Source organism: Canis lupus, chromosome 19, assembly GCF_048164855.1.
Source record: "Canis lupus baileyi chromosome 19, mCanLup2.hap1, whole genome shotgun sequence".
NCBI lineage: Eukaryota > Metazoa > Chordata > Mammalia > Carnivora > Canidae > Canis > Canis lupus.
This window is the reverse complement of record NC_132856.1, coordinates 21,860,861-21,932,949: the sequence shown is the minus strand read 5'-3', so window position 1 is coordinate 21,932,949 and position 72,089 is coordinate 21,860,861. Positions and strand designations below refer to the sequence as shown.

At 42.8% G+C, this 72,089-nt stretch overlaps 1 protein-coding gene across 3 annotated transcripts; it reads right to left on the bottom strand.

Moving 5' to 3' along the window:
- Nucleotides 1–14,691: 14,691 nt before the first annotated feature.
- Nucleotides 14,692–64,633, bottom strand: EIF4E3 (eukaryotic translation initiation factor 4E family member 3). 3 transcript variants are annotated; one of them, XM_072785400.1, is made up of 8 exons: nucleotides 64,508–64,633; nucleotides 63,914–64,061; nucleotides 46,773–46,845; nucleotides 36,508–36,602; nucleotides 34,800–34,860; nucleotides 32,151–32,217; nucleotides 28,576–28,731; nucleotides 14,692–14,932 (listed from the first exon to the last, which is right to left on the bottom strand). In XM_072785400.1, the coding sequence occupies exons 1-8, from the start codon at nucleotides 64,518–64,520 to the stop codon at nucleotides 14,907–14,909; spliced, it is 639 nt and encodes a 212-aa protein (XP_072641501.1). In that variant the 5' UTR covers nucleotides 64,521–64,633; the 3' UTR covers nucleotides 14,692–14,906. The 3 variants fall into 3 exon arrangements, with proteins under 3 accessions (XP_072641501.1, XP_072641500.1, XP_072641502.1); XM_072785401.1 differs by lacking the exon at nucleotides 14,692–14,932 and adding an exon at nucleotides 24,150–27,235 and having other exon boundaries at nucleotides 64,508–64,629; XM_072785399.1 differs by lacking the exons at nucleotides 14,692–14,932; nucleotides 63,914–64,061; nucleotides 64,508–64,633 and adding exons at nucleotides 22,200–24,215; nucleotides 60,740–60,930.
- Nucleotides 64,634–72,089: the final 7,456 nt, after the last annotated feature.

The window sequence follows — 72,089 nt, the reverse complement described above, 5'->3', positions numbered from 1 at the left end:
CTCCGATTAGCATCCTCCCTTGGAGCACAAACTAACGCTTAAAATATAAAGGAAAATTTAGAAATGAACTTCTGTCTAGTGACATCCATACTTGAGTTACGGGGTGAATTCTCAAGGTATCTGGACCGATTTAATTTTTATTGATCCCCATTAGAACACACATAGCATCATTAGACATTTTGGAAATTAACAACTGTATTAACAACTGTAATTACCATTTGCTTTCTATTTGGAAAAAGTCATCACTCATCAGAAAGTGGAGATTCTCCTGCTCTATCAAACTTGCTCAGAATCAAAACAAACTTCCACATTTTCCTGGTTAACTGTAACTCGCAGGGAAAAAGCCCTTCAATGTTTTCTCAGGTGAAAAGGGAGCAGTGGTATTCCAGGTCACCCTGCCCCCACCTCCCACGCTTGTGTTAACTGGGCCATGAGCAAGGGTCTTGAGAAATGATACAACTCCGTGCCCTCTGCTCTATGTGGCTTCAATAATGTCAGCTGGAAGAAATATATTTCATAAATATTACAATCAAGCATGCATTGAGTTACCAATATTCACTTTGGATGGGGGACACTTCCAAGTGAATCACCGAAAATTAAAGAAGCTCCTGTTCTTATGATGCCTGGAAACTGCAAATGGGGAAACATGTTTTTCCTCTTACTTTCGAATCCCCTTGTTCCACAATTAATTTTCCCCTGCCATGGCATGGAGTATCGTAGGATCGTATGATTGTGTGTGTGTGTGTGTGTGTGTGTGTGTGTTTTCTCTGTGCGTTCTTTGTACTTTAGCTGAATACCACCTTAGATCATCCTCGACAACAGAGTAAAGGTTATCATTAGCATGTTGAATAATGGATGGCGTCCATTGTATTTTCTTGTTTAGGAAAATAAATCATCCTGAAAACTTTTATTATGTTCTATGTAAAATGGAAGCACATCAGCACTTGTTATGTTTTCCTTCTCCTGAGTGGGTTTGGCAGGGCGCCTTGGGCTGGAAAGAACAGCCAGGGGTTGCCAAGCAAGGGCTGGCTTGATTCCGTGCCATTCCTCTAGGGGATGTAAACATCCTGCCCTGGAATACTTCACCAACCTGTAGCTAGAAAACTCCCGTGCGCAGAGGTGCAGCCAGGAGAACTGGAAACCATGAGTCACAGCACCAAGCAGGCCTTGCTGGGTAAGAAGGAGGTCAAAGGTTTAAGCTTCATCCACTCCACCCTCCTCCCCAGGAGAAGACCACACTGAACATAGTAGAGAAACCTACAGGAGTTGAGTATGGATGAAGATCACGATCTCCTGAGTACCAACTGACCGAATGTCTCATACTGTATCATCCACATTCACATCCATCACCACGTGTCATACTGAGTAGGGCTGATCAGGGGTTAAGACCAGGGGGGCTGGGGACAGACACCTCCGAGCTGCCACTCACTGGGTGTGTAGTCTTAGGGAACATGCTTAATCTGATTCTCCATATTCTCATTGGCCAAGTGGGGATGGACCAGTTCCAGTATTGAAATGTCTTCCTACCAGTCAGGAGCAGTTGCCTTAAGTCCCCGGAGCACACATACCCTCCCAGTATCCTGGCTGACCAGCCTGTCCCTGGATTCCACCCCCACCCATTGTGGGCTACTTTGCAATCTTGAGCTAAAGGGAGATGTGGGCAGAGTAGAGCCTCTAGGGCCTGTCCAGTAGTAAGGGCTGGTTTGCACTCAGTGACTGGTACCCATCTCATACCAGTTGTTAGATAGCTTCATAAGGCTGTCCAAGGGGAGGAATGGATTCTACAAAGCCTATCATATGAAGAACGCCAAATGATGGTCGTTATGTCCATTATACAGATGGGGAAAACTAGAGTAATAAAGTTAAAAAGCCATGATATGAAACCAGGATATGAACCTAGGGTCATATTGTATCATATCATAGATTCTCATCTTCCTATCAACTATGATGTAGCAACAACAGGAGAATCATAACAGCCCATTTAATAATGGCAGAAAAGAGTGTCCCTCCTAGAGAGAGCCATTCCATCAGCTAGATTTCAGATGCCCATGCTTTTCTTGAATATCATCCCTAAGGATTCATTAAAAAGGTGAGCATAGATTCAATGTTTTAATTATGTTATCAGACTTACTACATGACAACTGCTTTTCTCAAGAGTGAATGGAAGAAACTGGTCCTAGCTGCAGAATGGAGTTTGACAGTTACAGAGCTGGTCTTCTCAACCACAAGTGGACGATGCTATTCTTATGTCTGGGTACTCTGAGTAAGTACTGAGCTTTACCTGTGTTCTTGGAGAGTAGGGGGAGAATTGGTATAAAAAGATTCTATATGTGATTTCATATAGCCAATAAAATTATTACTTTAAAAACATTCATCAAGGCAGAATATTGTCAGGATAGATTAAAAACAATAATGGATCAACAACTAGGAATGTGATCCTCATATAGTAGTCACAAGGCTCCTATACCCTGCTCTCTTCTAATTATTTAACCTGCTTCTCTATTAGCTATTAGCACTTGAGTATGAAATAGTCACCTGTGGACAGGAGAGTGCTTCAATGGGAATAGAACACAAGATGGTTACATTTGGTTAAGAGCAAGGGAAAGGGGGACGCCTGGGTGGCTCAGCGGTTGAGCATCTGCCTTTGGCTCAGGGTGTGATCCTAGGGTCCAGATCAAGTCCCTCATGGTGCTCCCCGCAGGGAGCCTGCTTCCCCCTCTGCCTATGTCTCTGCCTCTCTCTGTGTGTCTCTCATGAATAAATAAATAAAATCTTAAAAAAAAAAAAAAAGAGCAAGGGAAAGGAATAGGAACATTTTAGGGGGAGGCCAGTGTGAGATTATTCCAGAAGTAACTGAAGATTTTCCTGCTCAACATGTGGTTCATGGGCCAACAACATCAGCATCCCCTGGGAGCCCATCAGAATTCAGAGTCTGAGACCCACCCTGTCTGACGGATCACATTTGTATTTTAATCGGATGCCCAGACGATTCATATGCACATCTCCGCTGGAGAAGCTCTGTTCCTGGGGGCCCAGCCTCTGCTCACACGTGGTGGATAGAAATTGGTGGGGGTTGGCACAGAACAGAAAATAAAGTTGTAAGAGCTGGGAAGGGACCCGAGTGTTTGCCTAAGAGGTTATCCTGTCTGAATCGGCTGCAGGGGGAAAAAATCTGTTCTTAGATGATGAGCAGGCTGTGGTTGCAGTTGCACACAGCATGATGGCCATCTGTGTATAAAAAGAAAAGCAACACTGTGCAGGAGTGTGGAATTGCTACAGAGGCTAAGCATGGCCAGGTGTTTAAGCAGGAAAGCCAGTCTTAAAGATCAAAGGCAAGTCGATTGTAAAAGAGAACATCTTGCCCACCAAACCCAGGCCCTCCGAATGGAGAGAGGGCGATGTCTGAATAGACCAGATGTTAGCAGCCAAGGGATCCTGAGAGCCTAGAATAAACTTGCTTAAATAGCTCTGTGGCATCAAAACCTCATTATCTGCCAGGCCCACCGCTAAATACAAACACAGGTTCCACGGCAGATGTGAGAGAAGTCCTCCGAGGCGCCCGGCTGAGGCGGTAGGAATTTTCTGTCCCTGTGGGTAAATGGGCAGTAATTAATTATAGGACAGACGCTGAAGGCTGAAGACAAAGTTCTCCACTGCCGATGACAAGGGAGTGGAGGTTTTGGAAAGAGCTGTGTGAGCACTTCGAGGTAGCCAGTCTGGGGTCATGACAGGTGCCGCCTCCCTCGGGCCTGAGATGGGTGGGTAAGTTATTTTGGGACTGAAGAATGGGTGGCTTTGGCTGCACAGCCCCCAGCCTCCTGTGCCTATCCTTCAGACCCAGGTCCATCGTTCTGTCACCCCACAGGCAAGCCAGGGGACCGTGGGGGATGGGCAGGGACACGAGCATTCCAACAACTTGTGGATTTCCCACAAGTCCAAGCTGGTCTCCTCTTAATTGCCCCCACAGAGATTTTCATAAATACATTTAAATATAATAATTATTATTGTTATTTTACTTTGTTCTTCTCGATGGCACCTTTCCTTCAAACAGCTCAAAGAACTATTCTGAAATTATCCAATTAATCTTTGCAAAATTCCTGTGAAGAAGGTGGGTGGCAGTTTCTCTACACTTCTTGAGGAGAGGGAAAAGCAGAGAGAGGTTAAAGGTGCCTGGAGAAATTTGGGGACGGCGCAGAAATGGAAATTGGGCTGCCAACCTCGTTCCCCCAGACAGTCCTCTGCTGCCAAGTTCATTGTCCTCTGAAGAGCACAACTGCCTCCGCCAGGGCCCTAAGTTCGGAGCAACTGTGTTCAGATCCTGGTGCCACTGCTCCGTAAGACAAGACTTTGTGCAAGCCGTTTAGCCTCTCTGGGCCTCAGTCTTTTCCCCATCTGTCAAATGCCTCTGTGAGATGCCTCAATGAGATACCTCAATGAGAAAGGTGCTGTGACACAGTAAGGACTGTTTGGCTGCTTAGGACAGGGCTCCTGGGAGCACAGCCTTTCGAATCCAACCTCAGTGGGCTTATAGGCAGTTTTGTTTTTTTTTAAGATTTACTTATTTATTTGAAAGAGAGAGAGAGAGAGCACGCACATCAGCGTGAGTGCAGGGGGAAGGGGCAGAGAGAGTCCCAAGCAGACTCTGCAGTGAGCATGGAGTCTGAGGCAGGACTTGATCTCAACTCTGAGATCACCATCCGAGAAGAAACCAAGAGCGGAACACATCCAACCAACTGCACCATCTAGGCGCCCCTTGTTGGCAGTGTTACACACAAGACAGTTTTGTGCATGGCAGTGTAAATGGCATATTTAGGCGTGGAATGAAGCAAGAGGGTTCAAGATTGGGCTTGGGAGATAGACAGCCTGGTTCAAATCTTGGCTCCAACACTTGCTAAATCCTATGACTTTGGGCAAGTCACTTAACCACATTGAACGGATCTTCTCCTCTGTAAAACGGACGATTTTTTTAATGTGACGGTTCAATAAGATAATGCATATAAAGGAGCTAACACTAGCAAGTGCTCAGTATGTATATATATGGTGGTTTGGAGAGGAGTCTGTTGTCAGACTGTCTGCATTTGAATCCTGGCCCCCCTCTTTCCAGCTCAGAGACCTTAGGCAAGTCACCTACCTCATCTCACGGGAGAAGGTAGGTTCCCATGAGGATGAAGTAAGTTCATACACATAATTTATAACAAAACCGGCCACAAAGTCTATGCTTGATAAATGGTAGTATCAATGGTACGATGATTATGGCTTAATTTCTTGTTCTGTTTTGTCTGTGGAACCATGAACACTGGCCTCCATGCACATGGAGAGAGATTACTGTATAATTTGAGGGTGATGCAGAGGGAAAATAGTTTGTGCCAGGCTGCCACCCCCCAGTAAATCGGAAGAAGTACTCCCTCTGGAATCAGAGAGGCCGTCAGTCCGCCCCTCCCTGGCTCAGGGATGCTGGGTAAGTTTGCTGTCTTCCGTGAAGTCAGCTCATCTGTAGAATAATGTAACAACTTGACTAACAAGCTGAACAGGGGACTTGAACTAATATACACAAATGTGCTGGGTAAATTCCTAAATGCCACATATATTTAAAGGGTTATAAATTCAGAAACACACACACTTTAAAAGCACACTAACATCTAAATTTTCATTTGAACAAGGGCAAACTGAACCCTTTTTAGTATACGTGCTTTTATTTTTCATCCCTTTGGGGGGAAAAAAAAAACAATGAAAAAGCTCTTGTCTCAGGTAGGAAAAGAATGAAGATACCTTAATTTCCAGTGGTGCCACCACCCTGGCTTCAGCAGCAGCTGCTGTAACATCCAACACACAATCTTTCCACCCACCCAGGAGACTCAAAGTAACTGGATTTCTCTTTGCTGAGTTCCTGTGGGTACTTCAAAGCCTGGAGACTTTGCAGATGTCTTGGTGGTGATTTCCCTTTAGCAAACACATGGGAAATACTTCAATAAGAGAGAGACCAGCTCCGCAAAAGAAAATTTGGGGCCGGAAAGGAGGGAAGACGGCTTGCAAGCTGAGCCTGATAAGCTGGGTTGCTGGGTACTCATTCTCAGAAGGATGGCCTGCATTTTGCAGCTGCGGTCTCTTCCTTCAGCTCACCTTAACACTTACAGCAAGGAGGCATTTCTTAGGTACTAACCCACGAAACGTCAAAACCAAACTTGACTAGAAGGAATTATATTAAATACCTCAATGTTGCCAGGAGCCTCCTGGCACGCTACCAACCCCATGGGAAGATCAGAACAGTAGCCTCTCGGACCTGAGAAGGGCGGGGGCAGCAGGCAGAGGGTGGGTCCAGTCCCCCCTTGTATGATTGCCAAGTTTGGCTTTCTTTTGCATTGTTGAGTCTCCTCCCAAAGCAAGTTTCCCTTAAACTGCAGTCAGGGACATTTTTACTTCGAGGAGCTCTAACCCACAAAGTCCGTTTTTACATATGGCTAAATTCTTTTGTGGATTAAAATCTGCTTTTTGAATCAAGAAGCACCTCATCCTTTAAAAATAAGAACGGGTTACCAAACTACAATGTTGTCTACAATGTAGGCAAGGAGTGTTAAGCATGTGCACAGTAAGCAAAGTGACTGCTCCCACACTAGCTAGCAAGGCTCTGAGGGTTTCCCAATGGTGGGATTGTGCCTGCGGTGAGGGGAACCCACTCTGTGCCCGGTGCATTGGGTTCTGCAAGGCAACAGCCTAGATATGGGGGTGATGGCTATAGGTCAGAGTGAAGCCCCCTTATCCACTGGAGCATCGAACACACAGGGTCAACCAGACCCTCACCTGGGAGATGCCCTGCCTGTCATTCATCCATCATTGATTTCTACACCAAAGATCTTCGTACGCCTGCTCTCAAGTCAGGCATGGTAGCCTCCTGAGTGACAATCATGGTGTCTGTCCTCACAAAGTCTAGAGGGAAGGACAGACAAACAGGCTGTCACAACACAGTGTGCTCCTGCTCTCCTCGGATGAGTGTGGGCTCCAAGAGAGAACACAGGAGGGACACTTAGTCAGGGATGGAGGGTACTGTAATGGCACCCTGTGGGGTGGAGGGGTCACTCACCTCCGGGGAGGAGCAGAAAGGGAGGATCATTGGGAGTGAAAGGAGGAAAGACTAGAGACTTAGCTCTAGGCAGGCTAGTCAAGGAGTTAGGATATCATCCACGGAGCAACTGGGAACCATAGCACCACCACCTGCTGCTTAGCTTATGCTAAGGCAAAAATTTATTGAACCTGACCACATACAAAGTTTAGGGTACTATACAAAATGAGAGAAGTGCCAGTATCTCCATCCTGCAGTTGAAAAAATGGAGGCTTAGCAGTGAGGTACCTCGCTGTAGGTCATCCAGCTACTGGGACTTGATGCTGTAGTAGAGGTTTCTGAGTTTGTCATCCAGGATCAACACCTCCTTTCTAAGACTCCATCTCCATGATTTCACTCGAGCTATTGGGATGGGTATATAACTTATACCTGGCGTGGTGGAGCACTGACATCCTCTGGCCACAATACTGGCTCAGGAATAAGAATGAGAGCCAGTTAGAGTCAATGGCACACAATGTTGGGACTTCCTGGGAATCTTGAGAGAGAGAGAGAGAGAGAAAGGCTACTCCATCTCTTAAAAGTGGGAGGATATAGGTTTAGAGCTGGCAAATGAGGACAGCACAGAGAGCCATGAAATTAGGTCTCCTAGATCAACCTCTGCCTGAAACCACAATACTCCACAACTTTTCACTTAGGTTATTTCTTAGTTGGTTTTTCTGTCACTTGCAATGAAGTAGCCCTAACGCAATGGGGCTTATGGTGGCCCTCTCTTACTGTACCCCTAATGTTACATGCTGCTGAAACTGCTCTGGTGTTTTGCTAATTTCTTATATTAAAAAAATTATCTTAGTGAAAATTGTGAGCATGGAAAAAATTGAGCTGTGAAAATTAAGGCAGAGTACAGGAATGTATTATTTAAAAAACTGTAAAATTAGTTTCCCAGGAAAAGGAGGCTAGATGTAGAGTGAGGGAATCTGAGGTACAGAAGTACAGATCCTGCAGCTCACCAGCTCTGTGACCTCGGGCAAGGCACCTTTGCTCTCTAACCATCAAGCTATGGAATAAGGGTGTATCACAGCTCAGGCTGGTGACTGCTACCTAGCTGCTTTTGAATCATCAGAAGTTGACTAACACAGATTTAGGAGGCCCATTCACATCTAAACATAGACGGAGGTTTATCTTCAAGAAAGTTCACACCTGTTTGTATCTGGCAGGTGCAGCTGAGAAAGGCTCAGCAGTGAGCTTGTGTTCAGGGAAGTGGAATTACATAACTGACAAGCCCCAGAGAACCTAACTTGTCCTGGATCTTGGAAATCTCTCAGGGCAGCCCTGGGAGAGGGTCCAGCCTGGGCTTGAGTCTTGTGATCAAGACATGTGACTATCCCATCACCCCACCAACAGAAAGGGCATTTCTAGTTTGCTCTCCACCATCATGGAGTCTCGCTCTTACAAACCCTTATGATGAGTCTGCCAGTGCAGCTGGTGTCGTCAAAAGATGACACCAGCCAGTGACCTGGAAAGCAGGCCACAGGGACCCAACCTGTAAAAACCACACTAGTTGTTATACCAGGTTGACACTGGCAGTTTGCACACAGCTAGTGCACTGGGTCATGACCTTCAAAGAATCTGATGGGCCGGTGTTTTATTTACATATTCTGCTAAAAATAAACTTTAGAATTTCTACAACTTTTAGAAATAGATACTTTTCACCTATTTTGAACTTCATACAATGAAGAAGGCATCTCGAATTATTGGAGATAAGAAGCCTGTCACTATAACAGAGTTCTAGGAGTCCCCTTCTAAAACCTGTATTCTGTTACAGATAAATACACGTGTTCTCTAATGATTCAGACTATGAGCTAATCAGGTCTGCAACATGTGAGATTTTAAGTTCTGTGTTGTAAAAAACGAAATATACAACTAGGTGTGTGAAATGGCTATTGACATTGGTGAAAAGGTCATGGTACAATCGGAAGTCACGGAGCCCTTATGCTAGGCAGAAATTATCTCCTCCACCCAGATAGCACCAGGAAACAAGCTCTCTTTAAGTCCTGGTGAAGTCCTCACATGACTTCGACCTCTCCCATCTTATTTGAATGACACTCTAGGGCTACCCTATCACGGGTTCCATGTGGCCCAAGAGCCACAACAGACTTTTCAGGGGAATAAAGAAGAAAACCAAAGTAACTCCTATTTTTACACTCTTGGAATCTGACACTTACTCAAACACCAGCAAAATGTCTAATAGTAGAAAACTATTAACAGTGCCCAACTCCTGTCACAGTGACTAAAATTCAGCTACATAAACACAAGAGGCATAAACCATTCTTGAGAACAAGATACAACACTGGCAAGAAAAATAATTAGATTTAAAACCACAAACCTCCACTGAAGTTTCTCCAGGACCAACAGTCCGTGTGTCTTGGTGTGGAGATAATACATATTTGTTGATCAAGGTGAGTGCCGACTTAATTACCTATAGGGGCAAGTCTGAACTCTGAAAAGTCAGTCATCTGCCCTTAGACCTCACCTCCAGGTGCAGAGTTAAGAAAGCCCTCCACGTGTTAGACCCACACAAATGAAGCATAATGGCTACGTTTCCTTTATGGGATCTCATGAACATGAGGAGGAGACAGTAGATGCTGATAAATGACTTCTGCGGCACCACCTCAGTAGGGCCAGGTTGCTCCTCAAGGCTTACTATTCTTTGGTCTCTCCTTTTTTCTGCTTAGTGTCTCCTTACTTCCCTGAAATCTCCATTGTGGCATTCCTCTAGGCCTGGCCCAGCCCTAAGCAGTCCCACTTTCTTGCCTATCTATAAACACAGGTATCATTTTTGGGGAAAAAAAAAGAAGTATTTGGCCAGGGGTGGAGGGTAGCTATTATTGTTTGCTTTTGTTAAAATGAACATATATCACTTTTATCCTAAAGAGAGGGTTTTGATAAACATAAAAAGTCGTTGGACTCTATTTTTATTTTTAGTTTTTGGGAGGGAGGGGTAATGGGAGAGGGAGAGAGAGAATCTCAAGCAGGCTCCACGCTCAGCATGGAGCCTGATGCAGGCAGCACTCCATCTCACAACCCTGAGATCGTGGACCTGAGCTGAAATCAAGAGTCGGGCACTTAACCCATTGAGCCACCCAGGTGCACCTGGACTTTACTTTAGAATGTGATTTTAAAACACCCAGTATGTTTCTAAACATAACAGGCCTACCTTGACAAGAACACTGTAGTACCATAAAGTATGATTATCGAGACCTCGCATGAACAGCACCTAGCCTCTGGAAAGGGCCTCACTACGTATTTTCTCATTTCATCTTCCCACCCAGTGATGGGAGCATTCATTCTGCCTGGCATCCAGGTGAAAGAAACTGAAGCTCAGAAAGGTCAGGGAGCCCCATGCAAGGGCACAATACTCACAGGTTGGGGTGTAGGGAGGCAGGAGCTAGTCTTCTCACTCAAATGGCAGTGCTCTTTCCAACCACAAAAATAATTCCCCAGGACCCTACAAGGCATCCCTGTTGGGTTGCAGCAATGTTGCTCCTCCATTCAATAAACAGCAGAGCCTCTGCTTGAAAGACGCTGTATGAGGTGGGTGTGAAAGGTCTGGGATTCTTGAGTTAGGGCCACACTTATGAATGAACGCACACAGAATGAGAATGCACCTAGTGCCATAGAGGAGCTAAAAGAAAATTGAAGGGCCTCCTATGATGCCAGAAGGAGGGCTCACCTCCAGCTGGAAAGCTCAGCTGGCTTCCTGGAGGGGGAGGCCTTGGTTCATGATGGGAGACTGGGAAGAGGTGAGCGGATAGGGATGGAGGCAGAGGGCTGGGGACTCAAGGGGGTTGGCTGGCCGCAGCTCGACGCACATGTGTCAGAGAGCAGTGGGGTCAGCGCTGCAGCCAGCCCACGGGGTGAGGGGAGGGAGAACCCGCTGTATACTTTGCTCATGGCTGGAATCTAAAATACAGCTTTAAATTATTAAGGATCCTGGAATGCCACAAACTTCTGAAAACTGCCTGTCAGGATCACAAAGATACTTGGAGGAAGGATCTTCAAACCAAGTGTCAGAAATGAGAGATGAGCCCGTGTGACCCGACTTCACCACGCACATGTTTATCAGCCATCCGTCACCGGATGGCGGTGGTGTGGCTGCGTGCAAGGAGATCCTACAAATAAAATAGGAACTCACAGTATGTGGATTTGTGTGTTTTGCCTCCATATTAAAGGGAGAAAAAACCCCTTTGGGTTCTTCTTTCCAAAACTGTAATATAAAGGTATGAACCTTTCATTTTTTTGAAGTCTTTTTGGGAAAGGCGTAAAGCACGCCCAGGACAGTCAGGGGACCATATTTTGTGCAACAGCAATTCTTCTAAATATAGAACGCACAGCGATCACAAGAGGGATGCGAGCAGTGTCCTTGGATGCTCCGCAGAACAGGCGGATGACAAAGCTGCTAAGAGGGTTTGCATCGAAATCCTGCGCTCCCCGATTTAGCAGAAGGCTTATTTCGCTCTCTCGCATGAGTGGGTTGCCGGAGCAGACCCACAGCAGTCGCATTTTGAATCCCATTCTTTGCCTTGTCCTAGGTCTGCCTTAAAGGTACATAAATCTCCTGGTCCGGGGAATTTGCTTTTTTTTAACCAGGTACAAGTAAATTTCCTTACCCAAACTCTGCCTATCCCTAACGCTTGCCAGATATCACAGGCCAATTTCTTTCTCTTTTCTTTCTTTCTTTTCCTTCTCTTTCTTTCTTTCTTTCTTTCCTTTCTTTCTTTCTTTCTTTCTAACTTCACCTTCCCAACAGAAACATAAAAGGGGAGATTTATAAACATTTCAGATTGCTAATATACTACCTCTTCTCATTCTTCTAAGTGGAAACTTTGCTCTTGAGAAAAGGTGAGCATCTACTAAAAAGCAATTTTCTCTGTCAGAAGGGCTCGCCGAGCACTTGGTCGCAGCTGAAATGTGTTTTAATCAGGCCTTTCTCCTTTACAAGCCGGCTGCTTTCAGCTCTGTCCCACAGCCTGAGCAGGGAGGAAGATGGCTCTCAGACATCCTTTTGTTGCTCTAATCAGAGCCAGAAGGGCCGTAGTGACTTTCAGGCCTTGGGGAGCTGTAGTTCTTTTGTATCCATCTCATCCAAGAAATCAAGTTTGATTAATTTGTCATCAAGGCAAATGTGTGATCCACTCAGAGCCAGGCCTTTGAAGTGGAAGGCTGAACTAGAGCTGCAAAAACCCAGGTCAGCGGGATAAATGGTGGCGGTAGTGGTGCCGAATCGAACACGTTCTTCTGTGCAGAGCTGCCTGTTCTCGTTTAAAACACTCTAAAAACAACAACAAAACCCTTTTCCACATAAGCGTTCAGAGTTGGATTGCTCCCCATCCCAAGTCTCCTTTTGTTTACTTTAATTTTGAAAATAGAGTTATCCGGGCTGCAAGGCAAGTAAGACCCGGAGAACATTTAGCCACAAAGCGTGGGAGTGGAAGGCTCTGACCTCCTGCCAATCCTAAAAGACCACTTCGAGTGGGAGATTCGAGAGGGCTGAACTCAGTGTCAGCACGTGTCTCTGTAATGAATAATCGGAAGGGGTCTCCAACTGGGTCATGGGACAGATGCTCATTTACGATGCTCTGGTCTTGTTAACCTGCACTTAGTGGAGTTCTTGAACTGCTGAAAATGCATAAGGTAGCAGCCCCAAGATATTATTTAATCCAAGACTTAGTGTCATATTTCTTGTTCAGATGCTATATATGCTTTATATGGAATTACAGGGCTTTTAAAAATTACAGAGTAAGCAATCTTTAGACATTCCACAGTGTAAGAATCCCCATATTGAACATGTTGGTACACAGGCCTTTTTATGATGGTTACCCCTCAGGTACATACATAAAGACACAGTGAATTACCCAGCAAAAAGTCCAAGGCTCGCATGGCTTTTAAAGATGTTTGAAAAGCACCAACAAATTGGAAACAGCCTTTGTGGTTACTGAATTCAGTATCAAAACTGTTATTAGAGAATTTTAAAACAATAATGAGATTAGTAAAAGCACTCAGCTTTAGAAATCTAAGGATACTACAACTTTAAAAAAGAGCAAACAAACAAACATCTGCTTACGACAACACTCAATCACACCTTCATTCCAGCATGCACTGCGTTTGTAGTATGTGCAGGCATGTGGAGCTCAAACATATTTAAGATATACTTCCTGCCTTTCTTATGGTCTAGTAGTTCCTGTTTTAATGATAGTTACCAATGCACTCAACTGTAAGCTCCCTGAAGAATGGATGAGATCTTGTCTTGTTTATTTTTCTATCTCTAGTGCCTAGCAGCACATCATAGTTGTTCAATAAATACTTTCCGAGTGAATGAGTCAATATCCCATATAATCCTTATCTCAGCTCTACTGATGCCTATCGACTTTCCTTAAGGCATCCAACATTAAAAGAATATGCGTGGAATATAAGGAACTCTTAGGAGCCTCCTACGGTCCTCCTCCAATGAGAAGTTTGAGTGACTGCAATCCACAGAGCATAACATGGGACTTATGTTTCAACAATAATTTGTTAAGCCTGGAAAACATTTTTATTAGCTGAACTTCCTTTGTATATTCCTGAGTAACAATGGCAATAATGTCCTTAGAAAATTATTAACTGGAAGATTCATTCAGGCTTTTAATTGGTTCACAGCAAACAACCCAGAGGTCAGGTACTCAAAGCTCCAGTGAAGAAGGCAGATTTGTTTGTCCACTATGGCTTGAAGAGGTAGAAAGATCGGTAAATAAGCAGTTATGAGACCAGGGGGTTTGGGCCCACTGCTGCCACCAGCTTGCAGGACCTCAAACAACATAAGCTAGACCAACTACATCAAGAGGAAAGTGCAAAAGTTTCATTGGATCAGTTCATCCTCTTTACCGTGTGGATGTATGAATATAGTCAACTAATAGAAGTACCATTTAATAGCTCTCTACATGAATAAAGTGCTGAGCTGAGTGCTTAACTATGTCATTGGCTTTGAAGAAGCTCTGTCTTCTTCCCTTCTGTAGATTAGGAAATTGGGGCTATGAGAGGATGAGTAACTTGCTTGAGGCGCAAGCTAATGGGATTTCAACCCAATAAAACAAATTCCAAGCTAAGCTCTTTGCATTGAGCCAGTCTGCCTCCCTTCCGATTGTTGACATCCAAGGCTAAGGTTTGGAAATCCCAGAGTGGTTCAACCCAGAGAGAATCCCACAGTCTCCCACAAAAACCACCATACCATTTACCAGGACACCTAATACTCTGGACAAGAAACCAAATTCCATCTTCTCTGCTCTTCTCCCCCACAATCTCCGGTAGAAGCATTTACAAACACAAATAGTTAAAGGTCACCAGTAAGAAGTAGAAGACGGATTTGCCTGATCCATCTGTGCTGGGATAATCCAGAATTGGCCGTGAATATGTTGAAGGGCCTACACACTACACCAGTAATTCTTTTCCACCTGCCATCCACACCAGTCAAATGTGTTATTCTTGTACATTCTTTGGAGGAGAGTGTTAGGCATGTGTATCTACAGATTGGGCACTCAATAAGTGAGACAGAAAAGCAAACTTCAAATATAAATTTTTTAATTCCCAGCTAAAACCTTGAAAAAGTAAGCAAGTAGATGGTGTATCCTAGTCGTACACTGGTTTTGAGTCAAATCTGCTCATGTGGAACTGATGCAAAGAAGCGGATTAGGAAATGTGTATTTTTTCCACATAAGGTATGGAATGAAGGAAAAATCGTTGATTTTAACAGCCAGAAGATTTGGGGAGTTGGCTGCAACTTTGCCACCAACTGCTTGTGTGACCTTAAGCGAATTCTTTATGCTTTCTGGGTCATTTCTTCATCTGTAAAATGAAAAGGTTGAACCAGACCAGTCAGTGAGCTTTCCTTAAAGCTGTAGGTCCTTTCCTTTATAAACAAACTCCTCTAAGCAGTCTCAAAATCCTTACATGTCGGCACATCCCATCAAGCCTAGCATCAGGAGAACAGGCTGGAGCCGCAGTACTGGTGTCCTTTGGCTCTGTGATGGGCTACCTGTGTGAGCATGGGCAAGCATCTCACCTCTGTGAGCCTTAGCTTTCACATACAGAAAATGGAGGCAACAATTGTGACAGTGCCTCCTAGCATCTGGGAGAGAAGTAAGTTAGTGAGTCTCTGAGCTTAGATGGCCTGGAGCTCCATACGCCATTAGTTATTATTGAGTCACAGCGATGAACAGAGCCACGTGGCACTGCAGAACCCTGCCAAACTCTATCCGCTCACTGACTTATGGGGGTAGCAAGCACTGATAGTGTCATTCTGCACTTATCACTTAAAGAGCTTATAAATAACTTTGTTTTTTTTTTTTCATAAATAGAGGAGTTTCTATATAAAAAGATAATGGGGATGTTTATCACCCGAGGAATAAAACCAGAAAGAAGTGCAACGAAGAGCTTGCTGTAAGTCATCATCAGGGTTATTTTAGTGGAGAAGGCAGGGGCTGGGATTGTGAGGAAACTAATGAAGGAGGCTCCTGGGGTGGCCGGCAAAGTTCTACTTCCCAACCTGGGTGCTGCTCTAGGAGTGTTCTCCATGTAACGATTCGCTAAGTTACACGTTTGTTTTGGGTGGCTTTCCATATCGTTTGTTTTATTTTTACAATAAAAAGTTTCTTAGAAGTGGTGTTTCATAAAACAAAATCAATGAGTATGTAAATGATGCCTACTGGCTTCCAAAATGTTAACAATTTGCCTTGCAATGCATGTCAGTATGGATGTGTTATTGTGTTACTACACTTTTAAAAATACTTTTAAAAATATACTTTACAATAGGAGCTTTGTTTGCAGTATCTAAGAGTATTTCTGTAGAACCAACCACCTGGAGAACACTTTTTGAAAGCCAACAGGCTTCTGTTAAAATGTTATTTATGATTCCATGACGTTTGTTTTTTTTTTTAAAGGCACATTCTGAAAATCAAAGTCTTGTCCTTCATAATTTGACTATCTTCATGAAACACCAATTATTTTTGCCTCAAAAAGGGAATGCTGCGTTAATATTTACCCTTCATTTCCACCATTCTTCAGTCAGGGTGAGTCACAAAACCCAAAACTTTCCTAAGACCTGAAACCTTCCTCTTGGTCTGTGATTTCTAGAATTCTATATGTGCAAACAACAAATGATTTAAGTTCCCCCAAGTGAAAGAGGAAATTGGGCAGTAAGAGCTTGTCCACATCTTTGAGGCTGGGAGGAGCCCACACATTTAACCATACCATCTGTACAAATGGTACCAGAGTTCAACATGCTTATGATTAGAAGGGCTTATGATTTATGCTTGCTAGTTAAATATGCTTATGATTTAAAATTATTTTCTCTGGCAAGAAATAACCTAGTCAGCACCACAGCTTAGCCAGATGATGGGAAATAGATACATATTTCAGTGGTACACATTTTAACTTGCTGAGCCCAGTAAATGCTACTGTTTTCTTTTCTTTCTATAACAAAAGACCTATCTTCCTGTAGGATCCCAGAAAGTTTTTAAAAATACATTCATTAATGAAAGCAGCTACAAGTCTTGTAACAGCGGTTTATTATGACCAAAAGAATCACTGGGGTTGGCCTCGAAAAAACTGTACCTTAACGGAAGGCAGAGCCTATACCGAGGAACAGGACTCCCAAAAGCACACGAATAACCACTACACCATAAAGCATACACAGAATACGTGGCAGCAGTAATCAGACTCCAATAGAAGGAGATATGAGGGGATGCCCGGGTGGCTCAGCAGTTGAGCGTCTGCCTTCAGCCCAGGGCATGATCCTGAAGTCCCGGGATTGAGTCCCACCTCGGGCTCCCTGCATAGAGCCTGCTTCTCCCTCTGCCTGTGTCTCTGCCTCTCTCTCTCTCTCTCACAAATAAATAAGTAAAATCTTATTTAAAAAAAAAGGAGATATGAGGACTTCTTAACATCTTTAGGGTGTTATTCCCGGCCCCTCAAGATTTCATAAAATTATGCTGTGTGCAAGGTAACTGGACATCACAGACGTAACTGCCCGCTTCTGCAGTGAGAGATAGGAAAGTGTGTGGATAAATGGGAGAAGTAAGAGTTTGCTGTTTTTAAAGGGCTATGTTGGACAACCAGAAAGGAGGGTAAGTTCACTTTACTTGGCTAAATGGGGACAGTCAAATCTTAACAGCAAACTGGAGGACATGAGAGAAATGAGAGTAACTGACTTATTTTAAAATGAGACCATTCTCAGCCAGAAGTCGAGGAAAAAAATTTTAAAAAGTGAAATGCATTTTCTAAGAGCCAAAGATGAGCCCTGTCACCAAATATGTTCAACAGGGGAGTATAGAAAGCCATGGCTGCTTCCTGGCTGAGGACCACAGACAACCTACTAGGTGCCACACACCATGCTGGGAGCATCGCACACACACAATGCTAGCTGGGCACCACATTTCAATAGGAGCTGGAATAAACAGCATTATGACCATCACCACACATACTTGGACCCTAGTTAAGCTCAAGCAATGTGCTTAACAAAATGGCATGAAAATTTGAAACCTGATGGAGGAGAATGACATTTCTGTTCTACAGAATCCCAATACAGACTGAGAATTAGTGGCAACAGATGAGAAAAAAAAATCTCAATAGAAAGTTCTGCAAACTAATGGACCCTTAAACCCCACAAAGTTATAGCTTGAAGAAAGGAGCACAGATTCATAGCAGTCTAGTCCCCAGTGAGAAAACTGCAAGAACTTTTAGGTGAAAAGCCTAAACATTCACCCTAAACACATAAATCACTACATTTTCAAGAAAGAAAAGTACAGACTAGTCTTACCTTATTGCGGCAAAAGGGCTGGAATAAAACTTACTGACTCATAGAAGCAACTTTCACATGTATCTGAACATCAAACACAACACACAATATAAAATCAAAAATAACTAGAACAGAAAAGTTTTCAGTCTGACCTTAAAAATACTGAGCAAATCACTAGATGAAGCCAGATCAAAAGGAAGGGCATTACACCAGCTTGTAGCCATATGTGGAAGGGCCCCAACTGCACAGGGCACAGATGGTATACAATGGGGAGGAGGGGGGCACCAGCAGATCCCAAACATAAGGCAAATAAACCTGCTTCGGCTTATACACAGGTAAGGCAGTTTGAAAGAATGAATAATTCTAAACACAACTGATAAGATTTTAAACTTGGGATAACTGGTGCTAGATGTCCCTAGCTAAAGCGTGCTCACCGGTTTAAGCTCTGAAATCCTTTGTATGATAATTTAAATGAAACTAAAATCTCAGGGAGTATGATATACACAAAGGGATGGTAACTTGTTATTAAATGATAACCGAGTAGTTAAAACTTAAAAAAGACCAAACCAAACCAAACAAACAAAAAAAAAACCCCAACCATACTGTGGTTGCGAGCCATATTACCTGATTAAGGTCTGAGAAATTCAGGGGGAATTTAATGCATGCTCACAAAATTAATAGCTCTATTTGAAAACAGAAACCCTACAAATTTTATTAAAATGTTCAAAGTTCCCATTCATCATATAAGGTAAAGTGCTAAAATTAAAATTTTCACCTCTTTTTAAAACTTTCTTAGGTAAAAAGACAAAAGGTACCATTGATTTTCTACAGAAAACTCAGAAATGCTCATATTTACTTCAGGATTGTTTCTCTAATACAAAGTTGACAGTTTTATAAATCTCCAACACTTGTTCCAAAATAAAAGTTTCAGAAAAATCCTCTCACTTCAACATTAGGAGTTGAAATTGTCACAAAGAAATCTTGCATTTCATTAAATGAGTTGATTGCTTTTTAAAAGACAGCAACCCAAACAAACATTTAACACAGATTTCTTCAACTTCATGATTTCTGAAGGACACAAAAGCATAGAATATCCAAAAGGCTATTTCATTGGATATTCTAATTGGTACATTCAACACACACATATACAATGGGACTCTAAATTTTAGCAGCAATGATGGACAAAAAAATATTGACTTCACAATGACTTTTGATTATCACTCACATGGTTTAGGGAATACTTACTTGATTTTTTGGACACTTCTTTGTATTAAAGAATCCTTCCACTTTAGTAACAGCTTTGCTAAGCTACATCTAGGAGTGACAATTTTAGTGGAAATTCATTCCCAGGCTACTTTGATAGTCATTTGAACAGTTTTGCGTTATTTTACATGCAATTTTATAGCTCTATAACGTTCATTTAATCTTGTTCAATGATGCTGAACCCCAGATGCCATAAGATATTATAGAAAAGTAGTTACTGCACATATGGAGTAACTACTTTTTCTGAACATTAATTTCTTTTCTCTTAACACACTGAAATGGTATTTAGAAAAGAGAAAAGCCACCACTCTGTATTAAAGGTTTTATATCATGGACTTCCAGAGATGGGCTACTTATTACCACTGTGGTCCTGGCCATAAAGTTCTTATTTACGAGCATCATCTTCTCAAGTCTAAGTGATAATGGCTTTCTCCAGCCTTCCTAGGGTTGTTGGTATTGTAATTCCAATTAGGTCACCTGAGAGCTTGGGGAGTGGGAGGCTCGCCTCATTTGTCATTTGAGGGGGTGGGTAGATATGAACAGGGGTTTTCAAAGGGAGGTCTGAGGACCATCCACATTAGAATCACTGGGGCTCTTGCTAAAAAGGCAGATATCTAGGCCTCCCAGACCTGCTGAATCAGAATCTCTAGGGTTAGGGCTGAGAAATGTGCATACTGAGTAAGCATCCCATGATTCTTCTGCACACTAAGGGGTGAGAAGCACTGGTAGATGATCTCGAAGGTCCCTTCCACTCTAAAATTCAAAGATTCGGTGAGTTTTCTTTTAAAAACAGAGTAGTGTCAGCAAGATGAGAGTATCTCTACAACACAAGATGGTGACTTTTAGCCTGAATGTACTAACCTAAGTAAGAAGTACTCACAGATTTGGATGTATATGTAAAAATAGAAAACAGAAACAGAACAGCATAATCAGATGTGTAAAGTACTTATTTGAGCTTTCTTCCGTGTGAGAGTATGAGTGGGAGAACCCACTCTAATTGCCACGCAAAAGCATAGGTTCAAAGGGCTCTTCTTCACCGCCACCTCCATTCCCATCTTTTCCCTCTCCACCTTCTGACCCCTCTCAGTTGTCGAGGCAATTACCCAGGCTCTTACAATCCCGAGCCGCCAAACTCTTAAGTAATTTTTAATTGGTCTGCATATATTCTTTTAAGAAATAAACTACCTACAGGCAGTCCTCTACTTTCATTTGTAATGAGTGAAATCTTACAGAAACATACAGTCTAGGAAAGGTGAACAGCAGACTTACATTTTTAAAGGGGAGTTCCATATTTAGAAAGCCCTTAAAAAACCCAAAACCAAACCCTAATTTTACTTCTCCCCTTGGGCATAATATTTGATGAAATATTTCTGGTATTTCCTATATGTTAGTTTATTTCGTTCTTTCTCTTCATAACTGCACAGAAGCTCACTGAGAGCCTAAGATTTGAGATTTTTTAAAGCACATCCAGAGACTTCTATCTTTCACACGTTTTTATTAGGTATAGGAGAGCTAAACTTCTATTGGTAGTATCTAACCAAATTTTTTATAAAACCAGAAGAGCAAAATGCACTTGAATCTTAAAATAATTACACAAACATAGCTGGATAAATTATGCTGCTGAGCCAGAACTGTTGGCTGGAAGGCAGCGCCACCATGTGATCGCTCCAAATGTTGTCACTTTTGTTTAAGTACAAAAGACAGGACCTTCTATGAGCTGGGCTTCTCACAGCAAAGACCCCCCCCCTCCTGTTCCAATAAGGTTATTTTCAAACCCCAAACTGTAGCATCGCTTTAGTCATTGAGAGTCACAGGGAGAAAATGAGAGGATATCTGATTATATATTGATACCTGGCATTATCAATGGCCAGACTGGATCAGGTATGTAGTACTTGATCTGGGTGAGCTATTTGGGGGTTAGGTTGACAGACTTTTGAGTGTTCTCAGTTCAAGGAACCTAGACTGGCTATGTAGCCTGCACACTTTAATGCCCAGCTCTGTCACTTGCTACCCCATGTCCTTTCACAAGGGATGGGTTTGGTCAAGGCTCTGCAGTAGTATGCACACTGTGTCTACTACTCAATGATACCCAAAGTTTCATTCATCTATTGAAGTCCTAGAACTGTGTGTATGGTATAGACATGAGCTGAAGTCAAGAAGAAAGTTGAGAATGACTCAAAGTACTTAAAGTTTACTAGAGTTGTGTTTTTCCTTTTGTGTGTGTGTGTGTGTGTGTGTGGTTTTGTTTGTTTTGCTGTCAATTTTACCATGAATTTAAGAGCCACATTATATTAAATGGACAAGTTCACTGTAAACTATCCCCTCATTTCAGAAATGTGGGAAAGTCTAGAAGGGAATCTTTAAGTGGAGTAAGTCAACACTTCAGGAACTGCTTACAGGAGAAAAGTTACTTTAAGTGGGTATTATCCATCCTAATTAAATAGGTGAAGCCTCCCCAATGGAAGCAAGTGCCTATGATGTAGTGTGGGACAATGGGAGGAGAAAATGCATACTGGTTTCCATCAGAGACCCTGGCTGTGCATCCAGACCTAAGAAACAACAGAAGTAAGAAAGTCAGCACTGTGACTTCCATATGGCTCTCTGTAGAGAGGATAGGCTGCATGCCCCTGCAAGGACTGGACTGAAAAATCAGGATCCTATGCAAGTTGCCACCTTCCCCAGCATGGGTACACGGCCCTAAACAAAAGTCACATGCCCCACAAGATATTTCCTTGTATCTTAAAAGAGTATTAGCTTCTTTAATCCAAGAAGGTAATGAGAGGTTTTTAGACTGATTAAATCAGCTTAGTTCATACAAAGTCTATTAGGAACTAAATATTCAATTAAAACAATTTCCAAAGCAAAATCTGACAAAATCCACTCTTAAAGTAATTTAGATAATAGGTTCTTAACATTTGGCAAATTAAGTCCTTCTCACAGTTGGTATTTTCCGCAGGGTCAGAAATTAGTGCAGAAGTTCTCTGGGGTAAAAACCTACTTTGTGCGTAAAGCCGTGTGCCATGATCACAAACAACAGAAACTCAAAAACATTAATGTGAGCCTAGCATTCCTATTTATTTTTTTTCTTCAAAGGCTACATACATGCAGAAGCTGAACATGTCATCACAATGCTTTAAATAAAGTTCAAAAAAATAAAATACTTCAAAATCCATTTACTTATGGAAATATATATGACAATTAAAACAAAGATAGGTCAATTATTCTTTTTTTTTCTAATCTATCAGAAAAATACTTATATTATAAAAAAAGAATTTAAATTCATGTTCAGAATAATTTTTAAAAAATCCTTGATGAATAATTTAAAAATAAGTTGGATGTTAGTACAATGTTTAGAGAAGCAAGTTCCAGGCTTTTGAAAAATGGGTCTCATACCCTTATAGCCTCATTCTGAAATCACTGAAGAAACTCATTTAGAAATGAAGGAGTTTTTTTTAAAACTACAATCCTTGAGATTATGGTTGATGTGGTTAGTAATGCAAGTGAAGGGCACAACTTTCATAAAGAGATTGCTGAAAGTCTTTTTAGGATGTTCAAATGGAAAATTTTATTTACAAATGCAGGTTGGAGGCTTAAAGTGACCCCATTTCTCTCTGCTGGTCAATACTGCAAGAGGGATTAAAAACCCTGGGTACAACGAAGTTCTGAGCACTGGGCCCTTTTGTGAAATATATAAGCGTGCACTAGCTCCCTGGTTTCAGAAAAAAGCCAGCAGGAGGAAGTGTCTTCAAGTGGCCCTGCCTTTTTCAGGTAAAAGCAGTAGGAGGCTTGGCAGAGTCAAGAGAGGGAAATGAACACATTTTGAAAAAGTCTCAGTGTTTTAGAGGGTGGCCATTTCCTTCTACTAAAACCAATATTTCTTTGGTAACATAATGCAACATATATTAACAATTCCAAAAAATTAGCATCAACAGAATGCACTCAAAAGTTCCACTTTGTCAATGTTCACATTGATCCTGGAAATGAGGTTTACCTTGATGCTCCTAAATGAAAAAGGCAGGGGAGAGCTGCCCAGGCAGGAGGACTATTGATTATTGGAAATGACATACTGTGTGAGCAGGAAAAAGGGAAAATCTAACAAAGTGTGTTCGAGAGGATGTGGAAAGCCCTCAGTGGGCACACAACCCCAAAATTCAGAAGCAGCTTTAATTCAAACAATTAAAATATCACTCCCTCTTCCAATCAGAAATACAAGGTTTCCTACCAGGAAAAATCCTTTGCTACCACTCTACGCCTATCCTTTGAAAAGGCCAAGTTGAAATTCTGGTTAGAAATACTTCCATAGAGGTTGTGAAGACCTAGAGTTTGATTTATATCCTGATGTTCAACCGTGATTATAGTTTTCATGTTAGGCAACCCAACTATTATTTTCCTTTTATCGCTAAAAAAAAAAAGTTTAAAAAAGGAAAAATAAAAGATGTGTGTGCTGTCAGTGCAAAATCAGAATAAGTATGGTTTTTCTTTTCCCTGGGACAGAAAAAAACAATGCCCAGTGCACAGTGTGTAGGAATGTGTCACAACAAATAATCAAGACAGGTTTCACCAAGCTAGTATTCCTGCAAGTACACTGTGGTTTTCAAAAGCAGTATTGTCACGATTAGGCATATTCTCATTAACTAGGTACAGCAGAGCTACTTAAAGGGAAACCGATTTCTTGTGCCTCAATGAAAGGGGAGTGTAGAAAACAATAATTAGACTGAATAAGGAAATTTAAAAGGACAAAAAAATAATAATAAAACCCAGAGTGGAAAGAACAGAGAATTTAGAAAGCCAAAAAAAAAAAAAAAAAAAAAAGCAAGTAATGTGACGGTAGAAACCCACACAGCCCCCCACCCCCACCCCACCTGCCACTTTGAGCCCTAATTGCCCCATCTGCAAGGACAGAAACCCACTCTAAATGGACCAGCATCGGGCTTCGGCAAGTCTTCTCTTCACTCTCCCTCCTGTTAAGACCGTTTCCAAAACCAATCAGCAAAGGACAAAGAATTCTTTACAGAGTGTGCAATTAGTGTTTTCCACGTCCACCTTCAAAAGCATGATGCTCTTCATGGGCTAAAGGACAGAAAAAAACAAAAAAGAAAAAAAGGAAAGAAAACTTTAAGCAAAGGATGGGGCAACCCTTCTCTAAGGCATCTCATTCAGTTTTCCCAAAGGCTGGCAAGAACGCAAATACCTTTTTTTGTGCCAGTAACTGTTAGCTAAGGCGTGCATTTCCTGAGAAACGTAATCATGAAAATTAAAACAAGGAATAAACAAGCAATGGGCATGCTGCCTGTTTCTTCTTGCTGTGCCGAGAGGATGAGTAATCCCCACGGGCTGATGAAGAGAATATGTGGGGCCTTCAGTGCTACGGGGTGGGGGATGCACCCCACAGGATGCATGGGGCAGGGGAACCCAATGTTACCCACGCCGGGGCCATGCACAGACCTATCTTTAAAAATAAAATAAAACAAAAATAAAGCAAAGCAAAGAACACAACGGGGTAAGCAATCGTATTACGCCCCCCCCCCCACCTCTGAGAACCCTCTCTGTGGGAAGTGAAATTTCCTAAAACCGATGGGTTTTTTATTTTTTCCAATGGTTTTGATTTTTTTTTTTCCAGTCCTGTTGTCTGGCTTGCAAATCACTAATACAGTTAGGAATGCTAGAATTAAAAAAAATATGCTATCAAAAATATTGTTCAAAGACTTAAAATTTTATAAAGTAGAAGTGAGAAATGAGACATTCATAAAATATATAACATTTTCTCCAAGGCAAAAAAGGCCAAGTGTCAAAGTCCTCTTTTCCTAGAATCTGGCTAAGCATCATCATGAAGGCAGGGCAGATCCTCTTCTTTTGAGGGGAAAGGTTCCTGAGGCTTGGGTCTGATAAAGCCAAAGGCAACTCAGAATTCTCTGTGCTTTGTCTCCCTACACCCTCCCGCTATGGGCAGTGAATGGCATGTCCTGGGAAGGCACCGATGGGCTGGCCCATTTCACCTGTCAAGCCCCTCCTATTTCTCTGCTTTGAATATAGATTGGATTCTTCAGACTAGTGTCTGAAGGGGTGAAAGGGTGGGCAAGGGACCATCTCCCCCTCATCCTGGATGTTTACCCCAACCTGTTCTTCAGTTGGATGAAACCTGGGCAAAGTGTACCCTACAACTCCCAGGGTTACCCTGGGCTGGCCAAATTCCTAAGGATAGCCTACAACCAAAAATGATTTAACAGAATGCTTTTTGCATGTAGAACTTCACAAATATTTAACCTTTTATGTTTTTTTTTTTTCTTTTTAAAGCAGACTTTTAGAGCCAGGACCGAAGCAAACATGGGCTGTTCTGCAGTAAAATATACAGTGTTGCAGAGTCAAAGGAGAAGCCCCAGACCTCTCAGTGATGCTGGGCTCCAAGGGATAAATCAAGAGATATGGACTGTCCAGAGATTTTTTATTACTCTAAATGTGAGGGACAGTCTGGGGCGGTCATGGCTGAGATACTGAAGTCCTGCGACTGACAGGCTGTGGAGACAGAATAGAACGTTCAGAAATAGGGGAGGCCTGCGAGATAGACGTTCTTTCAGCCTTAGGTGAGCCTTGGCTAAAAAAGAATATAGAATTCTTGAAACCAGGAGTCAAGAGAACTTGCTCTGGAAAGGGGCAGAGAATAAATAATTTATACTTTGCAGGCCACAGGTTCTCTGTCCTAATGATGAACTCTGCCACTGTTAGCACTAAAGCAGCCATACGCGAAATGTGCACAAATGGGCACTGCTAGGTGCCAATACGCTTTATCTATATATGGACACTGAAATTTGAATTTCATACAGTTTTCATGTGTTACGAAATGTCGTTCTTCCCTTGATTTTTTCCAACCATTTAAAAATGTGAAAAACCATTCTTAGCTGCAGCCCCTACCAAAGAAGACAAGGAGGGGGCAGGTCTGGCATAAGGTTCATACTTTGCCAACCTCTGCTCTAAGTATTCTCACATCAGAAAAGATGTCATTCAGCTGCTCTGAAGAACAGAACAGAATCGGCATGGGGGAAACATAGGGCTGGGGTGGGGGGAAGCGTCTCTGTACACTGTGAGTATCTCAGTCAAATAATTCATCTGTATCCAAATCATGTATAACCAAACAAGAGCCCACTCCTCATCTCCCCTGCTGGAGGCCTTGACCAAATGCACTTGGGCTCCTTCTACATGGAAAACCTGCCATGTCACCTGGCTTCTGTACCCTTGTGAATACTTACACCAGGATCCTTTTAACAAGACAGAATAAAAGCATGGAGTTGGCCATTGCTAACTTAGCTCACCCTACGACTGTTCTTCATCATGCTGTGAATAAGAATTCTGCCCAAACCTCATTTTTCCAAATCAATTCTGCAGCACGTGGTGTACAATAATCCTACTGAGTAAAGGACTGCCTGCTTTATATAAAATAAAGAGAATTGCTTGTTTTTTCCAATTCAAATTTTTATTTGAATAATCTCTGAGTCTTTAAATGTTAATTTATGCCATTAAAATATGGATTTCTACGGAGACCCTAGCCAGTTCTGCATTACTCACAAACTTCACAATGGCATCTATCTTTAGGGCATCTATTCAGCTTGATTCAACTGGCCAGGTTGCAACTTCTCCCCCTTATTTGGCTTGCCTTTCCCCTCCCTCCAAGCCATCACAACTAAGCAGTGACTCATCCTTGTTCTGTCTTACCTGATTATTACCACTGCCCTAACAACTAGCCTAACAACTCTGTGGCTTAATTTTCTAGTGAAATACTCCTATCATCTTGGACCTGCTGCTAACCGTGTTACTTAGAAATTTAATCAGAGAATATTGAAGTAGAAGGAACCTTGGAGATCATTTAAGACCAACCTCCTCAATATTTTGACCAGTAAGTAAAAGGATGAGAAGGTGTGACTTGCTTGAGGTCACACAGTTGAAGGGGAACAAAAATTCAGAGTGCCTGACTTGATGACTCCAAATTGCTTCTCTCTCCTTTTGAGTCAAATGTGGAGCTGGTTCAAAGGTGGTAACGAATGTTGTAGCCCCATTCATAAATGGCCATGAAATACATTTTCTTCCAGAAAGTTAGTCTTGTGAAGTAGAAAAACAAGAAAAGACCCTTGGTGACCTTTTAATTAATATCTAGGCTGAAAATACAATTAATGTTCCCCAACTGAAAGTTGCATCTACAAATGTGCAATTTCCATACTGTACAGCTAAGAATCGACTTCTGCAGGGCCATCTTCCTGTCTCTTTTATTTAAACTTTCATTGAAAATTCAGAAGCTAAGCACCTGCTGAATATCTGCAGCAACATACCAGTCTTGTTGCTTAAAATCTAAATCATTTAGCCTGTGATTTTATGATTCCTTTGAGGGAGGCCTTTGTTTTAATAACCTCTATCATACCAAGATGATCCCAAAAGAACGTTTGCTTTTTTTTTCTCTTTTTGGCAAGGGGTTGGGAAAAGTTAAACGATAATGGAGTGTATTTCAATAAGACTAAGATGCACTCCCCAGCCCACATTGGAAGAACCCTAGAATCAATAATGCATCATAGTTTAATTGGAAGCCTTTTATTTTTCTTTCTTAGTAATAGTAAAATAATACTTATCATCAAAGGCATCTTAGAATCAATGAAATATCACACAGTTAACAAAAATTGGGTTACTGACTCTTGGAACAGTTTGGGAAATAGGAATTTATCAGATGTATGTGTAGTGCTGTCAATACTTTCCTCGAACCCACTGTTAAAAGTGTAACCTGCAGTTTGATCTACCAAACATTGGTTTAATAGCACTAAGCTGTTTTCATTATGAAAAAAGATGACTTTTTCAAAAGAGCACACAAAAGCAATGAACATGAATCATGATGGAAACAATGGGTCCACACAGCTATTCATACTGTTAACATTTCACCACCGTGCGTGAATTCTCTTTCGTTCTGTGTCACGGTCTCCCGTAATGAGGAAGTATTAGCATTTCAGTAGGACATTCAATCACCCCTGCGCTCAGAACAAGTTCCTCCACAAATACAGATGTTATACATTATAAATTCCTGTTTATGAAGGGATGATTGAATGTCTTACCTGCCAGCTCATACAATAACATTTTTGTTATTGTTGCTTCAAATAGAAGGTAGTTTTTTTTCCTGAGCATGACAAATTTAAGATCAGTTTTAAAAATCTGAAATAACAAATAAAATACGCGTCACCTTTTCTGATCCATGTGTTCAGGTGACAGTAAAATCTCATTTTAATTTCTTGAGACTTGAACTTTCGTCTTTTGAAACACTTATGCGTATTTTAGGAGTTATTTTCTGGATTACAGAATTTGGAGTGATTCTACCTTTACCTCACGTGCAACAACGACTCCGTCTTTAAGAGTACTGATAGAATAAGCTAGAAATTAATAACTGAAAATAAAGACTTACGTTTATAAAATACGGCTTTAAAAGATATGTGGGGCAGAAGTTCATAGATCTTTTCTAGCACAGTGGCTTCACCCACTAAAGAGGCATTTACATTCCAGACTTGGACGACATCCTCCCGGTCCCGAACGCTGACGCTGACTCCTATTACTTCGTCATCTGGGGGGAAGGCAGAGAAGAAAGAAATGGGTGATAATTCCCGGTCTGTCTGTGTTGTTTTTTAAGCACTTCTCATCTTAGCTGTAAATTATGGATAAGATCATAAAAAGAAGGTGGGACAAGAGAACACAAAATAAATACTGTTTTTCTAAGGGAAGCCTCTGGACAAAAGCAAGTTAGTGGACAAAAAAGCTGTAACAGGCACATTACGTTGATCCAGGGACTTAGATAAACATCATGTTCCAGCCAAACGAATTTTTCCAGATAAGTAATTTATCCTTTTTAACGTGTTACCAAAGCTTTTTTGACTTATTTCTTCTTAGCCTGTTTTGATGAGACTTTTTCTAAAATGGGTTGCATAATGCTCTGTCCTCTGAAAGCCAAGTGAACTCAAATGAACTTTTTCCTCGATGCTTGACTGTCTTTGTTAAGAACAGCAAGTATTTCTCCTGACTGCCTGCCAAGTGTTCAGAGATCGTGGGGTGGTTAGTGCTATTTGCCCCAATACTAACTGGACCCAGACTGTAGGTTCTGTTCTCCAAGTTGCTCATGCTGGTTTTCTTTTTCTTTTTTTTTTTTTTTTTTTGTGGTTTGCTTGTCTGTCCTTTCAATTCTTATTGCTCTCCAGTGCTCCCTCTCTGGCCATTCCCTGCCAGGTTTTGGCATTTTGAACTTTGAGTTAAGGAACCAATACCCATCTGTCAGCACTGTATATAAAATACGAGTAAATATCTTCTGAGTGTAGCTCTGCTCTTCTAGTGCTTCTGTGAATGGACATGAAAGCATTCATTGATATTGATTAATGTAGGTTTTTAATTTATTTTTAAATTCTGGGTTGGGGCCTCTTTTGTAGATATTGGGAGAATGGTGGCTGGATAGAAAAGGTTTTGTACCCGTTCATATGCTTCCTTCCTCCTACTTTGTGTACATTATTTTGCAGCAAAATGACAGGAGTAAAGAGTTTTTACTCCTGGTTTATGTGCTCATGCCCTATTAATGATACAGGGTCGACCCTCTGTACTTGCATGCTCAGCATCTATAAGTAAAATGCAGAAGATGAGCATTATCAAAATTCGGAACTTTTGCTGTAGTTAATATGCTTTGTGCAATTTGCCTAATTTGCTCTCAATCTGTGCATCTAAATATTTATACCATCAATTTTTCCAGTTTTCTGCCTGGGGGTTAAAACATCCTAGTATTCTGATACAATTTAAAGGAGGGCCCATCCAGTTTACCAAAGGCATTCATCTTCAGTAAAGTAATTCCTTTGTGTATTCCTTCCTTCCCTCCCTCCCTTTCTTCCTTCTTTTCTTTTAAAATGAATTTGATCCTGGCTAAATGTGTATGACTTGACGCTAAGTGATGCCACTTATATAAATGTTTGAAAACAGGCAAAATCAGCCTATGGTATCAGAAGCAGACCATTGGTGGCCACCTTTGCGGGGAGGGAGGGCAAGGAAGGATTTGGGGCAGTGGGTAATGTTCTGCTTGTTCCCTGATCTGGATGCAGTTACAGATCTGGATGTTTACTTTGTGAATATTTATCAAGTTATACACATTACAATTTGTGTACTTTTCTGTAGATATGTCACACTTAAAATCAAAATTTCTAAAAAAACAGCCATCCCTTAGCTGCAAGAAACACTGTTGGGTTGAAAATTCCGTTTTGGTTCAGGTTTCTTATTTTTGAATTTATGCCTTCAATGTATACTTGCTTGAGCTCACAATCAGAACTTCTATGTGAACAGAAAATCAGCAAGTGAAGCGGGAAGCCCTGCTCACGCCATTTTCATTAGCATTCTCAAGAATGGCCATGAAGACACTAGATCAGCCTTTTAGGGAAACAGCATTCTCCTGTCTTTGGGGATAGCCCATTTCTACGCTATTGGCCAGAGGGTGCTGTAATGGATGGCTGCTGAATCTGCTGAGCCGTCAGGATTTCAGTTTGGCTTGGCTTTTGGTAACTAGGCGGCTCCTACTAGCAGAGCACTTTCAGAAACGGCGTGGTAAAAGGCTGCAACTCTTATGCAAAGGCAGATCCGTCAGCAAACATGTAATATTCTAAAGTAGAACTGACCAGCAAAACCCTAATTATTTTAGGGTACTGGCAGTATAAGAGCTAGGAGGAGCCACTGTTTAAAGATGGGGAAAGCAAGGCCCAGAGAGACTGGCTGACTTGCTCCAGGTGGCAGAGCTGGGGTAATGGAAGAGCTAATGCTTAACAGACAGTTAATGGTGCACTCATTTCCTAAGTCAACCATGGAACAACAGGCCTTCTTTACTCAATCCTGCCTGTTTATTATTACTTAGACTATTTTCCCTGGTTCTGGAAACAGGAATAATTCGCACAGGAAACTTCCTCTCCCAGGGATTTATGTGTTTATAATTATACCTAGGACGTATTTTTGGCTCCATATTGTGAAGTTGCTAACCATTCCCTGTTAAAACAGAAGGAATGTGTACTTTGAAGACAATTTCATCTTAACCCAGGTTTTGTCTTAAGGGAATGAATGCTGGTATAATAAGGAAGCAAAACAAAAGGAGAATTATTGAAACTGCTAGTAGGTGAATGTGAAGCTTGCCATGGCCCCGTCTGAGACATCTGAGGACTAATTAATCAGTACTAATTAGCTAAGAAAAAAATGTTTTAGCTGAAAACTAAATAGGTAAAGTGTTATTCTAAATGTTACCTCAGGAGCATTCTGAAGGCATTAGCCACAAAGAAAACAAAACGTTACACAAGCAATTCAGTTCGTCTCCTTTTTGGATGGTTTCATGATAAACACAAAGCAAAATTAAAATGGACTTACGGAGGCTCTGAGAAGTTCACTCAGTATTTGAAAATGCCTGAGGACCTTATATTTTAGCTTCAATTGTGGGGTCATAAGTCCTAATGTTGAGCACATCCCCACCTAGCCTTTGTGAGTCTCTCTGAGCAGGAGCCCAAGAGTAGGACAGGAGGGAGGAAAAACTAGTGGGGGTTGGGAAGAAGTACAGAAAAAACTGTGCTTGCCTCACTCCCCACGCTGCCAGACACCACAGAAAACTTACCCCTCTGGAGGAACTAGAATGAGAAACCCACCCCCAAACTGTGTTAAGATCCAAATTTTCTTTTCTTTCTGCCTATTTCTTTTGGACAAATGTTTGAGGATACTATTAAGATGAGCTATGTGGGGAAAGATATATGCACATATACATATGTACATACATGTAATACACACACAGAAACATGCACATGTACACACACACATAACATGAAACGCTATGGTCACATGAAAAAACCCCTGTAACTTCACAGTTAACCAAGTAAATGACTTCAAAAGATGTCAAAAGTCAAACACACAGAAACAAACTTCTCCAAGTGACAAGCACAAGCCAAGCACACACGAGTGGGTGACTGACGGCATGAGCTTCTTTACCTGCAGCGGCACAGTCTGTGAACTGTTCCCCGATTGTCGCTAACAACAACTCTTTCCAAACTGTGGACTGGCATGGGAAAAGAATAAAAAAACAACAAACAAAACCAAAAAATAAAATAAAGTAAAATAAAATAAAATAAAATAAAAAACAAAAACAAAAAACCAATAACAACACATATATTTTTAGACAAGTATCTTCAGGAGCTGAACAAGTCACATTTTCCTCAGCTTCACATGCACTGTTCATGCCCATATTTGGCACCCGCAGACATCCCCAGGTCACAGGTGTCAACACTCACAATCGTGGCATATACTGTATTGTTTTACAAGTAACTTTCCACAGATAGATAGGAGGGATCCAAAGTCACAAACCGTGTCCATAAAACTTTGTGTCCAAAGCCACAAAGCGAATCTCTAGGGAAACCTGTGATGAAGTTCAAAAGAATGGGGAATGCTTTCAAGTGACTTATCATGTTCCAATTTCTTTAGCTTTCACTGATTGAAAATGTATCAATTGATTATAGTTGAATGCTATTAGTAAAATCATTCTCTCCAAAACCCTCCCTTCCTTTTGTTTTCCTGCAGTTTACGAGGTACTTATAAAAGGTTACCAAAGTGATGAGCACTTAGGGAAATTTCTGGTTTAGTGAATACTTAGAAATTTCCATCCACCAGAGACAGACTATTTACGTTAAGAGGTAGAATTTGATGTGGGTATGCATGCCTCTCCCTAGAAGAATTGGTACACATGCCCAAGTGAGAAACCTGGAGTCCCTTCTACCCAAGATCTACTAAGGCCATCAAGTTACCAGCCAGCAGGCACCTAGGAGTAACTGGAGGCCTGAAAGTTTTTCCAGTTATTCCCCCTCGAAAAGTTCTTGGTTCCATTCATATTCCTTGCCAGAGTTTTCAGGCCCTGAATTCTCCCAGAACTGAATTTGAATCCTGACAGGCTGTTTAGTCTGTGATGGGACAGGTTATCAACCCCTGGGAGCATCAGTTTCTGTAGGTGAGCAGGGAATAACAACGAGCTGACCTCCCAGAGTTGTTGTGACCATGAAATTAGTCAACAAATGCATTCAACGGGCTTAGCATTGTGACTGCAGCAAAAAAAGCTAACATTTAAGATCCGTTCCATAAATAGCTGCATGTCTGCTCTATGCCAGGTGCTTGCTACATATTAACTATTAATAATAGTGTTTATTACTATGTTCTAATAAGCTGAAAGCAGCCTAGCTGAATTTTTAACCAAGATGACAGCAGTTAAACACCATGACCTTTCAGTCCTCAAGGAGGATTTTATTTTCCCTTTCCTAGATGCTCCCTTTGGCTCTGCTTGTCTCCCTTCTGGAAATCATCCTCTCCATTTTCTACGTCCCACCTGCGGTGTCTTACACTGTTCATGATGAAGTTGAGGGCGTTGCAAGGAAGTTAGGGGGGAGGGGAAGTGCCCTTCCCCGTTGTGACATCAGACAGCTTTGGCCCACCAGACTCCCACTCCTCCACAAGTGACAGTGAATGAAGAGGACACTTGTACAGACATGGACATGTTATTATTTGTGACTGCATATGGCCAAGGAGAGAAAGGGCAAATGTGCCCGTCAGCTACTGCTCACCACATGCTGACATCACAATTGTCTCTACCAGAACTCAAAGTCTGGGGTGAGTCAATAAAGCACATGAAAAGGAAACCGTGCCCTCATTGAAATTAAAAACAACTTATGTTCTCTCCTTTCAAAGAGTGACAGGAGGATTTTCACAGGCCTTGCCTGGTTGTTGACTCCCCTGACATTTTTTATGAAAGCCAAATAACAGGCAAATCCTGGAGCTATGCATCTTGATGATAGTCTGCATCATTAACAAATAAATCTGGTCACCTCTTTAAGAGGTTAGGGAAATGACTTACAGGGAAATGACTCAAACCTATGGGTCTCAGGAGACACTGCAATTCTTTGAGCTTATCCACATGAAAGAAACCATGAAAAGGTGACTCTCGTAGCTTCTGCCCTTTCATCCATTTTCAAAGAACTGTTTTGGTTTCCCAAAGCTTAAGAATGGGTTTGAACGTTCACTTTTGTCGGTATGATAAATTTGAGCCTATTCTAGAAAATCTCAGTTTCTGAAGCTTGGCCACTAGAAACTAGTTGTCTCAACAGGCCGTCCTACCAACAAGGCTCTCATGAAACCCTCAGAGAGGCTGGGTACAGCCCCACATGAACCACAAAGAATGCTAAGATAGCCTCCTAAGCATCCCCTGTCTCTGCACCAACTTCAGTGGAGGAAGGACAAGCTTTTGGTGGTCAGGAATCTGCTTCTCACCATGTATACCAACGTCCACATCTTAGTCATGGCTGGTGAGGAAATGACTGTCACAATCAGCCTTTCTGTCAAGTTTAGAAGCATGTAGCTCTTCAGAATTTTTAATAGTCCTACTACTACATATATAGTAGTATAAAGAAATATGATACTACATTTTCAAGGTGACACTGTGGGGCAGAAAATCATGAAGGTCAGAACAGACTTTCTCATCCCCAGTCCTATTCTGAGACTACCAAGTGGATTGCCTAAAAAGTACAAGATGCTCACCATAGGCAGTCAACAACAATCCCAACCACAGCCAGTTCTAGAAGAGGATCAGAACAAACCTACCGTGCTGTCCTTGGGGACTTTCATCTTCCATACGCCGCCCTTGGCATTACTCTCCTCTTCCCTGGATTGGAGACCAAGGTTTAAAATTACACTCAAGGATTAAGTAATTCTACATGCATCTAGTTTAACAGCAGATGACATTAAAATGAACAAACAATGGAGCATTCTTAGAATAAACTCTCCCCCCAGTCCTTTCACTGGAAAAGGAGGCAAATGAAAGAAAGAGAAAGGGGGTGAAGATGGGGAGGGAAGAAAGTGGGATTCAGTGGCCACACGGTGGTGGCGGGTGGGCAATGGGATACTAGCCTCTCATCTTGAAGAGGTGGTGATGAGAGGTACCCTATGCTATCTGGGGATGAACAAATTAATGCAAGTGCTTTACATGCGTGAAGGACTTTCTGTTTTAGTACCACATTCATGACATTGCCTTGTCTGATTCTCATATCAACTTCGCACTGTATGCCTTATAGGAGACTTGGTCCCTGTGGTGCGCATCTGCTGTGTTTTCCTGTGTAGTATCTGCTTGTTTGTCTGGTAAAAGTACCCCAGTTTCCCTTTAAGGAGCTACTTGTCCCCTACTTTTCCATCATACCCACTCCAATAGGGTTGATTCCGCATCCCAGCCTCAAAGATGGGCTGACGATCCAGGTTTGCCTATGAAAATACCACCTCTTTCTGTCCTTGTGATTGGCCAGGGATGTAAAGGATCCATGGTTGGCCAATGACAGCCAGCCCTGGCATCTTACTGGGTCTGGTGAAGGTTAACAGTGACAAACTTGGAGGGCGTAAGACTGGAACTCATGAAAGCCACTCTGCCACCACAAATGGGAGAGCCTGTCTGAAAAACTACAGCGACCCAGAGGAAAGCAAAGCAAACCTGATGGAGAGCATGGGATTCCTAATGAAATGTGAGTGCTCAGGTATGGCACAATTCAGCCCTACCGAACGGACATCTCAGTTACTTAGAATGGCTGAGGGACACAATATAAGAATTTACTCTTTATTTATATATTTATATATATAAATTTACGTATAAGAGATATATTCTTATATACATACAAGATAAATGTATCTTAAATACACACACACACACACACACACACACAGGACATAAGAATAAATTCTTATATGTTATATCTTTATTTGGGACTCCAGTTAAACAAACTGGCTTATCATCTTCTACCCTCATCACTACACCAAGGTATTAAAGAAGGATCTAGACCCTGGGCCCTGACCTGTCTCCCACACTTTCTATGTGGTCCATGTGAGAGATGTCTCTGAAGTTCAAGCATACAGTATAGACATGGATACTCCATCTGTTCCTCATCTTCCATGAGCCTAGAAGCTTTTTCAGTTCACTATCCAGGCCATTATCGTGCAAATGAGAAAACAAACCAAAATGAAGCAACACCCCATACGAAGAGCTGCATCATAACTTTGGCGTGCTAACAATGGCCTATTTTTGGTGAGACCACAATGGGGTGTTCAGTGGGGAACACTGAGAAACCTACTCATCATTGTGGATCCCAGGGTGAAGGGGAAAGTGGGCAGCGGCTTCGTTCATAATTAAGTAAGAGCTAAAATTACTTTCCATCATTACTGGGAGAAAATGACTTTGGCATTCCAATTTGGCATGAAGTAAATATTTTATGAGGTTCACAACCATTTCCCTCCCACCTTAACCTCAAATTACAAGTTATACACTTACCAAAGTGGTCGCCTCTCTCCTCTCATTAAATGATAACTACATCTCAAAGGCAGGCTAGTCACAGGAGGGATGTTATTGTACACACTCCAGAATATCTTCAAAAGAAAAACACCTTGTTTAATATACCCAGTATTGATTCGCTATGCCACTAGATTATAAAATTAATGCATTCAAGAAAACAAGAAGAAAATCAGATTCTCATTAAGTCCTATCCATTCAAAATAGATTTCCTTTTCAGTAATCCTTCTAGTTTTCTGTTACAAATTGTAACATAGCATTAAAGAACGTTCCTTGCTGATGTTGGGCCAAGTTCTATGCTTCACAGGAAGCAATAGTTATTAAGCAAACCTCCCTATGCCATGTATCTCCATGTAAAACTGGGCATGGACCTTGCTATTGACTTTTCTGGCAAGTGGATGGTATCTAACACAGACTCAAGTGCTGAATATATGTAGTGAACCATATTTCCTTTTAACACAGACTGTCTTCTTTCTAAGCCCAGAAGGAAACTGTTCTGCTTTGGATTAGGGGATGGCTCACAGAGGAGGAGGCAGAGAGGGAACACTTTATGTACTCTCTCCATTCCCCTCCTAGAAGGAACAGGGAGTAGTTACTAAAACAAGTTGTCCAAAATATAGGACTGCATGTTTGTGTCCTCCCCAAATTTATATACTGACACCCTAGCCTCCCATAGGATGGTATTAGGAGGTGTGGTCTTTAGGAGGTAATCAGGTCAGAAAGACAGCCCCTACGATGAGATTAGTGTCCTGACACGAAAAAGAAGAGAACAAGCCCTCTTTTTCTCTATGATGTGAGGATACAAGAGAGCTATAAACTATAAACCGTCTTCCTGTCTATAAACCAGGAAGATGGCCTTTACCAGAACCCAACCATACAAGCACTCTGATCTTGAACTTATAGCCTCCAGAACTGTGAGAAATCAGTATCTACTGGTCAAGCTCCCCAGCCTATAATATTCTGTTATGGCAGCTGGAACTAACTCAGACACAGAGTAGCTGGTGGACAAAAACAGATTAAGAATTATAGTAACCGGGATCCCTGGGTGGCACAGCGGTTTGGCGCCTGCCTTTGGCCCAGGGCGCGATCCTGGAGACCCGGGATCGAATCCCACGTTGGGCTCCCGGTGCATGGAGCCTGCTTCTCCCTCTGCCTATGTCTCTGCCTCTCTCTCTCTCTCTCTGTGTGACTATCATAAATAAAAATTAAAAAAAAAAGAATTATAGTAACCATAGTAAAGGTATAGGTACTAATAGTGCCAGGATTTGGTCTATGAACTTCTACATATGCATGTAATCTGCCCTACTGACAACCTCATGAGGGGGCGCAATTATTATTCTTGTTTTATACATAATGCAGGCACAGAGACTAATCTGTCTAAAAGTAAGCATTTGGTATGACCACAAGGATTAGGACAAGGATTGAGTTTACAAATAAAAAAGCCCCTCCCAGATTGTTTGGAATAGGCCATCATACCACTACATTATGAACTCTATGCATAGAGTTACTACACAAATAAGAAGTATCACTCTGTATAATAGGGTAAGTGAAGTCTGGGTGTCCTAGAAGATCTGAGGAAAACAGCACAAACAAAAGAACAACCAGAAAAATAAGTCCCAGGGCCTCTGTAGTGGAGCAGTGGAATTAAATTTCATGTATGCTGAATGATAATCCTTGAGTTGTTCAAGCCTATCTGGTATAAAAATTAAAGCTGAATTAATTGCAAGGAAAGCAACAATGACATGTAAGATAAAACTGAAATCAGAAAACCACCTGACAGTAGACTGATCAAGAATACCTTGATCCCTGGGGCACCTACGTGGTTCAGCTGGTTAAGTATCTGACTTTGGGCCGGGTCATGATCCCAGGATCCTGGGATTGAGCCCTGCCTCAGGCTCCCTGTTCAACAGGGAGCCTGCTTCTGCCTCTCCTCCTTGCTCATTCTCTCACTACTTGTCTCTCTCTCTCAAATAAATTAAAATAAAAAAATACTTTGATCCCTTATACTAACATGGCACTATACAGGGAATAGCTGAAATCAGTAGTAACAGCACATCCTCAAACAAGTATCTGTCCTTATAGAAGTATTTACCTAATAAATGGTTTACCATTAGTGCAAATGATAACATGACTCCAATATTTGCCTGTGGTGTGAGTGTGAATAGAGAGAGGTGGAATTTGAAGCCACACAGTTTGATTCCAAAATGTGATCTTAACCACTGTGCCATTTCCTTTGACTGCTATGCTTTAGGCACATCTTTCTCCTCTTGGAAGCCATGGACCAGGTCAAGGAGTCACAGAATGAAGGATGCCTACTGAAGATGTCTTCCTGTCAGGAGATTCGCTTAACGACATTGAGTATGCTGGTTAGCTCTAGTCTGGGACTTCTCCAATGGTGTGGCAGTGATCTGTGTAGAATTTATGGATAAAATTATGCTAGAATTAAAATCCCTGCTTTAACTAAAAGGACTTTGGTGTTGTTACACTTCAAGCCTTGCAATGGAGCACCTCAACCAGAGTACCCACCCTCACCACTCCCTGCCAAAGTTCTTGGGCCCTGGCATTTCACCGAGTATCTGAAGCACTTCAAAAAGAGTGACACAGTGCTTCTCCCCATCCAAAAAGAAAACACTCTAAGGATCATGCTAAAGTTCATGGCTTTAACAGTTTCTCTTGAAAATAAACAAATGATTTTTTTAGTTTTGGCAAATCTGATAGGAGGAGATTACAGCCCAAGAAGGTACAGCAATAGAATGACTTAAGGCAGTTATTAAGGCACATATTTATACATTTGTGCATGAACATAAAACAGGAGCAAAATATCCAGTGACATCACTGAAAAGAGCCCCACTGAAAAAGTATGCAGCACTAAATTGGTCTGTTTCCTTGTTGCAAGCCTCAACCAATATGTGGAATATTTGTTAAATTAGTTATCCATGGTAAAATGTGGCCCAGGAGCAAACGATCCTCCTTCTGACATAACATCAGAAGGTCTATATAGTAGCTTACTACTACATCACGTGCCTATGTCATTCACCTTGCCATGTAGGCTTTTCATGATCTCACATCATCATAGGAAATGTGGCTACAGTACCATAAGATATTCTGAGAGAGAGAGAGAGAGAGAGACTACATTCACATCACTTATTACAGTATATAGTTACAATTGTATTTTATTTTTATTGTTAATTTCTTACTGTGCCCAATTTATAAATTAAACTTTATCATAGGTATGTATGTATGGGGGAAAAATCCTACTATGTATGAACTTCAGTACTATGCAGTGTTTTAGGCATCCACTGGGAGTCTTAGAATGCACCCCTGTTGGATGAGGGGGGGACGATTATACACATGATGGTCAAACAACTTGAGGAAAGAATCCAGCATCACAGAGCTCCTGAGACTATCCCCTACTACTTTGTGAAAGTAAAAGGGCTATTTCACTGGAAGCTTGAGAATTCACTATCATATTCTCTGAAATGCATTTTTATCTCTGTTGAAATACCTAAATTTTACTATAGATAGAAACTTGCAATAGATTTCAAAAGCCTAATCGCTTTGTAATTAATTCTTAGAATTCTTAGAATTAATTCAAAGTGGCCTGCAAATAGTAGGTTGAAGTAAAAGTTAGCACAGCATTTATAAATAATGGCTAAGTGCTTTTCTTAAAAGCCTAAATGATCCCCCCCAGACGACAAAAGGTATAAAAGTCGGGCATTGCTCATTTGGTCAACATTTGCAGGCACCCGTTACAGGCAGGCACTGTGATGCACCCCTGGGGAACTGAACTGGATGTATGAGGGCCATGGGGTCTACACCTTGCCTATGGGGTCTGCGCTTGATGGGTAAGCTCTCAAGCATCCTTCTGGCACCATCCTTGAAGAGTGGAGGCAGGGATGATGGCTGCCCAGTGGAATTGTAAATCCAAAAAAATCAACTTGGATTCAGGACGGAGGTTCTCAGGATCCCTTCACAACTAATGGAGCCTCTGAAACCTAATTTCCTCCTCTATGTAGCAGGTAGATACAGCTATTTCATTGGATTAATTTAATGATTAAAGGTGAAGTGAGAATTTGTGATATGTCTCAAGTAAGGAAGCAAGATGTAGTTAGAATCACTGGACAGTGTGACCCCTTGATAAAGCCCTCATCTACTGGTTGTGGTTGGAGCAATTATGCTCTACCTGCTAGTCTTCTGCCAAATAGGTCGTAATTCACTACCAGAAAAACTGAAAAATATCCTCCTCAAGTTTTTATTGGAATGTAAAAAGAAAAAGAGAACATACTTGAAAATACTAGAAAAAAAAATGTCATGTTGTGACAGACAAGCAGGTGTGAAATAAAACAAAAACACCCAGCAAACCATCCCCCCCACCAAAAAAAAAAACCCCAAAGTCCAGAATTTCTTCTGAGGGTCACAGCATGTAAAGCAGGAGAATATTTTTTTAAATAATAAATAAATATTTCCATTCAATAGGAATGAATTTCTAGTTGTCTGGAGCTTGCTTCCCATCAACTGAATCAATGATATTTGTGGGGAGGACAGAAAGAACCAAGAACAAACAAAGCAAGAACTTAAAGGATGTTTTTAACTGACAGCAGACACAGTAGGCTGAAAGCAAAGTGCTTCTGATCTGCAAGAGCTGGGTACTTGAGAGAGAAATGGGCTTTGTTTGTAATTCCAAAAGGGCCTGACTTAAAGAGAGAACCAGAGTCTGGAGAACTGATCATCACATAGATAAAACAAAGGATAGGGTGTTAGAGTAATCGCTCACCGCATAGGAAGTCACTGAGTAAATCACGAAGTCTGAACTGGAGAGCTAAGTGGAATTCAAACTTTGAGAGGAGAGAGCCCAGAGAAAAGCCTGGGGAAACACATCAGAGCAGTGTGCACCCTGCTTTCTGAACAAGGCACAATGGTATATGTTTCTTTATTAGTGTTAATACTTTGAAGTGCACAGGGGCTTCAGAGAATGGACATGAAAGCCCAAAGAAAGTGGTTTGACTCAGAAGCTTACGTACCATTATAACAAAGGGTAATAAACTCTAAAAAGTGAATGGATAAAGGAAAAGGGGTTTGGGACTCCTTACAGGTGGTCAGTTGGGGTAGGTGACTAGGACACAGACGGTAGAAACAGTTGTGCAGTAAGGTCTGCTGTGCAGACTCGAGTGGCAAGAGAGGGGGCTACCTGTCCAAATGGATGTTTGTACAGGTAAGTTTGCTACCCTTAAAAGGGAAATTTATGCCTTGATATTAAGCAGACAGGAGAACAGAGGGATCCTTCGCTGCTGTTTCTCCATCACCTTCAGCTCAACATAATTCTCACACTAAAGTGGCATTTTGGGGGGTGGCATATTCTGATCCTCTTTGGGGACTGAGTTTTACATGGGAAGTGACTAAATTTCTTTCACTGTGCAAGGCTTAATTTCCCCCTTTGGCCCCACCCACACAATACCTACCCCCACCCTCTCCCCATCCCCTGTGCTGGCAAGCCAGCAGAGAGGGAGGATGTGGGTAACCTGACTGCGATTCTATTTTTGCACAAATGGGTTGGGACAACAAATGCTGATCTCATTATACACATAATGAATAAATTAAATGATAAGGAACCCTGTCTTACTCAAAATTAAGTCTCTGTTCAGCAGATCTATGAAGTAGACCTGGCTGCAAGTCCTTTTATCTGTTTCTTCAATACAGTGCGTCTCCCTTCCTTCCTTGGTCCCCTCTTTTCACCCAAGTGGTTCATTCCAGGTCATTCTATTGCAGGATGCCACCCACTGTGGGCTGCCCGACTGTGTTCAAAATTTGAATCAGTCTTTACATCATTCTTCATTACCAGCACTGACCTATAACATAAGCCTCTTTCTCTGAAAGGGATAGCCCTCACTCCCTAAAGGTTTGGAAGGCAATCTGTCATCCTAACTTAATGATCTATAATAGCACAACTTCCCACCTTCTGATGAGGGATGACGTCTTGTTATCACTGGCAGTACACAGGTACAGAAGGAGAATCCTCTTCATTTTAACAGATTGTATGTATTTTTGACGAAGATTTCTGTTTATGATAAACGATGCCGGATATCCATTTACAGAAAAAACATGAAGTTTCTGTATTATGTAAATTTAAGTAAAAAGTCAGCCAATTTATGGGAAATACTGGGTAGAACACAGCACAAGTGGGACACAGTGTGGCAAAATCTTGAAGGGGATAACACAAATGACCGAGGTAAGATAGAATGTTGTAGAAGAATGAGGTTTCAGGGGTGGGATTGCTGGTTTTGTGGCAGCAAGGCTGAAAGAGAGTGGGGCTGAGGGAGCCCTCCCTTGCAAATCATATTTGGCAGGTAACTCTTCATTCTTCCACAGGTAAAAATCAGGCTTGCTCTATTCTGTACTGCATCCATTTAGGACATAAAAACACAGGAGAAATGTGGAAAATTTGGAAATGTTTACAAAAGAGTAAAAGGAATCAATAAGCATCTGGAAAACACAACTAGATGAAAAATGGAATTTTCCAAGAAAGGCAGGAAAGTAGGAAATAAATTTAACTCAAAGCAAAGAGAATTATTGTTGGCTACAGTGAGAGTGTCCTCAGTAGGGGTCAGTGGGCCGTCTGGAGGCACGCGCCTCCCCTCACCGCCCCCCCATCTCTCACTCATGGCAGAGTGAAAGGAAGAAAACTGACCTAGAAGGGGTGGGAGTTTTAGTCCCTGAGACATGCAAGATTAGCGTTTCCACTGGATATTCTGGAGCACATACATCTCAGCCTCAGTCTCGGTAGCTAATAAATGAGAATAACACTTCTTCCTCCACCCCTATCCACAACTCTGATTTGCTGAAGGGCCTCAAAGTACAAAAAGACATATGATATCCTTATATATAAAGCAGTCCTTAATAACCCATGATTCTATTTCACCCAAACGGAGATGGGGAAAAATCATGGACACAATTATGGATGTAGTTTTGGTGCTGAAAGAGCAAGGGTCCAAGAATCACTATATAATCAAAGAATAAAAACACAGGGGAACCAAAGGATGTCCTCAAATGACTTTAAAACTGGCACCAAAACCTATTGTTAAATACTAAGGACTATTCCCAAATGTTCAGGACACTCACAGGCTGGAATCCCAAAAGTTACCAATTGGTTAAATGTGTTTTCATGAGTAGGGGTATCAGCAGTGGCATAGTCTGGGGAATAACTGTTTGAAATCAATCATTGAAAAGTAGAATTGCACAGCTGTCAGCTGTCTGACAGTAAACATGACTGAGGAAAACACAAAAGGATGCTTCAGTAGAAATTGGTGAGTAATGGCAGATGAGCCTGTTATTGCTATTGGACCCTTACTATGGGCTTTTCACCTCCTTGTGTCATTTCATTCTCAGGGCCTCATGATATAATCAGTATCAAGATTGTTCCCATCTTGCAGATGAGTAAGAGATACAGAGAAGTTAAGCAACTTGCTCGGGCTGGTAAGTCGCAGATCTGGGAGAGAAACCCAGGCAGTGAGGCTACTCTACATCCTTCCCCACGTCCTCGCCAGTCAACTGATGACGCCCAGGGGTAGCATCCAATACCACGTGCAATCTCATTTAACCCTTGCTCAATCTTAGGGAGTAAGGCAGCGTTATTATCTCTGTCTGGCAGATAAGGAAACCCAGGCAGGCAGAGGCATCAGAGATATGAAAGAACTTCCTGACCAGTCAGGGCAGTGTTTCATTATCACAGCCCTCCAGCCCATCCCAAAGAGCCCTTTTTCCTAATCACTCCCTTGTGAAATGTTAATACCATAGCAAAGCTGTATATTAGTTTATGTACTAGATATGTATCTGTGCTTTACCTACGATAAGAACAGTAGGATTTTTCACCCCACCAAGGATCAGTTTTTGCCTCCACTGAGAACATGGCCTACAGCCTAAAGGATCCTTAACGCAAGTATCTGTTGTGGTTCAGGAAAGCAGTTCATGTATTAACTTCTCATTCATTCCTTTAATCCTTCAGTATGCATTTATTTATATAAAAGATTTTATTTATTTATTTTAGGGAGAGAGAGAATGAAGAAAGGAGGGGCAGAGGGAGAGGGAGAGAGAGAAGCCCCAAGCAGACTCCTTGCTCAGTGGAAAGCCTGGGAGGGGGGCTTAATCCCAGGACCCTCAGATCATGACCTGAGCTGAAATCAGGAGTCAGCTGTTTAATCAACTGAGCCACCCAGGTACCCCAATCCTTGAAAGGAGAGAAAGGAATAATAGACACAGTAGAGTATGGGACTATATGATTCCATTTATAGGACATTCCATAAACAACAAAACAAATATATGGGGATAGAAATGTGAATAGAGGTTGCTTCTGGAAGAGAAGGATTGAATGGAAGGGCATGGACATGATGCAAATCTTTTTATCTTGATCTGGGTTATGATTATATCTCTGCATACCTTTGTCAAAGCTTACCAAATTTCACACTTATGAAATCTACATTTACTGAGTACAAATTATCTCCCAATATAGGTTGTTTTTTTAAAGATCTTATTTATTTATTCATTAGAGACATGGGTAAAGAGGCAGAGACATAGGCAGAGGGAGAAGCAGGCTTGCTGCAGGGAGCCCAATGTGGGACTTGATCCCAGAACTTCAGGATCATGCCCTGAAATGGAGGCAGACACTCAACCGCTGAGTCACCCAGGTGTCCCCCAATATAGTTTTTAAGAAAGTATTTCCTAATATGTGTGCACCTGGGAACTTTAAAAATTGGTCCCTGAAGACCCTGTCTAACTTGCTGCTGGATGCCAAGGCTCAATCAAATACTCTGGTCATACAGGTTCAGGGAAACAAACGGACACCTTGATCTGATTTTACCAATGTCTGCCCTAGAATCCCAGGCAGAGCTCTGATGACCCAATGTCATAATGGAATGTAAAAAATCTAATGAGTACCTCCAAAAGTCAAGGGATCTAAGAACTTCCATGTGAAGACAGGCTTCAAAATCAAGTGCTCTGAGGTTTATACAATGACTGCTGTGAAGAGGTAACCACAGGGAACAAGTGAGGGGAAGTCTTTCCTGGAATCTGAGAGCATTTATCCCTCTGGACAGTGGCCCACGTGCTGCCTTGTGACACTGCTTGTACTTGGCACCGCATGATTATTTACAGCACCACTGTTCTTTTGCTTTCCACATGCTTATGCCATTTTCCCAACGAGATCAGAAATGGCCTATGGTCTGGACTGTATCTTTACACCTGGCTCAGTGGCCTTGCATGGCACCTAAGAATATCCAATTTTCTGAACCAGATATTGGGAAAAGTTCTGAAAGAAGGATCTTTGTGCTACTTCTAAATGTGAGAAACTGTCTAAGGGACACAATCTAGATGCCCATGTAACAAAATTGTTGAAAGACTGACTAAAAGATTTAGAGGCATAACAGGAAAACTTTAAATCTGGCCCTTCTAGAAAGTATCAAACATAGAAGCACTGCAAGTAGAAATCAGCCTTAAATCCTTATTCTGTCTATAACAGTGCATTAACCTCAAAAAGGGGATACACTTGATAGACTCTGCTTTTGAGGAAAATGGAAATGTGATCAACTAAATCAACCAGGTTTTTCAGAAATTTTCTTCATAAGGGTTGGCTACAGAAAGAACTGATAGAATGAAGAGCTTACACGTGTTGAGAACCTACTACGTATCAGATATTCTGCTCAGCACAGAAACCACATTATCTTCTTACTCACTCTTCCCAACGATTCCAGACGGGGTGCCCTCCTTCTGTAAACTTTATGGAAACTAAAGGGGTTGATACTTGCTCAATTTAGGATAATGGAAGCTAAATGTAAAGTAGGTAAGAGGGTTGATACCTTCCATTTTCACGTCCAACACTCACTTGCTCTTCCTATGTAACCTTAGATAACCCTGCAGAGGAGGTGCTACTGCCTCCTAGAGAAGGGAAACAGAGCTCAGAGAGGGAGTGTCTGAGCTGGTATTTGAGTGCAGATAAAGATCCATGTGGGGACACACCATAGTCTGCTGCTCCCGAGGGTCTGTGAAATATTTAAGTAGTTAATGAGTTTTAGCAGGCCACTTGGATGTGTGCTCTGGGTTACACTTAGTTAAGCACAGCTCCAGCAAAATGGACCTGAGAACTGATACCCGGACAGAGCCCTGGGTGGGGACTCCCAGCAGACAGCCATTTTCTGGTTGGAGGATTACATCTCCAACACATACCATGTCAATCTGGCCTGTCCATTTCTTGATCTTACCTGTACTGTTTGTACTGTGTAGATTTTCTTCAGATTTGATGCACACTCAGCTGCTGTGGCACCAGGGAGGGATCTAGGCAAACATAAGCAAAAGAGCAGAGAAACAAGCAAAATAGTCAATGTTCATGAAAGTCAGTTTGCAGGTTTTCATACAAATTAGGTCTGAAAGCACAGAATCAGACATTACTGGGATGTTATTTAGCATTTAAAATGTAAAATTCCTGATTTGTGAAGTCATGCATCTGCTTCTCCTAAAAGTAAGCATATTTATTCTGTGGAAATTTATTTAAAATAAGGAAATACACATAAGAAAGATATTGGAAACTTAAAAAAAATAACATTTAGGGATCCCTGGGTGGCTCAGCGGTTTAGAGCCTAGCCTGCCTTTGGCCCAGGGCATGATCCTGGAGTCCCGGGATCGAGTCCCACGTGGGGCTCCTTGCATGGAGCCTGCTTCTCCCTCTGCCTGTGTCTCTGCCTCTCTCTCCCTCTCTCTGTGTATCTCATGAATGAATGAATAAAATCTTAAAATTTTTTTTAAAATACTGAAATAACCCTGTAATAACCAAGCCTTTTTCTAGGACTTTGGATATGAAACTGTGCCCACCGTACAGCTACAGTGAAATCACAGGATCCTGGACCCTTTCTTTACATGTTAGAAAAACTTGTCAATTCCCTGGTGGTAAATTGTCACCAACTCTTAAGAAAGAGTAACCTTTTGTTGACAGGTTTCAGAAAACATGATTACTAAAGGTCAACTTTAGTTTCACGTGAAATTTGCATGTATTTCCCCAACACTTACTTTTAGAAAAATTCTTTCGGTTATTTTCTCTGGCTGATTTAATTAGTTTTGAGTAACTCTGTGGTCAGAATACATTAATCTTTAGTTTGCCATATGGTCCACTAGATGGCAACATACTACAGGTTTATTCACCAGAAAAATCGGGCACTAGGGACAGGCTTTACCTCGCACCATTGCCTGGGATTAGGGGGAACATGACACAGTCTCATCAATCCTTAGAAGTTAAGATTCTCCAAGTCCTGCTACCTTTTCCTTCTCCCTATACTGAAGTTCTTACTTGAGACTGTCAGGATTCAGGAATGTCAGGCCAAAGATAAAAATTCATCACTCAAATAATGCTTGAAAGCCCCATGTCTGGTTGTGAGGTAGGAAATGAGCCTTGCTGAGAGAACATGACTGGCTCATAGTCAACCCATGAGGATCCAGAACCTATAAAAAATGAGCTTTACCAGCCACTGACCCTCAAAGACACAGATCCCATGGAACTTCAAGATGTTGTACTTTCTAGAAAGTCATAAAACCATTGCACAATAGAGATACATACAAAACTCACAGAGCTCAGAGACAGAAAGGATAGAAAAGAAAAGGGTCATACCCAGGTATGAGGTGTGCATGACACATGCATGACAGGGCTCTACAGACTCTTACTGCTGCAACTATAAACCAATAAGTGCTCCCTGGTATCTAACTGGAATAGAAAAAAAATACACTTCTCAATACAGTTTCCTTGCTTGAAGGTCACTAAGGAAGCACAATTGTAAACTAGTCTGGGGATAAACAAAGGACTGCGTTAAATTGGTCAGCTCTGATAAATAAAGCTACCCTAATGCATTGGGCTTACAACTCTTTTCTAGCTGTTTATAAATATGCTGGATATCATTTCTCTTTAAAGTAAATTCACAATATCTAGCATGATCACATTATCTTGGCAGACCTGAAGTCTAAATAACTATGTTGAAGAGTGTGGTAAATCGTGAGGTATTCAATCAGCACCTAGCCCCAGATATATCTATCCATCACTCCAGAGCCTGTTTTGACTTGGATAAATATTAATTTACTATTTAATGCAGGTTTTTACTCTATTTATGGCTTCAACTATAAAAAGATTTAAAAAAAAAAAAAAAGACCCTAAAACAGACCTTGAACTTCTTCTGGGTAGATTTTCATATGAAAATCTTTTGCTTTTATATGAAAATCTACTGGCACAATTCCAATGCTGAGTTTTTTTCCCCTCTTTGAAAAGTTCAGCTGACCTCTCCACCAAATATGCCCACTATGCTCACCAAATATGCCAAATATGCTCAAATATGATCTCTGGATCACCCAAAGCACATAGGAGAGTATATACAGGCTCTGTTAGGGTCCAAAGGAAGGAAATGTACTTTGCCCTTTTTTAAAACTGTGTATATCAATTTTTTCTACTATTTCTTAAAGTCACATTTCAATTTGTAACTTTGTAGAATGAGTATTTGAATATTCGCCTCAGACAGCATATGTCAACTTAATACAATGTGAGGACAATACCATTTAACCTGGAAAAAGTTTCTGATGAACATTTCCTTTCTATGCTTTTTAAATGGCTTTGTCCCTACATTCTGGTCTTTTGATTCTATTCTAGCGTAGGAAACAATCATACAAAATCATTTAGGGCCTTTCAGTTTCACTGTCCAAGTTTTTTTTTTTTTTTTTTCTTTTAAACAAATCTAGTTTCCAGAGTCCAAGAAGGGACTCTAGAATAAAACAAGGCAGAGCCATCTGTGTAAGACAATAGTATCAAGAGCTAGTGTGCAGGGACTCCATTGCTGCTCGTGTGCTAAACATTCTATCTCCTTTACAGCATCGAATCCTGGCCACCCAGCTCTCTAAGAACAGTCTTTCCAGTAGACATGAGTAGAGAAGGTTCTCACTAAAACCAACAGGATCACCCTCAATAGGTCAATTCTGATTAAGATTTCATGCTGATGTATTGGCGTTTGAAGGAAATATGTCAGCTACTATGGACTCTGGTTTCCTAATTTTGTTTTATTTGACAGAGAGAGAGTGAGACAGATTACAAGCAGGTTGAAGATGGAGAAGCAGACTCCCCACTGAGCAGAGAGCCTGAGATCATGACCCAAGCCACCCGGGCGCCTCTGGCTTCCTAATTCCTTAATGGAGAAGGTTGGATTCTGAGATCTTAAGGATCTCTTCTAGCTGCTGGACAGTTTAATGGGTGTCCAAGTTTCAAAGTAACGAAACCGGTGCCAGAAACTTCTGATGGTAGTAAGTGGGTGCCTTGGCCAGCTGTGGGAACAGCATTCTTCTATGAGCCAAATCTGATCCCAACAGTCACTGAAAAATACCTCATACCTGACCTGGGACATCCTTAACGTGCAAAACTGGGCCATATCCACAGAATCCATTTTAACAGGGTAAACAGGCTGAGATTTTAAAATAATCTGTCTTGTAAGCAGGTCAGTCTGTCCTGGGCCTGCCGGTTCAAAGTTGAACCAGAAGCTGTAGCGTCTACTGTTACCGTTTCTTAAAGTAGCAATGTAGGCTGCTCGTGGCAAAGCTGTAGCCCTGGGAGCCAGCCCCACATCCCCTCCTCCCTGTTACTCTGAAAGAGAGCTGTAGCAACTGGAAGAAAAATGCTCGCCATTGATTTCAAGCAAAGAAATATTTTACTCATCTCAGGTACACAGTATATTCTCATACCTTCTAAAAGTCTTTTTACTGTATTCATGTTACACCCTAAACCTCCAAATACAACCCTAACCAAACCCTCACTCTGCAGTCCAAAGGTACTCATCTGGATGTGAGATGTTGCCTCCCAGGGTACAGATGGCAACATCTGGAGACATTTTCAGTTGTCACACCTGAGGGGGATGCCACTGGCATCTAGTAAGTAAAAGCCAGGACAGCTATGGAACCTCCTTGAGGGCACAGGATAGCCCCACAACAACGAATTATCTAGCCCAAAATGTCACCAGAGTCAAAGCCAAGAAACCCTGACACAGACATATAACAATCTCAGAGGATTTACAATTTATTTAATCAACAAAGGTTCATTGCACAACCTCTTTCAGCTGATGAGGATACATCAGTGGTCATTCTAGACAAAGCCTTTGTTCTCATGGAGTTCTAAAACCAATACCCCTGCTTTCTGAATTCCCCAGACTCCTGAAGGCAAAACAACTCTGATCAGATCCACTCTTCTTTGCCTGGGAGAGCGAGCCGTGAGGGGGGTATATGTATTGATGATGACCCTTCCTAGAAAGACACACAACCAGAGTTGTGGGAAATAAAAGAACCCTGGAATCAGAACCTGTTTTCATGTTCTCTGAATTCGATGCCACCTTCTCCCAGTACGTAGCTGTGGCTGAGGACACATCAGCAGGACAAAAAATACACCCCGGATGGATCAAGTTAACGAGTCTGAAGTGTTCACCAGGAATCTTCCCTCTGATTTAATGATATTAATGTAATAATGACCTCCTTTAATTGAGGATGTGTTATATGGGACGGTTTTTGCTTATGCTATCTCTAATCCTTATAGCAACCCTGACAAGTTGGTGTCATTATTTCCACTTTACTAATTAGGAAACTGAGGCTCAGTGAGGCTTTTTAAGTAGCAGATTTGCACTCTTTCCCTGGTCTGTCTAGCTCTGATTCCCATGATTTTCCTCTTAGACAAGGATGGTTCCCAGTAAAAACCAAGATGTCACCGTCATCATGGGAAGGTCCCACCTGGTATCTTAGGGCAAATCCCTTTCCCATTCCTTTTTTAGGTTATCTACTCCCTCCTTGGACCCACTCCTTGCTCTGGCCTGTTATTCTTCCACCATTCTCCATCTGGCCATGCTGTTGGGAGGGGGAAGATGCAGAGATGCAGAGCTGGGCTGGAGGCTACCAAGGATCCCCGGCAATAACATACTCCCAAATTTGATACAAGGAACACAATTCAGTAAGAACACATGTAAAGGTCATCATTTTCTGGGGCTGGGCATGGGAAGAAGATACTTTACCAAACAAAAGCCACAAATGGGCTGTAGCAGAAAGGCAGGAAAACAGAGGGGTTACAAGGATGGCCCTTGGAATCAAGGTATTTGAGTTCAAGTCCCAGCTCTGCTACCTCCCAGCTGTGTGACAAGCCTGACCCTCTCTGACCCTCCTTCCCTCTTTCTGAGAACATGGTCCTCTATGTCACCCACTGCTTTGCTACTTAGACTACATAAGTGAATGCTCTACAAAGCATTTACCCAACACCTGGGACCTAACAAGCAACGGTTGCTAACACCACCATCATCATCATTGCCATCGGAGGCAAAAAAAAACAGGCATAGAGAAGAGCGCAGTTAGAACTAAGAGACACTGATCACATTTTCTACCTGTGGGACAGCGAGTAAGAATCCCAAGAAATCTGTAAGAGTCACACACAGGGCTGAGAAATTCCTAGATTCTGTCCTCAGAAAAGAAAGCCCATCAGGTGCCCATGTCTCTGGGCTTAAAGCTACAGCTATACTGAGGGCTGTTTCCACTTGGACTTGGCTAATCCAGAAGTGGTGATGGTTGAGGCAGAAGTGGGAGGGGATCCTTCAAGGTGTGCCAACTAGATGATGAGTGTAAACATGTCAGGGGAACTCTTAAGGTTACTTACGACCCAAACTCCCAAATCCAGCTTTATGTCACTCCTGTGTGTCTTCAACTGCGTAACAGAATAACAGGAAATGCACCTTAAGGCACTCTGTGTAAAATTGGTTAAAATTTCTTTTCATTTGGGGAGTTAGGAGAAAGCAGAAAGTCCCATAAGTTTGGACCAACTGTTCTGCTTAAATGGTTTCCAGGCACCTAAGCACCATTTATATGCAAAAAGTTAATACGTTACTTACAAATCATCTTTATCTATTCATTAAAGTAGGTCCCTGAGACAGAATTCTTTTAGCTCAACTTAAGTCTGTAATGCTTCAAAGCATTTTATTCTCTCTTATCCCAGAAATACTTACTGAGCCCCCAATAACTGAAAAAATTATGTATCATATGTTACATACATGCATTATCTCATTTCATCCTCATTAAAATATCATGCATTTCCATTCTGCAGATAAGCAAACTAAGCCTGAGGGTGGTGACGTGCCAAAGACACAGAGCTGGCTAGTGGCAGACCTGGACTCAAACCATGGGTGGCTGGCAACCTTGCTATTAGTCACCAGCCTAAACTGATCACTTACTACATGACACATCCTCTGCTTGGTGCCATGAACACAGCTCTGCACCAAGCAGTCTCAACTCTCCTGTAGCTTGCAATCCTCAATGTACTTCCATGCAATGCAAATGTACCTTCTCTATTCAACCCCACCCTTTAAGATATGTTTACTACAGGTGAGCAAGGCTCATGAATAATTCATGGAGACAGAAGCCCTTGTAAATACCTAAGGAAATTCTCTTCACCATTACCTAGCTAGCTAGCTCTTAGCAGGTCCACAGTACCACTTACCAGTGACTTGGACACCTGGAAATGCTTTTTTCAAAGAAAAGAAGTTGGAAAGGTTTCCTCTACTCCTGTCTGTGTCTCTGCCAAAGTGTGGTCGGTCAACCAGTAGCATCACCTGGGCACTTGTGAGAGCTACAGCATTTCCAGGCCCATTAGACACCTGCTGAATCCTATGTGATTTGTATACATATTGAAGTTTGAGATGTGCTGGGCCAGGTCATCTAAATCAAGTCCCTATAAGAAATGCTAACAACTTGGCAAGTAAAAGCTAATGAACTATAGGTAGCATCATAAAAAACACATAAAAATCACTTTTCTCACAGACGCATTTTTTGTCATCACCCAAAAAGATTATCAAGATGAGGCTATCATTAAAGGTGAAGGACAATCCTACACAGGCTCTTAAATATGGATTTTAGGCAAGGGTCTCTTCTTTGTAAATTTTGGCTTACTTTTTTTACCAGGAAAACAGGAGACTGATTTCCTCATTTGTGAAATTCAGCGGTAGGCCCAGATTACCTCTCATTTCAGGATATGAAAATATGGGAGAACTGAATCTCATTCATTGTCCATATTCACAGGGGAGTGGTGTTCAGCAGGGTTAGGGACACTAGTGCTTGGGGTCACACACTCCTCAGCTCAAATCCTGTTTCCAGTCTGTGTTAGCTGTGTGACCTTAGTCAAGTCATTTCTCTGGGCCTCAGCTCTCTCATCTGTAAAACGTTGCTGGTATATCCTACTTCAATATTGTGAGGACTGGGCAGCCCAGGTGGCTCAGTGGTTTAGCGCTGCCTTCAGCCCTGGGCATGATCTTGGAGACCTGGGATTGCGTCTCACATCAGGCTCTCTGCATGGAGCCTGCTTCTCCCTCTGCCTGCGTCTCTGCCTTTCTCTCTCTCTCTGTGTGTCTCTCACGAATAAATAAATTAAAAATCTCAAAAAAAAATATTGTGAGGACTTCATGGGTACAGCAACCAGTGGAGTACCTAGCACAGCGAAGTAAAGGATAGTTAGTTAATACTGATAGGCTAAAATGTGGAATTTTATATATGGTACAATATACTCAAGTAATGGACATACATGCCCAGTGTACACACACAATAGATTATCAGTGGAAGAAATGAATACTGACAATATTCCATCTCATATGAGTGACCACTTCATTTAAGCCAAGAGAACAGCCTTAGAGAGGGATACATCTCCTAAAAGCCAGTCTTGGTGAATTTACTAAGATTGGGCTCAGCTGTCAGAGGGAAAATATGGACAGGCTCAGTTCTGCGATGAAGAACATCCCTCATATATCATTTACTCCATTAAAGCTGATTTCATTTTAATCACTTTTAGATAGATCTGTGGCTTGTGGCTATATCAGCTTCCTATTGGAGAGTCACATACACAAATAGTCCACAGTCTATCATTAACATTTAATAATGCATCTATTGAAACACGCTTCATAATCTAAATGCTTTATTTTTGCACATTTATTTTTATTTTTCCAGGTTTCCTTCTATTTTCATTCCTAGCGTATAAGCTCCTTTGACACTAGCAACTGGGACTCTTTTCCTTTTGCTATATTAACTAATCCCTCCATACACAGAAGTTGGGTAGAAGAGAACTATAACAGTGTGAGAGGTGACAGTGGACAAAGGCCAGGTTTTGGACTGTCACCATGCCAGACCGCTAAAGTCTTGCCAGCTGTCTTAGGTTTGGAAATAAGGAAACAGCATCTGCAATATTAGAGGAAGGAAAACAGATTTTTGAGCAGCTAGTGCCAGGGAGGGACTGGTACTTTTCTGAGTGAGGATGTTCAGGCCCAACTGCAGGAAACGACCACTGATGCAGAGGTAGAGAGGCTGTGAGCCCCTGGGTCAGAGCCCTTCCCTGCCTGTGCTACCTGGAGGCTGTTTCCCCCTTCCAGAAAATAAAATCCTGAGCCACTGAGTGAGCCTGTGAGTTCAGAAAGGCAAAAATGAGGGAGACAGGTACAGATACCAGCCACTGTATCCTGTCAACTATATCCTTCCATACAGCCTTCTACCCTTGCCTAGTCCCAACAGGGCCACTCTATGAACAAAGATGATCTTGGGATCCTCTCTATCAAGTCTGTTATTATGGAGGAATGTGTGCAAAAGCATCACACAGTGAAGGAGGTGTGTGTGTGGGAGGGGGGTCCCTCTGGAACTTGGTACCTCCACTGATGCCATGGTAGCATGCGGTATGAGAGACATCCCTCCAGGGAGGCCTGGGACCATGTTGTCAACGTGTTTGCATTCTTAGCGCTGAGAACAGTGATGGGCAACTAAGATGCTCAAATGACCTGATCAATAAACAGAGCAGTAATTCTCCAGTTGTGATGTATACAGCATTTGTTACTTAATATGCATATGTTACTTAATTAATATGCATTCTACTCCAAGAGGTCTGAGAGAGAGCAGGTCCTGGGCAGGGTTAGGAGCTTGTATTTGAAGAAGCAGAGCCAGGTGATGCAGATGGAAGTGGCAAGGGATGACATTTTGAGAAACACTGGTTGGGTAGAGGTAAACCCCGATGAGGTGGGTTGGTGGGAGACATACATGACTGGCCTACCTTTGTGACTAAAGACACAAGAACACAAATACTCTTTAAGTACCTACTATGTGCACTGTAATGTCCACTCCTGGAGAGCCAGGCATGAGGCAGGCCAAGTCTAATGGTCAAGAGGGAGGGACAGAAGAGCCATCAATAACCCCGGATACAAATACTGGCATATTAAAAAATGTTGCGGGAGCACAAAGGAGGTGGGCTCAATCCTGCCTGGGCCAAGGGCTATTTAAGGACAATTACAGAGCTGGTATCTTTGCAAGGCCTTGAAGGATGCATGGAAGCTTTTCAGGTAGACAAAGGAGAGAAGGACATCCCAACAAGAAGGAACATCCGAAGACAAATCCCAGGGGCTGGCAAATCCATGGCTTATGCAGGAAAAGGGCCAGAAATCCAGTTATTAGTGAGACTGAACACAGTGAGTGGTATTTTGGAGTTGGGGAGACCTAGAGGATGAGGCTAAAAAAAAAAATGAGTTTCATGTTAAAAAAAAAAAAGCAATATAGAAGTTCACACCATATTCTGAAGGCTGTTTTAGGTTTTGTGTTTTGTTTTTGTTTTTGTTTTTTTAAGCTGGGGAATGCTCTTTTCAAAGGAGAGAGGATCATTTCTAAAACAGTAACAAAACCAATCAGCTCTGCTGTGATGAAAGCAGGGGTGGAGATCCAGAATCCCACCAGCCTGGAGCACATGAGCCCACAACAAAGGCATGTTTAAGTGAGGAGAGACAGAGTCACAATCCCCTGCTGGGGCAGAGGAAAAAGGCAGGGAGTTTTTGGGATGACAAGACCAGGTGCAGGTCAGAAGGCTAAGCCCAGGAGCCCAGGTGGGGGATGTAGAGAGGAGGGAAGAGCTTGAGAGCAGGCAAGCTGGAAGCACCTACCTGGGGCTAGAGAGCACAGATGCAGGCACGTGGAGAGGAATGGGTGGCTTTGGCTTGGGCCAAGTCTTCCAACAGGGGATCAAACATCTGAAGCACAAAACTGCATGGAGTAGTGTACACGAGAAAGGACTCAAGGAACAAAAGGAACTTCAAACTCTGAAAAATGCGTTAGACGGTGGAATTGCTAACCAGCATGTGGCAGATATGGTATCCAGAACTCGGGAGAGAGATCAGGGCTGGGGATGCAGATTTACAAATGACACTCCAAGTACCACGAACCACTATGGGAGAAGGGGAAGTCACTAGGAGTAGAATTCCATAATCTCGAACTCTTTGGTGTGGGATGACTTGTGCCAGGTGCTGATCCAGGAGCTGAGGGCAGAAGGATGCAGGAAGAACCCTATGAAGCTGATGTTCCAGGGAGAGAAGATGTACAAACACAGAATCCCATGGAGAAAATAAAGCAGGGTCAGGGGCATGGGGAGGGTGTGTCAGGATGAGGATGCCATCTAGTATCAGTGGTTAGGGAAAGCCTCCCTAAGACAGAGAGGAAAGCAAAGTCCTAGCAGATGACTGAGGGAAGAGTATTCCAGGCAGGAGGGACTATTGGTGGCTAAGGCCCATGCTTGGGATGACAGAGAAAGAGCTAGAAGGGCAGAAGAGAGAGTGAGAGGGAGACAGGGGGGAAAGGCATATTGGGCGGATACAGGAAATGCTGCAGAGTCTCATGGGCTATTGTAAGTACTTTGGGTTTTGCCTCTGAGTGAAAAGGAGAGCAGAGAAGCGACAGGCCTTAACTTAGGTATGACTTCAGCTGCTGTGATGGGAAAAGACTGGCGGGGGGAAGGCGGGCAAGGGTAGAAGCAGGGAGAGCAGTTAGCACACTCCTGCAGTGGTCCAGGGGAGAGAGGCCGTGTGGCTCAGGTCGTGGGAGCGCACTGGATTGTGGACACATTTGTGTGGTAGAATCAGCAGTGTCTGTGGAGAGTGGATGGAGGGGAGGGAGAAGGAGTGGGGAAGACGAGAAGAGCAGAGCCACAGAGGTCTCCAAGATGTGGGTGCTGAGCAACTGCGAGGATGGAGTTACTGTTGTTAACTGCTCTTATCTGAGACGGGACAGATGGAAGAAGGCAAATTTGGGAGAGAAGCTGAAGAGGTGGTCTGACATGTGTTGAGTTTGGATGTGTATTAGACATCCATATGGAGACGGAGAGGAGGAGCTGCACTCACAAGTGTAAAATTGTGGGAATCACCAGTGTGATGAGAACTGAACTGAATGCCTTGTGACTGAATGCTATCACTGGTGTGGACAGGGACACGAGGCCTGAGGATTGAGTCCTGCGGGTCAAACTCCGAGGAAACAGGGTCACCGCAAGACGAAAACAAAGTCCTCAGAGACAAGCAGCTCAGAGCAGCCCCTGAGATCAAGACTGAGACAGGATGGGGTTTTTAAGAGTCAAAAACAGGGAGGAAAATGCTTCATTCTGTGTCTCCAACCAAAATTATACCTCAAATGCTTACATTCTTAGCCATACAGTCTAGTTAAACAACAACAACAAAACAAATACGGACTTACTGAAATTTGCTATTGAAAAATGCAAATAACTCTACTTAAGGGACTCTCCAATTGATCCAGTGGGGGAAAATGAATTCAGGTTGCTGGCTTCCTGACACTAAGGTCAGATAAGTTGCTCCAGGGACTGTTGGGGTGTGTGTGTTGGGGGGGTAGTCTGGGAGCTTCGGGTAACGATGTTAGTTATCAATATTTATTAATCACTTATTCTAGGCTGGGCACCCATGTTAGTGCTTTATATTCATCCATTAATCCTCAGAATTACCCCCATGAGATACAATCTATGACTCTCCCCATTTTACACAATGAAACTGAGGTTTAGTAGGGCTAAATCACTTGTCTCTGGTCACAGAGTAGGTTGAAAGGGAGGACAGGACAGATGGCAGGTGCCAAGGGAAGTTTTAGGGAGCAGAAGCCCTCTGGATGCTGTGGAACTCAAACTGATGCCCTCAGGGGCAGACATCAGCTATGCTGGGGAGAAGACTGCCTTGGAGGGCTCTCCTGAGAGCTTTACTACTCTCTCTAGAACCTTGTTTCCCTAGGGGGGAGAAGCTACAAATAAACTTCTAGAACACAATGTGTTCATAACCCAAAGGGGACGGGAGCCAGTCTACATGAATGCAATGGCCTCTCAGAAAAGTGGAGACAATTCAGTAAAAGCTATGGGACGACTGATGGGGCAAAATGAATTCAAATGAGCAACTCTGCAAGTAATTCTAATTTCTTATAGAAATTAGATAATAATCACATAATGTAATTATTTCTATTACCAACCTCAACACTACTGCAGTAACATTTCACTTGAGTGCCAGCTTTCAGAGAACAAAACTGCACAAATACATACTAAGAAAGTTCGAGTTTGTGCCTTCATTGAAGTTCCTATATTCTTATCCTCGATGCTACCGGATTTTCTTAAAAAGTTATTTGTTGTTATGCGGTATTAAAATCTCAGATCTATTCTTAAAATGTTGTGCCTTTAAGGAGACGAATTTGTGACCCTTTTAACTCTCTCAACACTGTTTCTGCCAGTCCACAGTCTCCTCACAGACCAGAGGCCCCTCTTTAACAACTTGGAAACAGCAGGTAGCAACAATAGTTACAGCACACCTTTGAAAACAGACGCAAGATTTCATTCCCTTGACGTTAGCCAAAACCACTCCTATTGTGACAGTAAAATGCTTTCTTAGCATCCCATAATGAAAGTGAAAATGTTTTCAAAACCGAGACTCATTGTCATCTACTCCACCCCCAACTTCTTTAGGTCCCCGGAAAAGACAGTGACTCCAAATGTCAGTTCTTACAGATTCTTATAGATGGGTGCTAACTACAACAAGAAGGAAGGAATGAAGTGGTCTTCCTTCAAGGGATGATTTAATAATCACTTTTAAAAAATCCTTCCAGCATTTTATGCAAGGCTTTTTTTTTTTTTTTTTAACACCAGATTTGGGTCTTGTAAGAAAATCTCACAGAGAACAGTCATATATACCTTTCCTCCTAATATTTCACTGTAGCTACAAGTGTCATCAACATTTCCATAAGCTTCTGGGACGACCTTGAGGTATCGTCTTTGGGCACCCCCACTCCCACTCACCGCTCACCCCCGCCCCGGGGTAACGGGTCCTAAGAAGGGCTTTGCATTCGTGCATTTATTCATTAGTCAAAGTTTGGCTGTGCTCCTGCTATGTACCAGGTCCAGTCCTAGGTGCTGGGATAGAACAGGTGTCCAAAAAGAAAAAAAAGAAAAAAAAAGAAAGAAAGAAAGGAAAAAATAAGTCCCTGCTCAATGGCTTTCAACAGAGGGAAAGAAATGAGGGGGCTGAGCCACAGAAACAGATTCGTACATAATACTCTGTGGGCACCCCTCCTGGGTAACGGATCCTAACTAAGAAGGGCTTTGCATTCGTGCATTTATTCATCAAAGTTTGCTGTGCTCCTGCTAGGTACCAGGTCCAGTCCTATAGGTGCTGGGATAGAACAGGTGTCCAAAAAAGAAAAGAAAAAAAGGAAAAAAAAAAAAAAGTCCCTGCTCAATGGCTTCCAACCGAGGGGAGGCACTGAGGGTCTGAGACGCACAAAACACACAGATTCGCACAGAACACTCCAGGGCAGCGCGACGCCCTCCAGGGGAACAGGGGCGGGCAGGGAACGCGGGGTGATCGCGAGGTCGGGCGTGCCCCCTGGGTGCGGTAGTCGGGGGCTGTCTCTGGGGCGAGGGCGGGCGCCCCGCGCGGTCCCCGGGGAGAAAGCTGTCACCGAGAGGCGAGGGGCTGCTGGCCGAGTTCCGCGGGCCGCGGACGGTCAGGGGGAGCCGGGCGCAGTGCCGGGCGCAGTCCCGGGCGGTCCCGGCGCGCTCCCCGCGGACCCGGCCCCCGGCCCCCGGCCCCCGGCCCCCGGCCCGAGCGCTGTCACGGCGGAGGCGCCCACCCGGGGTCGTCGGGGCCCCGGGACGGGAGGAGCCGGGGGGCGAAGTGGTGCGGGAACTTCGGGCGCCCCCGGCCCCCCGCCGCCCCGGCCTCTCCGGGCCCGGGCCCCCGCCCCGGCTCTGCGCGCCCCGGGCGCACGGGCGGCGGCGGAGCGGGCCCGGGGGGCGCCCGGGGGCCGGGGGGCGCCGGGACAAAGCGGGCTGCGCGCACGCGGCGGGCCCCGCGCCCCTCACCTGTCGAGCCAGAAGGTCCAGGGCGAGTGCAGCGGGACCTCCCCCGGCTCGGGCCGCAGCGCCGACAGCTGCTGCAGGCCGAGGCCGAGCGGCGCGGCGGCGCTGGCGGAGGCGGCGCTGGCGGAGGCGGCACGGGGCCCCGGCGGCTCCCGGGCGCGCGCGGGGGGCACGGCGGCCGGGGGCATCGCCATTTTCTCCGCCCCGCCTGCGAGGCCGGCGGACGCGCGGACCGCGGGGCGAGCGGCGGCTGAGTCACCCCGGCCGCCCCGCCCCGCCCCGCCCCGCCCCGCCCCCCGCGCGCCCCGCCCCGCCCCGCCCCGCCCCGCCCCGCGCTCCCCGCGCGCCCCGCGCGCCCCGGGCCTGGGAGCCGCAGGCCCCGCTGAGCGCGCCCTGGGGTCGGGGTCGGGGTCGGCGCCCCCCGGCCGGGCCGCACGGACCGCGGGCCCTGCACGCAGACGCGAGGCCGGGGTGCACGAGCCGACCGCGGGACGGAATTTCAGGCGCACATGGTGGGAGGGGAGGACGGGTGCAGGAGATGCCAGCAGTCTCAAGGATGGCTGGGAGAGCTGGCAGATGGCTGGAGGAGGAGGGAGGGGCACAAGGGCAGATGGAGGCACAGTCGGGTGTGACGGAGAGACGGCAAGTGGAACCGCTGGCCCAAATGGATGAAGAGCCCGGAATGCCCAAGAGTGCCCGAACACAGGGCCAGAGGGCACAAGCCGGGGACGGCGACCTGGGCGCGGAGGTGGGGAGGTGTTACTAGGTCAGTTTTGAATTCCTCGGGGTGAGCTTGTTTCCTAACTCTGCTAATTTTTAAGGCAACAGAGCTCCTCCCATCCCGCCCTTTGGTGGTGGTGATGGGGGCACCCGTAGGTCTACAAGTGTGGCCCAAAGCGTGGCCAGCTTCAAAGGAAGGTTCCCAAAGTCGGCCTAAGTTCCCAGACTTTCCCCCAAAGCGCCTGCGAAGAAGAAGGGAACCCTCGCCTTTCTGGATGTGTGAAGAAGAAGAAGAAGAAGAAGAGACAGGAAATCCCTGCGGCCCTAAGATTCCTGAGTCCAAAGTAAGAGGAATCGTCCTAGTGCAGCTCCTTGCCAGGCTTCTGTCATCCTCTTTTAAAAGAAAAGGGGAGGCATGGGAGCTGTGAACACATGTCATAACTGGCATGGGCACGGATGCCCTCTCGAAGCTTGACTTTTGAAGAGTCCCTCGCTGGCCTTTAACAGATGTAGAGTTCCAGCTTTTCATAGATTTTCTACCTGGCGGAGCATATGTTCTGCTCTTGGCTTGAGCATTCATGGGATGGACTAGAGCAGGAGCTGTAAGACCAGATGGGTTCAGGGACTGCACGGGCATCTTAAATGCCTATTATGAAATGCCAGATAGGTGCCACGTCGAAAAGGTTTTATTCAAGTTCAGATAAAATGACAAGAAATAAGACCAATGCTTTGTGATCCCTGCTTCAAAGATAATTTGTATACAACGCATGATGCTGGAAGCAGGGATATATTTATAAAGTCCTTCCAACTCTGAGATCCTGGGGCTCCTTTTGCTTAGATGCAGAGTTTTTTGTTTATTTAATTTTTCCTTTAATTTTTTCGAGAAAAGGCATAGACGGTATTATTTAGGCTGTTCTGTTTTATACTTATTAATTCATTTAATCCTCACAACAATCCAAAGAGAGAGGTACTATTTTATGGATTTATCCATAATATGGATATGGAATGCAGAAGTTAAGTTAATCCCAAGGTCACACAGCTAGTAAGTGACAGAGCTGGGATTTGAACACAGGTATTCAGACCCTAAGGCTTTTAACTGCCAGGCTCTACTGCCTAACTGAAAAATGAACAGGTCCTCATAGTAAAAATAAGGCAGTGAATAGTTAGTCTCCCTCCCTTCTAAGGCTATCAATCTTCCTGCCCAGAGGAAACCACTGTTAACAGTTTCCTTCCAGAAAGATGCAAGTAGGCACATGAAAGCATGTATCTAGATACAGAAATTGTATACCTATCTATATCTTCCATAAGAAAAAGAGAAGCATTTTATACTATTGCTGAACCTCCTTATTTACTTATTTACTTCAGATTATATATTTGAAGACTTTCTCCCATATCAAAACATATACATCTACTTCAGGGCTTGCAAAATAATCCATTGTAAAAAAGTAACATAATTTAATTCACTAGTCCTGGAGACTTATGTGGTTTAGTCATTTTCTTTTATGAATAATGCTACCATAAGCATTTTTATATTCAGTGTCTTTCCTCAGCTACACAAGTTTATTTCAGAATAAGTTTGGAAAAGTAGAATTTTGGTCTGCATTAAAAAATTTGACACATGTTGCTAAATTACTTGTGTGCAAAGTGGTTACATGAATTTATATATAACTGGTTTATAAATAGTGGTTGATTCTGAAGTTATGTTTATTAAGTGATTTATCTTCATAAAATCCTAAGGTAGAAAGGGACTTTTTGCTTTATAATTAGATTAGAACTCGTCAATCTGTCCTTCAACAATACTGTCAACAGTAAAGGTTTATTTAAAAAGTTTTGTCTGTGGTTTCTAAAAGAGAGTAAGCACCACAAGATAAATCACTTCCAGAATTTAGGACAAGGAACAATCTGGAAATTTTTCTTTATTGAATAACAATTGTCTATCTCCCTCTCTTCTTGCTTTGGCTTCCAGGATGCTCAGAATTACATCTGATGATTAATCACAACATTGGTAGTAACCAATGAAGCAGCAGCAGCATTATTTTTACATTAACCGACTCCTAATTTGTATTTTAAAGGCCTAATTGAACAGATGCATCTTATACTGTGAACCCTTCAGATCCATGCTGGAAGTAGGTAATGTCCAAAAACATAAACGTTGAATGACCTTAAGATTAATAAAATGGGTCAGGCAACATGGCTAAGGGGAGAGGCAAGCAGAGAACAATGGGCCTAATTTTCATCCCCTTCCTGTTTGACATGTAAGAAATTTAACTATTGTTACTGCTCCTCAGACTCATCCTTAGAAGGTAAAAAATTAGGAATATTCCCCTTCTTCCCCAATTTGCAACTGGACAGCAGGAATTAGAAATTCACAGTAAAAAGGAAATGTGGAGATTACCTAAGCAAACCCCCCACTTTACAAATGAGGAAACTGAGGCCCAGAGAGGTGAGGTGACTTACCCGAAGCCACAGATCTGGGAAATGACAGAGGCAGGACTAGAAGGTGAGTAGCTTGAGATCCAGGCCAACGTGCTCTCCCACTGTGCAACGTGCACCTCAGGCGACTTGGGGTAGCAGGAGGGAGGAAGAGAAGGTGACCCCACAGCCCCTAGCAACGAAAACAACAAAAAGGACTTGAGGCACTCATAAATAATTAAGCAATTAGCTGCAGCAGCGACTCCCCTCCCCTCTAGTATCCAGTCACCAAGGCAACTTGGGCAGGGTGCCTGCTGGTTGCCTAGTAACAATGTGGTCTGCTCCCCTGACATGCTCCCTAGGCATCAAAGGATTTGAGAGCTGAGAAGAGCCTTAGACAGGGCTCCCTATTCCAACACCTTCATTTTCCACATGGGAAATGGAGGCTCAGAGAAGCCGAGTAACCTGCCCAAGGTCACACAGCTACTCAGAGGAACAGCTAGGCTCCATTTCCAGTTGCTTTCCATTGCACTATGGCTGCCTTGGGGATGCCACAGATGGAGGCAAGGAGATCTTCCCACAGTTCCTAGAAGAATGAGAAAGTATGAGCCAGCCAGCCAGCAAGCAAGAGACAGAGACCTTGAGCTCTCATATGCAATTAGCAGGAGCTGGTAATCCCATCAGCCCAACTTCCATCATCACCATGGCAACATGGGTGAGGCGGGTACTGGTTGCCTAGGAACCAGTGGTCCTCTCTCTTCACTCTCATCCAGTTCCCTGGGAGTCACAGAAATAGTAGAATATTGGAGCTGGAAGGGAAGGCGGGGAACCTAACCCAGTCTCCCCCTTTGACTAATGGAGAAGCTGAGGTGTGGGGGCACCGTGCAGGGTCACACAACCACACAGCTGGCTAGTGACAGGGACTCGTTGTCGGCCAGCCAGCTTTTCTTGAATTCCCTCCATTTGCTCTCTCTGTCATAGCACCGTGGGATGGAAGACTTCACTCAATAAAGTCAAAACACAGGAGGGAAATGGCTGGTCGTCCTGTGGAGGCACTTCTACCACCAGTCTAAATGGTGGCAATGCTGCACACAAGGCCTGGCACCCAGAGCAGACAAAAGGTATCATGCACAGCAGTTAAATGCAGTGTCTCTAAAATCAGAAAACCTGAGTCAAAACCCAGCGGCTCTCCCCAAACCTCGTAAGCTTCTTGTCCCTCTATGGATCAGTCTCTACATCTGAGAAACGGGCATTTTGACATTCCTTGTCTCTTGAGTCATCATTAGGAGTAAATGAGAAAACACCCATGTCAGGCGCCTGGTATATAGTAAAGATGCACTAAATGTTAGGTGTTCATTTATTTGACATTCAATAAATGTTTATCCCATGTCTGCTATACAAATGCCACTGTTCTAGGCTCTTGAAATTCATTAGTTAGCAGACAAAAGAAATCCCTGTCTCAGTGAGTTTACTTTCCAGGGGAATGAAAAAAATATATATATAGACACAAACACTTAAATATATATGTATATACATATATATGCATTACATATATATTTAAATGTTTGCTGAATGGGCGGAGGAACTCATTGCCAATATGCTATGTTTATGTTACCAGGCTCCTTCTCTAAGACTGAGAAGTTTCCTGTTTACAGGGTGTGATGCTATAAATATGCAGGCCTGTCTTGTATGTGGGAACTCCCAGTTTCCTTTCTTTTAAAAGCTCAGAATAAAAAGGAAGGCAGTGGCCGCTAGATGGCAGACCTCAGACTCTCTAGATTCAGGGGACAGCAGGCCCAGGCCCTGCTGAAGCTTCCAGCAAAGGCAGGTGTTGCAGTTGGTCCGTCCCAGGAGGGGCCTGGAGGACTGGGGGAAGCTTGAAACACCCCTGGGGCACTGAGGGTGTCGGGGGAGGCTGTAATGTGGTTTCAAAGTTATTGCTTTAGCGAGAGTGAAGCCTGCTTAACCAAGATCCTGCCATGGGTGAGCTGTGTCACCTTGGGAAGTTATTAACCTTGCTGGATGCCAGATTCCTTGCTCAGAACATGGAGGGAACAAGAGCTCCCTCCGTAGGCTGCTCTGAGGCCTGTGTGAGAAAACATGTTTCTACACCTTGCAAGCCGCACGCAGGAAAAGCTCGATGGATGTTACTTGTCGAGAATCTAAGAGACCCCTGAGGGTCTGGTTCAGAGCTGCAAGTGGAAGGGAAGGGGGTAAATGAAACTGCATTTGTTGAGTATCTGCATGGAGGAGAGTGAAGTCCTCCCACCCACTGAGCCTGGAAAACATGACATCAAGTTTCAGTTGACCCCCTCCCTCCCATTTAGATCCACCCACCAGCCACCGAGTCCTTGTTTGGCTCCTCCTGCAGCCCTGGCATTGGTCTTCCTTCTTTATTCCCACCAATAACACCCACTCCCAGTCCTCACCTCCTGAGTTCCAGCCAATCACAACATCCTCTGTCCGGTCTCTCTGCCTGTCCAACCAGGTGCCAGACAGTAGTCTCAGCAGTTGTCTCCAAACACCAATTCAATCATGCCTCGCTTGCTTCGCCAGCTTCCTATTGCTCTCAAGATCTCTTTCTGGTTGCAAACAGGGCTCAGTATCTCCTGCATGCTTCCTGCCTTTCCAACCACATGGCTGCACTCTCCCCCGTCCTTACAGCTTCTCTGCAGCCTCAAGGCATCTACACAAGCTGTTTCCTTTGCTGAACTGCCAGTCTCTGCTCTGCACGACTAGCTGCTTCTCCCACTCAGGCCTCCTGGGCAAGAGCTTCCCCACCGTCAGGCTCCAGAGCACGTCCTCTTCCCCACTGATGATTTTCCTAATACAGATCTGCTGCCCATCTCCCACCCCGGAACACCCAGTCCAAGAGGACCAGGACCGTCTTTGGCCCTGGGACCCAGCCTAGTCTGGCCACGTGCATGGCACGCCACCAATATCTGGGAAGGAAAAGAACTGGGTATACAACATCTGTTGACTGAAAGGAACAGTCAGTGAATTTGTTTCCCGGTTTCTATCTAGTCTTTCTCCTCTGCCAGTTCTCCTTTCCGAGGATGGTATATTACTCTTCCTTAAAAGCACCTTTTTAACCTATATGGTTTCCTGTCTCCCACAGGCTGAAGTCTGAAATCTCCAGTCTAGCCTTTGCAATCTTCTCTACTTGACCCACCTTTCCAAATACATTTGCAAGTATATCCAAATATATTTAATTATATAATCTAAATTTGCATATACTTGGAAGTATATTAATATAGAGTATACGTTTTTTGAAAAAAATATATATATTTGGGTGCATCCTCGTCCCCTGGTGCATCTTCATCTCTGCCACAGCATGAGCTCCCAAAGGCAGGCTTATGAGCCCTTCCTCCACTACTGCCTCCTCAGGTCCTTAGTGCAGCATCTGGCACATCACAGATTCAACTTGCCTGAATCTATGATCCGTCGACTCCCCTCTCGCTAAACACACCATGTGCACTTTCATCTCCCCAGTTTTTCCTGAGCCTTTTCTTCTCTTCTCTGCCCACCCAAATTCTCCATCCTTCAAGGGCCACAGTAAGTGCTGTCACAGGAGATCAGTCGTCAAATGCACTCCAGAAAGGGGCAAGATACCTAGAGTTCTGGAGCCATGGCTGAGCAGGTGCCCAAACTACTTACCATGACATGTTCTTCCTTGGTTAAGAAAAAAAGCCACAATGACTTCAGAAACATTGGTTCTGTGGCCAGTCTAATAATTCAGATTAAGGGACCTTTGTTGGGACAGCATTGTACTGCACTGATTGGAAGAAAAAGGATTCATGCAACTGTGAAAATTAATACAGGAAACCTCACTTAAAATGGAGTCAGGAGGCCAGAAGGGGAAGCTCTCAGAGCTACCACTGTAGTTAACTGCATACCCAACATGAAACGAGGCACATGGCAAATCAATACTCCTTTACTACTACCGGGCAGGAGACAGACTTTCCTCCTCCTCCAGTGACAGCCCAGCCAGTGAAATGCAGTCACAACTCAGCCAATGGGCAGCCTCTATACTCTGAACTCAGAGTTTATTCCAGTGGATTTTTTGTGATAGCCTTCCAACTTCCCTCTTTCCTCTATGAGAGAGGAACACTCTTTTTTGTTCTCTGGACTTGCCAATGGTTTGGCCATAGCTTGTGTGTTCTGGATTGCAATTCTCTGCTATTCTTGAATAAATAACTGGAGGTTTCCCTTCTTCCTTTCTTTTTTTTTTTTTTTGATATTTTATTTATTTATTCATAAGAGACACACAGAGAGAGGCAGAGACATAGGCAGAGGGAGAAGCAGGCTCCCTGCGGGGAACCTGATGCGGGACTCGATCCAAGGATCCCGGGATCATGACCTGAGCCGAAGACAGATGCTCCACCACTGACCCCCCCAGGCATCCCCTGGAGGCTTTATTTCTAAGGTAAACATAACTCACCCCTACTGTTAGCGTTCAGATTGTTACCAAAGTTTGTCCCTATTAAGTACAACTCCGCAATAAATATACTCTGCAAATCACTGGCTCCCTATCAAAGAGTAGTTATTAACACTCCCCTGGCCTGTCAATTAACCAAAGATGTGAGGAGGCTCAGGTTGGAGAATGCAACTGAAGAGGAAAGCCAGCAGCCTTCAACTTGGCCTTTGGAAATTTTTTAAAGGGAGTAAGAGATGGCCAGTATAGGGGCAGTTTGATTGGAGGAAGACCCCCGAATGTGTGCTTGAGCCCATTAACAGCTTAACAGCTGTGTGATTTGGAACAAATCAATTAACCTCTCTGAGTCCTTTTTCTCAACTGAAAAATGAGTGTACTATTAATACTGGCTTCACAGTGTTGCCTGGAGGTAAGGGAGGGCCTAAGCCATAAATAAAATGCCACACAATTACTGGTTCTGGTTTCCTTATTTCAATTCCTTACAGAGATAACATGGACATCCTCTAGGCTATTTGAATACAGGTGTTCTCCTCTGCACTCTTTGGAGATTTAGAGAAGAGTGTATAGAACCAACCTTCTCAATTTGTATGAGACTTATCTGGAGTTCAGCAATGTATGTCCTAGAAAATCCCTCCTCAGTCTTAGACAACCTGGAGTGGTTGGTCATGCCAGGACCATGGCCACAGAGCACCACTTGTTCTATTGGTAGTGTGCATCCATTCTGGAGGCCTCCAAACCCCACTGCAAGATAACAATTGCTTGCATGGTGGGATAAGTTAGCAGCAAGCTGGTTACTTCTTTATAGCTAAGAGGTTCTTTAGGTATAAGATTTGATTTTGAGCTTTCAGTTATGGCTCAGAAATCACTTAGGGGAACATTGTGCAAGCCTGTACTCTTGAGAAAAGGCATTGTGCTTTCCAAAGCTTTATTTTTAAGCTTAAATAATCACATCATATTATGGCATAAGAAATCATCATACAGAAAATATCAATTTACTCAGCAAAATATTAGTAGGTGATGAGTCATGTTAAAAACAAAATGACTACCTACCTATACCTTATTTCCCTATTTCCCTAGCCTAAGCTCCATGGGGGAGGGGGGGACTCTTTGTGTTCCTCAGAGATTATCTTAAAGATTGCTCATGTAGTGAATATTCCATAAATATCTGGATAATGAATTCCTCTATGATTAAAACATTCATTAAAGTGAATATTAAAATATTTTATAAGTCATTTACTTCTTAAGAGCTGAGTCCTCTGAAATTTGAGAAGCTATTATCAATTGATGGGCAATTAGAAAAGGAAAATAAAGCAAGTTTGGAATAAAGCCATATTATTTGTTTTCAAAAAATTATAATTGCATAAAATTTTCAGAATTGCAAGTACTAGGCAAAGTACTACACTAGAAATCATGAAGATGCTTGCAAACAGAATTTTAGGCCAAAGAAAGCTCTGTGGTTACTTAATCTCCTTTCTTTTACCAAGTGCTAGAATTGAATACTCCCAATACAGAAAGATACTGTCATTTTCTTCCTCTTTCCTGTTGGCTTTCAGGTTTTTACTTTTTTGGCTTTCAGTTTTTACATATTATGCACATAATATTAAGTTGCATGTTATATCTTTAAAATAAGCACCTGACTGGCTCAGTCAGAAGAGCATATAACTCTTGATCTCAGGGTCCTGGGTTTAAGCCCCATATTGGATGCAGAGATTGCTTAGATATAAAAATAAAGTTCCATAGTTTTTATGATAAGATGGTATCTTATTTGAGGAAGTGAAAAATATGCACATTTCACTCATACAGAGCCCATTATAAAACATGGTTTCTAATAGGGGTTATGATAAGCCTGGTACCCCACAGACCATCACGCACATGTGTTTTTTGTCAGAAATATTTATCATCATTGTGCATGATCCTGGAGATAGATAAGAGTCACTTTTGCCCTTTCAAAAACTTCCAGGTACCTCAGAACTAAACTCTGAATTATCCTAACTTGGAGTTAACTCTCTATCATTTCTAAAATGCCCAAGGGTCATTCTTTCTTGTCTCATGAACTAAAATATTTCATATGGCATGAAACATCATCTTGCCCATAAAATACAGTACCATCTTCCTCATGTTTTGCACAAGAATAGTTAATGATGCAAATAATTTCCTATCTTTCATTCTGAGGGAAAATCATTAATAAAATCATACTCCTTGCAAGAATCGAAATTCAGCACTAAGAGGGCACAGACCACCCATAAAGGCAAGACAGAAGTTCGCAGTGAGGAAACAAGCCTCATGATTATAGTGTCCAGATGGAAATGAGTAACTGAATCATTCTCTGTCAAATCAAATAGCATCTTAATAAGTTGTTACATCAGCTCTGTTGATTTAATTTAACTGGAAGATATCAGAAAATGAGTACAACCTTCAACAATATCATTTCCTAGGCTCATTAGCATTTGGCCTGGGAATCCTCTCCTTTTGTTGTGAAGGTGGAGGTATGCCACCAAATGCCCTTTAGGTTTCTTTCCTTCAAAAGGAGCCGATGTTAAAAAGAGAAATACCCCCAAATTGGAATTAAATTACTGGAACTAAAAAAATGGGATAACCAGTGTTTGGTCAAATCTTTTCTCCAAGAAAGAATTCAAACACTTCTTTAACCAGGCAAGCTGGTAAGTACAAGTTGTCATGGAAACAGGATGTATTCAAATTATACGAGAAATGACGTTCTTCATCTAACTAGGTGTTCATCTCCTCTAAATGGGAAGAAATTGTTGTAGCTGAAATCCATTATATTTCTTTCAAATCTGCATTAAAAACAATCATTTCCTTTATTTTATATAGGAATACACAGACACAAAGCCTCACTCTCATAAAAGGGAGAATTAAAATTACTTGCAAAGGAACTGGTGCGTAAATAAAAAGACATAAAATGAAAATGAATCCCATGATATAAATCTACTGACGCATAGTGAAAGGGTGGGAGAATGGAAATCAGATAATATAATACATCCTTCACCTGCAATGGGACATATTTGTCTTCAGTAGCATTAGTGACTATTTTTTATAGAATGATCTAGGCCAGAACAGTTCTCTAGAAGTTAGGGTGATTTGCTACTAAGTGTATTGTCACTGCCACTGATTACAGCAGAAGCCCTTGTTAATCTACACATGTCCATGGAAGACACAGAAGAAAGGCAATGCTGTGCTGAGCATGTATTTCCCACTACTTAATAAAATAATTAAGAAACACATGGCATAAGCTAATTTTGTAGAGAGGGATTTAAAGCATGGAAGCCCCATGAGGCCACAGTTGTACCTCAGAGGCAGTCTGGAATTCTTTTCGGATCAAAGTAATCCTGGGAGAACCTCTTTTAATTTTTTTCAGGTAAAGATAATTTCTCTACTTCCCTCAAAAAAGAGAAAATATATATATTTTTTATTTTTGCAGCCCAGAATGCTGAGGTGTCAAGAAAACCCTTATAGTACTGAAGACAATAATAATTCAAATTAAAATGCCAACAGCTCCAAAACAAACAAAAAACTCTTAAAACTCAACAAGAAGAAAATGAACAGCCTAATTTTAAAATGGGCAAAGATCTGAACAGACAGCTCACCAAAGAAAATATACAGATGGCAAATAAGCATATGAAAAGATGCTTCACATCGTCTATCAATAGGAAACTGAAAATTAAAACAGTGAGATACCACTGTACACCTATTAGAATGACCAAAATCCAGAACAACACTAAATGCTGATGAGGATATGGAGCATTAGAAACTCTCACCACTACTGGT

Bases quoted from the DNA above. Each gene is read 5' to 3' on its own strand.
- EIF4E3 (XM_072785399.1), bottom strand. From the start codon at position 60,930: ATGGCGATGCCCCCGGCCGCCGTGCCCCCCGCGCGCGCCCGGGAGCCG. The intron at 36,603-46,772 runs GTAAGATCAAGA...TTTCTTTTGAAG, and splicing joins ACACAGTACAAACAGTACAG to ATATTCTGGAGTGTGTACAA. The intron at 32,218-34,799 runs GTAGGTTTGTTC...TTCCCATGCCAG, and splicing joins AAGTCCCCAAGGACAGCACG to TCCACAGTTTGGAAAGAGTT.